Source organism: Parambassis ranga, chromosome 4 (assembly GCF_900634625.1).
Source record: "Parambassis ranga chromosome 4, fParRan2.1, whole genome shotgun sequence".
Taxonomy (NCBI): Eukaryota; Metazoa; Chordata; class Actinopteri; family Ambassidae; genus Parambassis; species Parambassis ranga.
The window spans coordinates 6,908,781-6,967,848 of NC_041025.1; the positions used below are offsets into that span (position 1 = coordinate 6,908,781).

Here is a 59,068-nt window from a genome sequence, read left to right on the forward strand (position 1 = left end):
GTCTGCTTTATATATATATATATATTATTGGAAATAATGTTGCAATGGCTAGTAGCCTGTAGGAGGATTCTTCTGTTTCTACATATGTGAGAGAATTAGGAAAGTGCTCACATTAGTTTGTTTAGTTTAATTATTAAAAAAAATCACTGTCAGGTTTTTAACCATTAAACTGGTTATAAAATGGTCTTAAATAAACAAGCCGTCTTGACCTTTGATGATGAAGCACATGAGGGGTTTCTTTGTAAGTGAAGACTTCCTGAAATGTGCGTAAAGTTTAGTCATGCAACAAGAATCCAGCCTGTGCTGCTTGTCCTGGTATCTGCTTAATTTCTTGGTCTGAGTAGTTCATGTGATGATGAACTCCTGAGGGGAACACACGTCAGCACAGGGATGTTTGCTAGGAAACTGGACCCCTGAGTCCACATAGTGAGATGAATGTTTTGTTACTGTAAGTGATGAAAATGTGCACAATATTTGGAGTCACTCTCAAATAATTCACAAATAGCCCTGAGTGTTTTCTGTAGTTTACCTCCTGATGGTAAAGGTCATGTTCACAGGATGACCGGGACAGAGTCTTGCAGTATCCAGTTGACTGTCTGGTCTTCACTCGCTTCAGCCCACAGCATTCATTACATTGTTGTGTTCTAGTCAACAACACACACACACACACACACACGACCTCTGTCAGCTCTCAGAGGAACCCATCTTCTCTTCACCATTAATAACAACAGGCACTTCTCTGAAACCAGAGAGTGACACATTTCTGTCTTTCCCACTCCCTCTCCCATCCCGTCTATTTTTCCTCTATACGCCCCGTTAGCTGTGCAAGAGGGCGACTGAGTTAAGTTTCAGTGTTGGGAAAATATGTTTGTGCCAGCTCTAATTTAAAACTAAGCAAGCCTAGAAGGTTTCAAAGAGACAGCAGCGAGGAAAGATTGTGTGAAAATGAGAGTGTAAACCTCACATAATGCAAAAAGACATATAGTGAGTAAAGCCAGAAAAACACAGAGGGGAGAACACGAACGTGGTTTTCCCAGGCTCTCCAGTCCCAGAAGAAATAATGTTCTGGTCTCCACCATACACACAGGCATGCACATACACACAAACAGGCACACAGAGATACAAAAGAAACTGACAAGTATTATAAATCTCTGCAGCACTAAAATATCACTTCATGTGTGTTATGTTCTGCAGAGGGCAGGAGAGCAAATGCCTCCTTATATGGAGCAGCAGGGTGGTGAAGTAGCACAGTCTTGTCACAGCGAAGAGGTTTGAGTGATTTTGACATCCTCATAGTGAAAGATAAGAAACCTCTGTGTGTGCTTTTGTGAGTGCACAATATCATCAGGAGCCATTAATCAACTCATCTAAACTGCAAGAATAAACTGATGCTGCACACATAAACTTATTTAGAACCTTTAGTGAAGCGGACTTGCACAACAGGCCTCGCACATTTCAGAGGAATGTGTTCTGACAGCCCCTCCTACTATAATAAGGCCATAAACAGAAGGATTAACCAGAGCCAATTAAGAGTCAGTTTCAGTCTCTGTCCGCACATTCTCCAGCTGCTCTGTGGCAACCCGCGATTCAGACAGGAAACACTTAGTGTACGAATGCTCGCAGCCAAGTGGTTTCATGTGTCAGTCATGGATGGGCACTCAAATGAGGAGTTTGTTTTAAAAACACTGTCTGGTCTGGTGTGTGTGAAAAAAAAACAACATGTTGAACACACCACATGCTCAGGACTGAGCTACATCACCCTGTTCTGTCACCTTAGGTTTGCCATGTTATGTGGACTGAGCGGGATGGAGACAATTACATTATATATTTTATGGCCCAATTGGACTTGACCATGTTTTAATAAAGTTTTGGCATTCTTGCACCAACAACATGTTTGTAAGGTTTTCCTCACAATAACACCACGGAACACACCTTTCATGTAGAGGGAGATTGACAGCTCTGGATACATGCAGAATTCAATTATAGAGTAATTATACAGAAAGGAAAGAAATTTGTATTTATATGGCACATTTTAAAACATAGATATGTTTTGACTATTGCATGAATGATAATAAATCATGCATAATGGTATGAAACAAAAAATCTGGTGGAAAACATGGCCTATTCGGACATATAAGCATTTGAATGTTATTAAAGCAGTGCTGTAGTAAAGGTCAAATAATAATAATAATAATAATAAATGACACATAAACTTGGACAATGGAAAACAGTTGCAGACAATTAAAACCTATCTCTGCATTATCTGAAAAAACAAACCACCAGTTGTACGCGGACAGGCACACACAGACACACTCATGCTATAATTCAAGCTTGTACATACACTCACTGTGACTGTGACAGTTTGTCTGGAGAGGCATTTTATTCAGACGGTCTGTTGCTATCTTGTTTTATGGCAGCTGTAAGAAAAAAACAGTGACTCTGAGATGTGTATAAATCACTCTGAGCCATGAGAATCAACAGGATTACTGCAGAGCACATTCGTATTTCACATCCCCAGGTCATGCTGTATAAAGGGTGCTTCTGTGAATGTTACATGTAAAAAAAAAATGAAACACATGCACTCTCTCCCTGGAACTCTTGTGAACCCCACCCCCCAAACCCCTTAAGTGAGAGCTTGAACTGGACACACAGTAAACCATTGGACAGTCCTTATCCTTCTTAGACTTTCTGACCTTAACCTTAAATATCGAACCTTTAAATATCAGTGAACCCAACAAACAAAAACAGCGGCACAAAGTGACAGACAGCAGATAATAGACAGAGTCCAGAAGCAAGAAGCCCAGACAGATCACTCTGGTCAGATAGCAGGACTGTCCTTTCTGTGCCCTCTGCAGCAGAAGCAGCTATAAACATCCTTTTTTATTTTTTACCTTTCATCCTCCGGCTTTCTGTGCTACCTGTTAACCTGTGACCTCCAACACATGATCTCCTGCATCCTGACCTCTTATCTAATCCACTATAAAGGTCATGATCAGTGTCCTGCTGTTTCTCATCCACTACTTTTGCTCTACTTTTGTTTCTTTCGTTTTTCCTTTCAAGTTGCTACAAATACGACTTTTTTGTGAGTCAGTCTGATTAAAAAAATAACAGTCCCCCATCGTGTGTCGACCCTCTTCCTAAACCATTACAGTCATTCAGGATTGCTGGGAAATGAGCAACACAACATAACAAAAAGGCAAAGGATTGCAGCAGATATGCTGCTTACGTTGGTAATCTCAACAGAGATTGAATCCAGATGTCAGAATGACGAGTGGGAGGCAGGAGGAGGAGGAGGAGTTAAAAGAGCAGCACTGAAGGTAGATGAAGGGTATATATCCCCTGAGCACTCCACTTGGAACAGAGTGAGGCAGAGAGCTCTGCCGCACCTCATAAATCTGCACATTTTCCAGCTTTTAATATTGTTGAAGTTACACAACTTTAGATCCTTTGAAGAGTTGTTGCTCCACCTCCCGACACTTTACCTCATGTTTCCCTTCAGTCTTTCCTTCCTTGCTTTTGTTTACACCATGCACTACATTTTTTCTTTATGCTTTGACTTTTTTTTCCATGCATTAGTCCAGGTAGAAAGGACAGCCAGGTTTTAAGGTCACTGATATCACATGTGTGACCTGTGTGGACTGGGATACCTTCACGTTAGAGGTTCAATCATTTGCTTTTCTACAGAACAAAAACAATTGGTGATGTCATTTTCCAGACAGCTGTATTAATACGTGAGGGAAGCATCAGATCATCATCATATCATGGAACAGTAGAGCAGTCTTACACAGAAGTGCGTTGACTGTTGGTAACAACAAAAAATGTCTGGAGGAAAAGTTTCAATATGCAATGTGCTTCCCTAAGATGATTTAATGACCACATAAAGAGCAACATCCCACAGGAAAATGATGAATCCCCTCTTTTTCAACTGAAAGCATGATGTAAGACATGTATTCACGTCCTATGTGTTTCTCAATGATTAGAAAATAGATGCTCAGTATGAAGATAAAACTGACAATTAAAAAAACGTATTACACAATGTTATTAGTAACACCTGTAACATTCATACAGTGATGAGTCAATGTGTCTGCTGTGACTATTGAAGCATCTCCAAGACCAACTCATTTATTTTTATCTGTAATCGACAACAGATGATGTGATGTTTATATGTTTTAAATTACAAAGGGATTTTGCTTCATGACACAAGACTCAAGTCTGCAATCCTTCATTTAGCAAGTATCAGGAGATCACCACAATGAGTTGTGTGTATTCAACTCAGGGCCAGTTTTGTTATTTATCTACTTTAAAAAGCTGTGTCTACAGAGAGTGGAAGATGTATCAGAGTTACATGTATCAAGCTTGTTGCCTGCCATAACAGAGTTATAAGCAGTTGCAGCCTGGTCCAAATAATTTATGCAAATATTCACATAGTGTCTGTCACTGTCAGTCATTTGTGTAGCTGTGGCAACAAGCTCCAACATCACACTTCACACAGGTTACTGTGCAACTTGGACAAAGACAAAATCAAGGAGATCCCTGTCAAATAACATGCATGTAACTTGCCTGGTTTGAGCACTGGGCGCTGCGTCTGTAGTGTGAAACACTGGTCAGATGCTGACAAAACAGATGATGGCAGTACCACGGCATCTCATTGTTTTCTTGAACTAAACCAGGAAGAGGAAGACGAAGAATCACAACAACCATGCTTTGCCAGCAGTTCATCTTCTGGATGGTATGTGACAAAATAACAAACCGCTGCGTGCAGAATGGCAAAACATGTACATCACTCTGACGGTTTTCTGTCACTAGCTAGGCATGGATGCAATAAGAGAGTGTAGACCAAAGCCATTTAACCTGTGAAGCTTTTATAATGGTGACCATGTCCTTGAATCATGACTTTTATTGCACAAAACCATGAATGTTTACCGGACCTACTATTGAAAGCAACACAACACACTTACAAACACACAGACAGACTGAAGAATGCATGAGACTGCAGCGTGCTGGTATTGCTGCTCACTTCCTGTTTGTGTCCCAAAAAAATAGTTTTGTCTTACCACTTGAATTAACAAGCCTCATTTTGTTTGCAGTAATTATCCATGTATGACTATTAGTTAATGTGACAACACACGTTATGTGTGAAAACACATTGCTCTGATTATATATCTTTATCCTTCCAACATGTCAGTCTGTCAGCAGTTTGGTCACCGGAGCGAAAGATATTCTTTCTATAGCTCTTTTAGGCAATGAAGACATCATTGACATTGTTTCTCAGAGAAGCCATAAAACATCAGTTGACAGTTATTGTTCAGGCTCTCAAAGGACACATTTTCTTGTTGTTCTGTGGGACTCAAAAAGAGAACAAACAACCATCTGTGTCAAGACACTTCACAGCTCAGGGCCACACCTCAGTGTTTCTGTGCCCAGATAAAGTCTGCAGGGAAAGTGATCTCTGCTTATTCTCTCAGTGTTTGAGTCACTCTGCTTTAGTGCGTGTAGCATCTGCTCACATTGAGGGGGGGGGGGGGTGAACATGCAGAGATTAAAGGTCTGTGGTTGAGTAGATTCCTGTAAGTTAAAGTAAGTAAGTTAGTGTGAGTTGTGCTTTGAATGCTTGTCAATGAATCAGATTGAAAACACACACACACACACATATGCAACAACAGTGTGAGAAGCATCTATCAACTCTTTATCTATCTTGCAGTGTTGCCATAGCATTATAGACACCTCAACAGTCCTGGGATTATTCATACTGACAGACAACTCAGGTGTTTGTGGACATACATAAAAGTTTAAGGAAACTGTGACTCAGCTAGTACTCACATGTGGGGAGAGTCATCATAGAAAGTTTCAGCAATCTCTGGAGAGAATGGAGAATGCCAGAATGGAGACAAATACACAAAGTTGTATGCATAGATACAGTGAAAGAGCTGTGGGAGCTTTTATTTTTGAAGCAGTCTCATGACCTGAACTTATGAAACCTCACAAAAGTCTGTGTTTCCCTCCATCGATCTTCATCCCCCACAGAGAAAGACATGCTGATACCAGAAGTGAATCATAAGCCTTATAATCAATAATCCCTGCTTTAATGTACACAGTTGAATTACAGCCTTCAACCTGAAAACACACATATTCCATCAAATTCCCATGAGTGAACATTGCAGCTTTATGAGTGCTTTATTTATGAGTGTGGATGGGCCAGATGTCTGGAGTAGGCATTCGGCTCATCGTCAACAAGAAAAGATGCATGGTCCCGGTGTGTCGACCCCTGAGTTGGCTCCCTGCAGGATGACACAACAGATACACAAAGATGCTGCACAGACACACACTCACATGGATGACCAGTAAATCAGGCAGCAGCCTCTGGACGGCAGCCAGAGGCCTGTGCTGAGTTCTGTATCCTAATACCCACCCTGTGGCTCTGCACTGCTGGAGCCCTTCTCTGCATGTTTTGTTTGTATGTGTGCATGTGGGCGCAATATGTGTTTGTGTCTTTAGCACAGTTGTTGCGTGAGCAGGTGAACCACGGGGGTTTAAGCCTTTTTGGCTGTGTGACAGAATTTCCTCTGGCAACCTTGAAGAAAAGGCAGAGGAAAAAGAGGCCTCCTCAGCCCTCGCTGCTCTAACCTCACCCTCTGCTCCCTTTCTTCTCGTTTCCAGCTTCTCTTCTATAAAGAAACCGGACAGGTGAAAGCTGATTCCTCCTAGAAACCCTTACTTTGGATTCACCTGTCTGACTGTATCAGTGTGTTAGTGTGTGCATATTAAGGTCAAGATGTGAGTGGGTTTTTTCCACTGCCTGGTAACGGGAGCCTTATTTTTTTGATACAATAATCTCTGTTTTAAAAAGAAAAGGGAAGCAATCATCAATAAAGTGTTTCTGCATCTGTAAAAATCACATCTTGTAAAAAGTTCAGAGCAACCAAATCCCTGTGCTCCTTTTCTGACCTGTCCATTCCTCCATATGGCCAGGAGGGGACTGGGAATGCCTTTTCCATACATGGAGTCACAAGAGGGGCACTAAAATTTGGAGATTTAGATTAGTGAGCAAAGCAAAAGCCCAAAGCACAAACTTGTGTTTGTACAGAAACTAAGGGATGAGGCTTTGAAAGGCAGGTTTCGGAGAATCTTTGGATGTGAGACAAACGTGGAGCGAGCGAGGCGGTGGACACAGAGGCCATTTATGTGAAGATGACATAATCACCTGTTGCCCCCACGAACAGCCAACATCTGCGAAATGTATTAACTTCTCCTTCCCTCTCCTCACGCTCCCCCCAGCTCTCTTCTGTGCACAGACACTATGTCACACAGGGATAATGCTGTAATGTGTGAACTGGCCAATTAGTTTTTATATTCATGAAGTAGTTAATAAGACAGAAAAACCTAAAGGCCTGTTTTGGTTTTATTTAAAGTTTGTTTTAAAGAGTCTGGAGGGATATAGTTGCATCTTGGTGTCTGCATATGTGCTGTTCTGTCATGAAACAGTGATGATGCTGTGCAAAGGTTTAATTCTAATTTGTGGAGATGTGAAAAATCTAAGAGGCAGAGACAAAAATGCACAAATATCATCTTTTGCAGCTAGTTATTAAGAAGAAGTGTGTGCACCACGAAGCCATGGCACAGAATGTTTGAGCACTCACATATACCCCACAGACAATAATAATAAACCACAAAATTGGACCACAAGAAGTAGGTTAATCCATTCTTCCTGCCTGTCACAATTAACACAGGATTGATGTCTACCTCCATTTTACGCTCACAGGATTGAGGTTTCATTCAAAGTGCCAAAATATCACCCCAGCTGAGACAAAGTGTTCTCACAGAGGATCATCATCATAAAAACATGGTATTAATCCTAGAGTAATCCCTGTGTTGCCTATTGAATATCACCCCACTGTGTCCTTGTTTTAATCACTGATACCCATATAATACTGTCGATTTCTGAAAAACTGGGTTAATACGTCCTCATATTCTCAAAGGCTGCTCCATTTTATGGATTGCTTGTTAAATTTCTTTCATTTCCTTTAGAGGCTCATTGCAGGATGTGCAGGAGGTAAAATAAGCTCACGTGTTGAAAATGTTTCATTCAGCTTTTAGAATGTGAGGCTCTTTCTCTTTCACTTTATTTCTTATGCACTAGTTTCCCTTTTCACCATGTGTATGTCCTGTGGGTGGGTCGTATTATGTCTACACACCTCATGTGTGCTAAAAACCTGCAAAACACTGACACAGTGTAAACATTGACTGCTGGGAGTCTCTGCTGCCATTTCCCTTAAGGAAGTGCAGAGCCTTGCCAGGACCCCTCTCCTCTGACCCTGCAGCTTGTGTGCTCCCTCTGGGGCTGGGCTCCCTCTCTGCTCCCTGGACCACGCTGCAGAGAAAAGGCCCTCAGAGCTCCGCGCTACATTTCGACTCTCCTGGAGGTGCCACCCTCACCGCAGCACAGCCCATCTCTCTCACACACACTCACTCAGAACCAAACCAGAGCCACCTACAGTAGCACTCTTGTTATGCCGTGATGCTTTTTATATCATGTGTGCCAGTGGGCCATTACGCTCGGAGCTCTCTGAGTACAACCACTTCATGGCAAGTAAAGAAGCCTGTTCATCAGCGCAGCTTTGTGCCCAGTTAAGTATAGGCTAAAATTGCTTTTTCACACTTACATATTTTGACTGCCTCACAAAGTATTGCCAGTGCTTTTGTGCATATTTAAACCAATATTAGTGTGACATCCCTGTCCGGTCATTGCATGGTAGGGTATACATGTGTTATCAATCTGCAAGGACCTCTTCTCAGAAAGGAACAGTTTTCCACAGTAATTATACTGGAATCTCTAACAAAGCCTAATAGAGCAGAACAAGTCAAACTTCCTGCAGACATATACCAGCTGTCTAATGAAGCCTTATTTTCCACATTCATATCAACATTTACTTTGATTAGCTGTTTAACACAAGTATGCTCATAAGGCACAGATTGTAAAGTAAGTACTCCAAAAATAACAGTAATATTTTGCCACATTTAGCTCCGAACAGCGTTAAAAAAACACAGTATCGTTCGAAAAAAGTGAAAAAAAATCAATGTCAAAACGTTACTTTTTGGAATGTGCTACTTTTCAATTGATGCCCCATATGCATCCTTATATTTGCATAGTTCATTTGATCATCAGTATGTGGTGAAAATTGTGTGTAAAAGTAAACTGTGGAAACTTAGCCTTGTTTTTAACAGGACCACGAGTTTATCCACAGAGGTTTTGAAAAAGCTTTTATAAGCTCTAGGGTGGAGGAATTTCTCAGCCCACATAGGAAGACGTAATCCATTTTAACTTGTGCAAAATGTCAACATGACAAACTTTGGTGTTGCAAGGTTTGGTTCACATGTTAACACTGACACAGGAAGTCAGAGCTTAAGTTTCAAACAAGGCTGAACATCAGGGTGAAGGCCACATGTAAAGCAAGGATGTTTGTATTGTTCAGTATGTGATGGTGATGGACGAACACCCAGGTCAGCGCCCTGAGAGAGAGAGAGAGAGGAACCGTACTATGTAATGTCTTGGCCTCCTTTTGACGGCCCCGTGCCAGCCCTGCTCTGCTCCACTGCTGCCAAACAAGACCACAACATGGGCCTCTCTGCCTCAGCAGCAGGCTCTCATACTATTACAGCCATGCATGGCTGACCCCAGGCATACCAGCTGTTCACAGGCCCCGTAAATCTCAGTTTGGTGCTGTTTTCTTTACAACTGACCTCAAACCAGCTGTACTGACACTGTCACTGAAGGATGGCACTGAGAGGAAACATGCATGCCACTTAATGATAACATCAGTCAAGTGATTGCCTTTAAGGATGTCTACCCTCACCCTCCTGTTGAACACTTCTTAAGTCCTTTTCCTAATGTCACGCCTTTATTAAACCTACACAAGATTGTCGGACATGTTGTGCATGAGAGTGTAACTTTTGTCAGGACGCTTTTCCAAAGTCAGTCTTCTCTCTCCTTGACTGAAAGATACTGTGGTTGAGAAAATGACACTTCTTGTTTAAGTCAGAATCACCAGCAGCATATTTCACTTTGCAAATCTGACCCACAATTCTTTGTAAAGCAGATTCTTGTGTTCTTCTAAGGTCTGTGACATATTAGATATGAAGATGTACACAGGGAGGTGTACAGGTCTGAATCATTGTGTCCAGATGACAGTCTGAGTCTCAGTCTGTAATATTAATGTAACTAAAGGGCGTTTGCCCTTTAATTAAAGAAAAAGAAAAAGAAAAAAGTGTTCATAATGAGCTTTTTATTTAAAAGCACATGTAATTGAGCTAAGTACATTTAGCAGAAAAACAGCATTACAACTATTTCTTTTGTACAAAAAACAAGACAATACAAAAATACTAATATTGAGATTTAATACAATTGTGTGTGTATTGTTTCAATGCATATTACAAACGTAACTATTACAATCTACAATAGTTTAGTTATCTAGATACAAAAATCTGTCAATTGATGCTTTTTAAGCAGCATTTTGTAAAGAACACAGGTCTGTAATCATAGTGGATATTTCTAAACATGTTAACAATATCTTAGAGTTAATTTTAGTGATATATACATTATTTATATATTTATAAAAAGTAAATGAAAACGGCTTTGAGAAATGATAGGACGGACTATACGATGAAAAAAAAAGATGTGCAACATGGCGGAGTGTGTTGTTGGAGGAAGATATCTGAGTAGGCTGTAAATAAAAAGGACTTCTGCATCTGGTACTGTATAACTATTAGTGATTATACAGGACAGGCTATAAACATACAAGGTTAAAGATGCTTCTAGGCAGAGAATCAAAATATTAGCTCCACAGTTTTTTATAACGTTTACCTGCTCTCCTGCTCTCTGACAAACAGTGGCCACACACACACACACACATACACACTTGGCACAGTTGGTGTGTTTTTCACACACACATAGTTCATCAAGAGGGGGGGTTTCTTTTCACAGGGCACAGCGCTCATATGCACACGAGCAATCACACTCACAACATGTACACAGGCAAACACGCAAGACTGTACATAAACACAGGCACGCACTGACAGACAAACATCCATTGCAATGAGTGATTGGGTGGGTGAGAGCCCCTCCCTGCCAGCAGAAAGAGCCCAAATCATCCCAAAATAATGTGCCAGCTAAGCTGTAAATCATCACCCTCTTTCCATGGTGACAGACCGCACTCCTTCCACCCACCTATCGCCTTCCTGACCCAACACCAGGAAGTGGCACGGCACAGCCATGCCTCTTATACAGGTGCTGGGAGGCTGTAAGGTCTGCTTCCCTCCTTCCACAGATTTCAACCCCCCTTCACTACATCTACTCTCAGAAAAAATGCAACATCCCGGGTTTGGGCCACTCTGAAAGTCCACTACAAAAAGCTTGATGTGCTGATCCGGAGACAGATTTTCAGTTTGGAGTTTTACTGTCTGAACACGCTAAAAGGACTGTCCTGATCCATACAGCTATGTGATGCTATGCTAATGTTACCCTGCCTGTGTGTGAAGCCTTGAAACTACCACACCAGGCTAAGTGTTTCTGTCTCATGATGTCAGCATGATCAAGCTTTTTTCCAGTCAGACATCTCAGGCAGCAAGTGGTGATAATGGACAATGAAGTTAAAACAGTGCTATAAGTTATACTTTTCTATCCTGTTAATATTTCTATGCTGCTAGATATTGCAGTAATATCCTTCCCTTAGTCAAGGAAGTTGTTGTTGTCCTACGGCATTCCAAGGCCACAGAGAGTTCAGAGAGGCAGCGTTGCTGTAAATCCCTCTCTCCCTAGGCAGGGTGTTTGTCTTTTTTATCTTATCTTTTCTTTATTTGTTTTTTTTCCCTTCATGAGATCCCACTTCCATCAAAGCTCCACACCCTTAGCTCTGCCTGTCAAGTTATCAATTTTGCCTTTTAGCTTCCAATTCTTTGCTGATTGTGCTCAAAAGGATGGGCTCATTTGTTAATTAGTAGTTAACGTAATAGTAAATAAAATTCTGGATTGTAAGAGTGGACTCTGCTGTGCAAATCTCAAATCTGACACCCTAGTCCACAAAGTGCCTCACTGGGCACTGCCAAAAAGGGAAGAGGACGCCATTTAAGAAGCAGCTACAGTCTCTTGTCGCTACATTCTACTGTCTGATGGGAGGTGAGAAGCACTGTGATTGGCTCCTCAGTCACAGGAAGGAGGTGTGGCCTCTCTCACACCATGTTGTGGTGGTTGTTCCTGTCGATGATGTCGGATGAAGGGAGCAGCTCCTTCTTGATTGGGGATGGTGGGGGCGTGGCTGGCTTGACCCTGGGCTTGAACAGGTCTGACACGTAGAACACCTGGTGGACATAGCAAAGAGGATGTAAATAAACAGGGAAGTAAACACACTGATTTCCCGTAAATAAAGATGGGTTCCAACTGCAACGACATGTGGAATCCAGACAATTCAGTTTACCTTAAAACGCATGAATTGTAATTTCCATACAGCATGATAACCCTATCTCATAATGAGTTGTCTGTGTAATTTCAGACGTGAATTATTATAAATGGTTGCTCAAGAAATAATACGACTCAGCTGGAACAAGCTATGATGGCAGGTCTAAACAAGACTAATGTGAGTACCTACCCACATGTCTGCAAGGGAGCTGTGAGCTGGCATGAAGTGAATATTATGTTACATCACAATGCTATGATGAGGAACTTCCTATCACTTAAGAACACTTGAGTAATCCGGCTGAAGGAAGTGATCTTAGTGTGGCTCATATCAAGATTTTGTGAGCTATTAAATTATGCTTAATGGTGAATTCTCCTTTTACATCAGCTTCAAAGACACAGTGTTGTTCTGCCCACTACACTCATGGTGAACAAAGGAAAAGAAAGCAGAAAGGTCCTTCTAACATCCTGGTGACATCATATATCAAACAGGAAAATGGACAGGAAGTGGGACCATGGAAACTACTGTCTGCTGTAAGAGTGGGCTGCTGTTCCCACTGCCGTGCCCCAACAGTGGCTTCTGCTGTGACTGTGAACTAACACACACAATCACAGGCACATACACACACATATATAATTGGCAGGCACAGATGCTTTTCCTTCCGTGCTGCCAGTCCAGGGCGAGCCGAGGGACTGTGCCAAGGAGGCGAGGGGGGAGAGGCTGCCATTCAAACACAAAACTAAAAAGAAGACCGACTGTGCAGCAGCTCCTCAGGGAAAACAATATGGATACTTCTCACACAGGAAAATACATGGTGCTCTCATAGGGGGAATATCCTGAAGGAAAAAATGAGTGGGCTGTTCACTGTTCATCTTTGTTTTCTGGGAAAAAAAATGGTCGACATGCAGTCATTGATCCATTTATATGACAGAGGGTCTCATTATGAGTGGTGGGCTCAACACACAGACATTCTCCTCTATTACAGTGTGACATTTACTGACCATAAAAACGACCTTTATGCTGACCTTTGACTGATGATGACACATAGATAGACACCTCCATAACACACAACTGCTTCTATGCTTTAAAAAGGGCTCTTTGTCTATACAACCATTAGTTGGTGTGGTGTGTGTTATATGGTATATTATATTGTGATGCCATTGGAGGAGAGGAGAAGGATATGAGGTCATATCTCTGAGAGTCACCTGAGCCGTCATGGGAAACATGGCACGCTCATTTCCTATCAGGATGCCTCGCATCCAATCACAGCCGGCCGCACTGCTGCGTCACCCAAACTCCAACCAATCACTCTTAAACTGCCATGGTGAAAGGCTTATCATGACCTCAACACTTCCCGTGAGAGATATACACAAACATACAAAGCCTCCAGGCCCATTGTGTTGAGTGATGCAAACTCAGCAGTTTGGTGCCCTAATACCTTTACATGGTAGAACTTTTAAAGGAATGGATAAGTGTGTGTCTTTGTGTGTGTGCTTTTAATTGCATGTGTTTAACCACCGATAAAATATCTATGTCTGACACATAAAGCTGAGTCACACAGGAAGTGATGCACCAACTAACTAAATGTCTAAAAACCACCACATTACTCAGAAGACGCACCTCAGTGGTCCTTCAGAGAATTCGTCTGAACGCACATAAAACCAACTCTAACTACATTTACAGTTGCCACAATACACCAGCATTTACTGCAAGGTGTGAGTGTATTTAGATGTATATATTTCTGATAACCAGTCTTATAATGTGCCACAATCCAGCCCCATTTAGTGCAGCTTGTTCACGTGCCTCGTCCTACTTTTAACGCCTGACCCTTCTCCTCCTCCACAAATGACAATGAGCTTGAAAAACATCTGAACACTGCCCCAGCTCTCTCGCTCTGACAGCTGCTTCCTGCTGGATTCAGTCCTCTTGACCTTTATTACAACCCATGTTGAAAAGTAGGTCACTGTGTCTGATAGGAAGTTCCAGGTACAACAGACGCACCACTTCCTGTTGTGGTTCTCCCATTTCAATGAAGGGTTTAACTTTTATCTACAAATAAAAACTTGTCCATCTGACTACATCATCATCAAAGCAATAATTTGCTTACAACAAAGACGACAGCAAAGGCACCGTATCACTGCATATGAATGTGTCTATACATGTTCGTATTGCTCATTTACCAGCACTCAGTTGGGGTGCAGTGCGATTAAAGCTGTAGCAGTGGAACAGCAGCGACAATAAAGTCATGGAACAAAACATTTGACTTACTTTATAATGAGTTATCTGGAAAGGAAGACACTGTTCCACAAGACTGTGTAACTCATCATAGGACAACTGCACACATGGGACTTAAGTGCAAATTTACTAATTCCTCTAATGCACTCTTTTGTTCTTCAAATCTGAGTGTTGTGTCTCAGTGTGTGTACTATCAACTTTTTCACGTAGTACGTACAAGTTCAAGCTACGTTAATGTTACCCAGGCAACCATCACAGTAGTGAGATTTACATGTCTATTCTCTTAACACTCAAAATGTGTTGAAAAACATGTATGTTCTGACACGTTTCCAAAGTGTGAACTCACACTTTTATCCTTCGGATTTAAATGAAAAATGACTGATACTAACTTTTAGAGTTCTTAAGATGTTCACACTTTGATTAAGTACCTTCTGCTGGCAATTGTGAGCCACACAGGCATTATGCGTCCTCGGTCCTGCCTCCACTCATCTCCTGTCAGGTCCTTTCTGCTCTGCTGCTCACTGAGAGGCCGCAGGAGCGAGCTAAAGTACTCACAGATGTGTGTTTCTACAGAGACTGGGCAAATCAGAAGGGGCGTCAAGGATTGTAAAACTAACCTCATTGCCTTGATCAGTAGGGGCTCGGCCATGTGTATATGCTATGTGTGGTGTGTATGCATGTGGATGTGCATAATGTGTCTCTCTGTGTATGTGTGGTGTATGTGTGCATTAAGCTGTCTCTCTGCATGCAGAGAGTTGTGGAATAGCTGAGTTGGATTAAACCCACGCTCATCCAGAGCCAAGACCTAGACAAGGCTCCTCTCTCCTGTCACTTCCCTCCCTGCACTCCTCCTGCCAGATCTGCCCATTCGGAGGTCAACCTCATACACAGGATATTTCTGAAAACATAATTTATCCACTTGTCAAAGCTGATGTCGTCCAGGAGGTACGCTCATTCAATGGAGCATTGATTTTGCCAGTGCGTTACAGTCTATTGTTACACATTGGTTTCTGCACACAAATCCCTCAATAATCCTGGAATTCAAGGACTCACAACGACGTGTGTGATTCTGTGTGTGCAATTCAGTGTGTGTGTGTGTGTGAAGGCATTTTAGCAGTGCCAAGGCCTGCCTAGGCGCCACTACTAAGAACCTATTTTTTTTTTTCACATTCATGATTTGGGTCGTGCAGAAAGGTAAGGCTTGTGTTCATGTGTATGTGTGTGTGTGTGCATGTGCCTTTCCATACTTTTGCCAGACGCAGGAGGGGGAGTTCAGCAGGGCCTGCTGTGCTGATAGAACCAGAGCCACCAAATAAAAAAATCCAGAATAATTAACGGTCTCATTCCTTTTTCAAAGGCTAATCCCCGCTCTTGCACTCTCTCCCTCTCTCTTTAGACCCCCCTCCTACTTTCTTCTCGACCCAAATTCAATTTTCCTTGGCTCCATCTAGCTTAGTGTAATGATGAGGGTTACAAAAATCATCTGGCAACTGCTGTGACGATATGTCACAAAAGTAGTGAGGAAGGTTGCAGTATATGGATTCACACCAATGGGCAGACACACTCTATGGTGCTCCAAGCAATGTGTTATTCATTAAAGGGAATCAGATTCTCCTCACTTCACTGCTTGCTCCATTTCTCCCTTTCACCAAAGCAAGAGGAGAAGAGGAGAATCTGATCCCCAGTGCTCTGTATCAGAAAAGCTTTAACTTGAAAATGGTCTGTTTCTAATTACACTGTATTTCTAATATTTTTTGTGGTTTGCATACATCTTGTGTGTACTTACTATGCAGTAGGCCACCAGGGCTCCCTGCACAAAGCCTGCAAGGACATCAGTCGGATGGTGCTTGTGGTCAGAGACGCGTGATAAGCCGGTATAGAAGGCCATCATCAACAGGGTGAACTGGAGCAAAGGGCGGAGGAGACGAGCGCCACGCCATGTAAACCGGGACTGGAGATAAAACTGAAAAGAAGAAGAGAAAAGGGGCATTTAATATGTATAATTATCATTAAATAGAGAGTGATGTGTCAGAGGTAATGACCAAATCATCACAAAAGTTATTTAATGTGCATTGACCTTTTAACCGTGCACCTGCAAGGTGTGTGTGTGTGTGTCTTATAACTGTCTGAGAGGTCTAGACTGAATCAAAATGGGCAGATTTGCCAGACCCACAGAGAAACACACACTCTCTTCCCCACTGGACTTCCTGACACCTGGACATGGCTGATTCATGGTTTAACATCCCAGCTGTAAAAACAGCACGGCTGCAATACACACTCGCACATATGTATACATTCCCTGCCATGCATGTTTCGATACTTTGTTGGGATGAACTCACTACCCTCTATTAGAGCAAAGAGGAGACAAAGCGGATGCAACCTCCACCCCCACCTCGCCCTCTCGCCTGCAGTCAGACACCATTTTTTGGGTCATGATAAACACTGAGAATAACCAAAACAGGAACAACTAAGTCCAAGGCCACTTTCAGTGGAGTCAAGTGCAAATACATGTTTTTTTTTTTCATCCACTTACACGCACTGTGGTGAGGTCAGCCTATGTTTCTCAGACATCCAGTATTTCTACACCATTTATTTCTCTAACTTCCTCCCTCTCACAGCCAAACTCAGGAGGCCTGGGAGGGCCGGTCCCTGCCAAGGTCTACATAGCCTCCATACTTGTGTCTTATAATCAGTCATGCTAACAATACCTACAGACAGCCACAGTGCCTCCCAGCAACCCCCATCCTTTACAAGCCCCTGTAGGTGTGGACATAAAGCTCCCTCACACATCCTCTACGACACTATCATTGTTCTTCTCCTTACGGAAGCAGAGGAAGCTATCCCTCCCATCCCTTCTGGTCCTGTTCTCCTCCTCCCTGGCAGGGATGTTTGGACTCCAGACTTCCGTTACAGTGGTTCTCAGGTAGTGGGCGAAGAATATTGATAAGTACTTTTGTCTGATATCCAGCGCCCATGAATGAATCCCTCGCACAACCTTTGATCCGTTTTAATAGAGGACAAAGGTGTGAAAGTGCCCTTAGTCAAAACAAAGGAATTAAAGTCAGCATGACCCTATCAAACTGGAAGGCACTGAGCAAACCCAAATAACTGAGTCCAAGCCTGGATTAGCAGACGCATGCATGCTCAGTCATAATAAGGAACTCAGAGGGTCAGTGACCGGCAAATCTTTCACAGTGCAACATTTCCTCCTTAAATCTGCTTTCTCCAAAGTCATCCTCCTAAAATGTTTGCTGAATAGTTAGATCTGAGGACAATGCAACAATAAAACACAACAAAAGGAGCCCCAACAAATTCCCACGACAGACGGAGACAAGAGCGACACAAAGTCTGGTGGTTTTAAAAGAATCCATCTCATTCCAAGAGATCGTCTCCCTCATGCTGACTCAAAGTCAGTGTTAAATGAAATAAAACACAAACACAACAAAGTGAGAAAGAATGAGAGTGAGGGCTTTTTTTTTAATGCCTGTTCCCTTCATTTCCCGTCTTTTCACACCATGCTGTGAGACAACAGCATAGCTGTGGTTCAAACAAAATATTGGTTTTTATTCAACCAACAACATGCTATGAGCCTCAGCAAGAATTCTGTAGGCACAAAAAACCCACAGAAAGAGCTTGAGCCATTATTCAGATGTCGTGTGCATTTCAGACAAAAAACAGCTCACCAAGACACCTGAACGCAGCACCAAAGTACTTTGGTGCTGTATCTCAAGTTGGCAGGAAATGAAGTGCTTTGCTATCACAGAGTGCCTATTAGCAGATGTCTGTGGGATTAAGGGGGGAGGACAAAGTGAAAGCCACACTGTGGAAATGACACTCATGCTGGAGAGCAAAAACACCAGCTGAGGTTGAGGCAAAATACCCAAGAAAACAAAGATCCATATTTGTGCTTGTGGAGAAGATTGTGGCTTTGGACAAAGCAAACTTCATGATGGAATCATATTTCCATCTGTCTGATTATGCAATTAATGTTGCTGAATAATTTTTAGAATTTATTGGATGTTATGTTTTGAACTATTTTACAGGGTATTTCTCTATGATCAAAGTTTAATAAAATATACTTTTCTGCCGGCAATTATGAGGACAAAGTCTAGCAATTAGATTGTGTCCTCATATTGATCAGATCAGAACATCTATGATTGTGGAGGTGGGGTGTTTATAAATATAAAGAGGATGATGACCAATTCACAGCTAGCACAAACACAGCAGCAATTTCCTTTTACTACCAGGAACTTCTCTACAGTAGGATTTGTTACAAGCTGGTTTTTGTATTCCAAAACACCAACTACGAACTGTTCCATCTCTCTTCCAGTCCCTCAGCTGCCCTCTCTTTATGTGTAGACCAGCCTCCGCTGGCTGCAATCCTGAGTTTGCTGCAGCTGGAACACTGGTCTCTGACTGGTGTGTCACTCTGTGGTCTGGATACAGCACATCTCCATTCCCATTCTGCCTTTTCCTCTGCTTTATATTCAGCTCTTTTCCTTGGTCTGACCAGAGTGCAGCTGTAGGTTCACTCAGAGGCTGGGAAATACCCACAGCAAGCCCTCACTGCATGGCAATACAACGGTACAAAACAACTTCAACTGTCAGTCCACTGTCAGAAGACCTCCTTGTAACCCAGCCTGCCAGACCCACAACACTGACGCTTTTTCTGCTGTGTCTTTTCTCTGTAGCATGTAAAGCGAGGCTGAAACTTGTGGTGTGTACACAGAGAAGGAGGGGAAGGACATGGCTGGGGAACTCTGAGCTGGCAATTGTCTCCGTGTGTGTAATTAGAAAGTCTGAAGCATGAAATGCCTCAGGGGTGTGAAGCCCTTCCAGACACCCACAACAGGTGGAGTGAGAGGGAGCGGTGGAGAGGAATGGGAGAGGACAGGAAGTGCACACTCAGCTGCCCTGAAGAAAACAGGTGGAGGCGGAGTGCATCCATCTGACTCTCCAAGGAGCAACAAGTATTAAATGGGGGAGGAGATGGAGGAGTGGGAGGCTGGGGGGATAAGAACATTGTTGTGTTTTTTTTTCTTTTAAGCAGTGAATCCTCTAATCAAATCCCAGCAATTTTCCAGAACTCCCTCCACACCCCGGTGTTTCTGTGACTATCAGCATGTGTGTGCCTGCATGAATCTGAGTGCATAAGAGAGTATGATAGTTACTTACTGCCAGGTACAGCATGGTAAACATTGAAAAAGAAGCATGTCCTGAGAAGAAGGATTTCCTGCAGAGAGAAAGATTATATTTGGTCATGTTTTCCCATTTAAATATCTCTTGAGTGTATCATTGTTTACACAGACCTGGCCTCCTGTACATCACTCTCAGCACCAGTGCAGGTGTAGTTGGTGATGTATCCCTGTGAGCAGTCGATTTTAGTGAAATCTGGTCTGCACACATCTAAGAAGTGAGGTCTCATGCGACCCACCGACACCTTAGCAATGTCTGTGAATGACTGGCTGACAGCACAGCCAAAGAGGAACACGCCAATCTGCAAATGACACACAGTGATGATTAGACATAACAGCAATGCAGAAAAGATAGCTGTGACTTCATGCTTATAGACTAAAGATATGTTTTAAAGCTAAAGATGATGTATCAGGACACATTGAAATCATTCCTTCCACTACACACTGGATGTAAGAGACAATAACATAACGCTCCGTAGTCTGGGGTGTTAACATGTACAACTTCTTCTGCTGGGCTGACCTGTCTGTAGAGAGATGCGACGTACGGATTCCCAACAAATGACTTCGTTCCCTCATGTAACTGATGAATCCTGAAGCATTCTCCAATCACAATCTAAAAGAAACACATTTGTTTAGATAAACAATTACACTTGTGAGACAAGACAGGTTAGTGATGCTGCTGTTTCTGACACTTTTGCATTAGGTTTAGATGCAAAGGAAAATCATGCAATACACAGCTGATTACTGAATGTATATCATGCTGACAATCTAATTCTAGGCTGAAGAGACAGGTGGAGTAGAGAAGACATGTAAAGGACAGACAGGTGAGACAGAATGAGTCACACACAAGCAAACATAGAGAATGAGCATGGCCTGCCCTTCCCTCAGGCAGTCTGATTATGGGGTGAGTCTGAGCCGAGGTGATGCTCTGCTCAATGATATGATGCAGCATTTTATGTGGAATATGAAGAGTGAACGAAAAGGGAGAAAAAGAAACCCTCATGAAAGAATGGATAGTAGTCAGACTTTGATGTAAGGAGGATTTATATCATCTGCTATACAGCTTAGTGGGCTCCAGTGGGCTATCCCTGAGTCCTGTGGTATTTTAACTAGGTGGTTTTAGGTAGCCCTGGGCCTCATGGAAAGACCTTATCCACACTGAGAAGGCTTATGCCAAGCTAGCCCATGAGGCACAGAGATGTCAATCAAATCTCCACCACCTGAAGCAGCAAAATGACGGACGTGCTGCTTCTTTTTCTTTCCTCGGTGCAAGGCCTCACTCTCCTGCCTAGTGCCTACTTTTACCTCTCCCAGCCTCTTAGGAAAATATTTACCTGCCCATCTCCACTAGGTGACATTGTGTGGATAGCACGCATGAATGTGTCCACAGCATCAGGTTTTCCCACACATCCTATATCCTCCTACTGTTTTTCTGTCTGTACTCCCTCTGTGTGTCTTGCTAATCTTGATAAACACACCTATTCTACATATTGGGTGGTCAGCAGGAAGGCTCAACAGACAGAACAAACAAACATGGTACTGTATTAGTGTGTTTGCATGAGCTATTGTCATGGAATTGTTCAGATCGGAGCTGGAGATTAGAACTATGGGAGCTTGATACAGACCTGAGAAGTTTATTTGGGTTTTTCGAAAATTGCATTAAGGACCCCCACCCCCATTTCTGCCTCCCTGTCTTGGTTTATTCCTACATGTCTGGCTGTTTTATTGCAGACAAGGAATCTCTGATCTGACCAGAGGGCTCATATGTAGCTGATGAGTTTATTTTTTATTATTGTTATGTATGCTTAAAAAAAAATTTTTCACTCTGACTCACAGTGGAAACACGGCCTGTCAGACATGGCTACTACTGGGGTTTCCCTAGCAGTGGAGATAAACAGGAGGTCTAGCTGGAAACCACCACCAGTGCATGTATGTGTCTCCATATATGTGTGTATGTCTACATGCCTGTGTGTGAGAGAGCGTGCACGCGTCAAAGGAATGGTGTCGGCATGGCATTAGACACCACTAATGGAACACAGCTGTGTCAGACACGGCAGCTTTGCCCACACGTGAACATGTGAGGGAACTAAATAATGCAAGCACAGTCTCCTGGTTCCAATAAGCATAAGAGCTGAGCTTGTACAGTGTGTGTGTGTGTGTGTGTGTCTGTGCCCAACAGGCAAGCTGATGGCAAGGGGACGGCAGTGGGGAGACGTCTGGGAGCTTATGAGGGGAGCTGCCACAGTGAGTCTGGGGGCTGTTAACATATTCCAGCCTGACCACGTGGCACTAATTGACATACAACCGTCACATGTCATTATAGCATGTTTCCACTAAGCCCTAGCCCACCTCTAATCTGCTGGCACAACGCTACAGCTCTTGCCCTTTTCTGGAGCACGGATCCAGTCATGAGAATGAAGACTTCAGTGGGCGGTGGGCCACCGCGGGCATGGGAGAGGGCACTGACACATTTACTCGAAGTAATGCGAGGGCCACAGAGGGCACGGGGTTGTGATAGAAGTGGAAGGCATGAGACTGAACTGGGAGGTTGTTAAAAAACTCTTTGGTCTTTGGCATGCATGTGTCAGCACACATACACACTAACAAACACTTCCTAATGTAGCTTGGGGGGCCTCGCACCACCACTGACTCACTTAGAAAAGTAATAAAAAACACAAGCCTTACAAATGGCTTGGATGACTCAAAAAGACTTTAGAAGGATAGAGTATGATGAAGAAAACACTGTAGAATGGAGGTGGGAGACAAGTAAAGGGTTTTTTTAAGATGAAATCAAACTTCTGACGAATGGTTTATGTTAAGTACTAAGCTATGAGTATCAAAGAGTTGGAGGTCAAGGAGCAAACAAAGGGAGGTGTGAGAGTCGACTTACAGAGAAGATGGCAATAAGAATGCCAACACCACAAAGCACGGCATCACTAATGGTGTCTCCCTCTTTTCGGGGGTAGCGGATGGACTCGTCCGAACAGTAAAACCCGCGCTGGTACGGCTTTATGGTGCTAGTCTCAATGATCAGGAAAGGCAGGCTAGCTACAAAAGACACAAAGAGAGAGGACAGAAAGAGGGAGAGAAGAAAGAAAGCATAAAAGCACCGGGTCAGTGACACAGACATAAACAGGAGAGAACAGGGGCAGCACAAGGAGCATGCTGGCACCAGGGGAACATGGGATATCAGAAGTGGGTGGGGCTTAAGGCTGTCATGTATGTTTGCAGCAAAGGAGTGACAGTTTTCCAAAATTAGATATGTCTATGACTCAAAATATAATCTGCTTTTCCAGACTTTAATAATGCAGATTTTATGCCGCTCCTTTACAGCTACTTCCATGAACCTCGAGCCCTCCCTGTTTCTGTCCTCAGTGTTTTCCCCGCAGCTGAGTGCTCTTTGTGTCGGGGGACTTACGGACACCGCGGGCAGTGTCAAGCCAACAGAAATGAGCACTGAGGAGCGAACGGTGCTGCTCTTGTAGGGGTAGTTCAGGCTGGAGTCGCTGCAGTAAAGACCCCTCTGGTATGGGCGAATAGAGGTACGATGCAGAACCAGGGTTGGCAGCATAGCTACACACACAACAAAATTGACGTATGAATTCCGCCCCTTTTCCACACACACACACAGCTCAGACAAACCTCTCTTCATCACGTGGCTAAATTGACTTACCTGTGAGCTGAAGAAAAAACATAGTTAAAACACAGGTTAACCTGCACAGGTGTGTGTGTGTGAGCTCATGTTCACATTAATCTGTTTACTCTCCAAAGCCTCTCCTGCCGTTCCAGTTGACACTGTGACACCATTGAGAACTGAGATTTATCTTTTAGCATCTCTTCCTTCTAACAGAGTAAACAGACCTGCTGCCAGGGGTCCATTAGGGAAGCCAAAAGACACCCTTCAGCAGGGTGACTGTGTCAATACATGGATAGTAGAGGAGTGCCATTTGAGCCAGTGTCCAGGACCAAGTGTATTTTCTTGCTTTCTTTTATCTCCTCTCTTTTGCTTTCTTTGCATTGAATATTTAACTTTTAAAAGTACAAAGACCCTTCCTAACAATAAGCAGAACTTCGCCACCAACACCAAATGTACAATGCTTAAAAGCTAAGCTATAATTTGCAGCTGGTCAAGTGAATCCACACACACTCATTTGGACACATGTGCACCCAAATTCTGTCAAGACAAGAGGAAAATAAATACATATCTCCAAATCAAAGCAATACAAAGAGAGGCGTGCAAACTCAGGCAGGGACTTTTTCCTTGAAGGATTTTAAAATGTGTGAATACCAAGAAAAACAAAAGTAAGCCCACCCAACTCTGGAACATTATTCGCATGAGAGCATGTTTGGCGTGTGTGCTCATACGACCATAGTTGCTCATAAATAGAGGGAGCTCAAGACACGAAGGCGTCCTGACGACCCACATGCAGACACATCAACATATACATTGAATGTCAGACTGCAAAGAAAGCATTCCCACTTGCGGCTCATGCGGTTAGCTCCCATCACAAGGGTTTTTTGACATTTGGATTAACGTATGAGATCTACTCATGAATGTTCCTAATAACGCCGCACAGAACCATGGCTGTCGTCTGCACCAGTGATGGGAGATGGAGATCATGTTACTGGTCTGTTCTGAAAAACATACCCCTCGCATGAACCTCAAAAGGCACTTTCTTACTCATGAATGTGAGACTGCGCCCAGCTGGAAGCAGAAGGTTGCCTCAGGTGTTTAACAAGATCAAGGAGCAGACACTAACAACAGGTCACAGCAAAATGGCTGCTCTTAGAAAACAATGTTCTGTATTTTGTCTTGTTGACCACATTTGTAAATGTTCTTGCCAGATGAAGTTCTTTGCTGATGAAGATCAAACTCCAGACCACAGAAAAAAGTGGCAAAAAGTTAAAAATGTAAGCCACATAAATTACAGAAAGATTAAAGCATGTTTGAATAGTTTTGATATTTCAGTGTAGACAAAAATGTCTCTCTCCCTTAGTGGTTAGCAGAGGGCAGCAGATGTGATGGTCACTGGTGCAGACACCTGCACAAACAGCGTGCAGCAGCAACCAGGGTTTAACAGACTGACGGTGGGCCCACACAAGACTGGGCAGTAATTTGGTGGTGTCTGAGAACCCTGTTGTCCACACAACAGGCAGGGTTAGCTGTGGGTGAACACAGAATTATGGGTGCATGGCAGGGCAGGGAGGTCCTGTGGATTCTTGTGCAGATATGGGTTTCTGTTCAAATCTGCCATACAAACTGAGAATGCAAAAACCGAGTTCTGCTGGGGAAACACTCAGCTGGGAAATAACTTGTTCAGTGCTTTATTCACATCAGACTCTCTTTGCCTCTATTTTCAATCCTTCCACTTTTGCCTACTTGTGGAGGGGGATTCATATGCTAATGAGGTGAAGTGAAAGAAGGTCATGGGCTTAACACATACACACACACCAGACAAAAACACACAAGCCAACCAATGCTTAGAAGCTAAACTGATCGGGGAACACCATGGGAAACTGGAGAGCCGACCAGCTGAATGATAAAGTAAAGCGAGATTGAGTGACTGAATATCTCGACAGCATCTATTGAAAATCTGTGAAAGCCTCTCTGTCTGCACGCTGCCTAGTCTTGAGATGCCAAGCTGTTTTGTGCTGCCTCCCACCTTCCATGCCATCTCCCTGAAAACAGCCTGGTATGTGGGCATTCTCCTCATACCACAGTCAGACCACGAAGTTCTCAGCACAAAATAAAACATACTGCGGAGTTAACCCGACTGCCATCTGAGCCTCATCTGCATACAGTGGTGTGAAGAAATATGGCCTCCTTTATGCCAAAAGAATAAAGAGCGAGTGACCTTCATGGATCCTGCTGACCCAGAGAGAGAAGAAGAGAGAGAGGCAGGGGGGGGGGCAGAGGAAGGAGACATAAAGACAGACAGAAGACACAGAGAAAGAAGTGGGCTGGCCTGTTGGCAAAGGCCTGTGGTGCGTCACTGAATTAAATAACAATTATTTTACAAGCTCTGGTGTGAGGTCAGTAACATTCAGTGATGCTTGACTGTCTCACTAAAGAACAGAAAGACACTTAACTGCATACAGTCATGTCTTGGAACTATATCTACAGTTATTTCAACCCATTTTCACCCTTTGTTGTTGTGTGTTGCCCTGCCAGAGGTTGTGTATCCTGTGCTTACAAAGGCAATGAGCCTTATGAGCTATCAAGCCACTGAACTGCTAACAGCAACAACAGGCGTCTGAAATTAATTAAAGCTGAAAAATCCCCTCAATGGAGACACGGAGTAAAAGAGGGGAAGTGCCCAGAAGTGTGGAGAGTAAAAGTAAAAAGCACACATCAAGAGTGGGTGGCTGGGAAAGAGTGGGAACAGTTCTATTTGTCTTATCAGATCCTGTCATGCATTTCTCTCTTTCAGTCATTGAGGAGAACCGCTGCAGACCACTAAAGACTACTTACCACAGGTCAGAGAGAGAGAGAGAGAGAGAGAGAGGCATATCTTGGGGTAGTTGAATCAGTGTTTATATGCAGAGGTCATGGAGGGGCCTTTGTGTGTGTGTATGCTGCACTTATTTTCCATTTGTAAATCTACTCACGTGCTTACACGTACACTGTGCTGCCTGCTAGAGATCACAGCGCAGAAATATGCCTGTGTGTTTATATGGTGGTGTGTGTGCATGTGTTTGTGAGTTGTAAGTTTATATAAACGTAGCTTGCTGTGTGTATGTGTGTGAGTTAGTGTGTGTGTGCATGTGTGTGTGTGTGAGTTAGTGTGTGTGCATGTGTGTGTGTGTAAGTTAGTGTGTGTGTGTGTGTGTGTGTGTGTGTGTGTGTGTGTGTGTGTGTGTGTGTGTGTGTGTGAGTGTGTGTGTGTGAGTTAGGTTGTGTGCCTGCATTTGTTTGTGTGAGGGAGATTATCCAGCCAGCGCCCGTTTGATTGGCTTTGGAGTTAAATTGGGTATAGCTAGTGAGCAGGTCGATTAGCAGGGTTAAAGCTTATTTTTACTTTTCCCACAAACACAAGGGAAACACAAGAGAAACTTTTCTTAAATCAATTTACAGCTTAGAATGTATGCTTTGCATTTTGATGTATTTAAACCATGTTCCTTGCACTACAATCCAATATTTCTTCGGCCCTGCAGAGTGAGGATCAGCAATCCTCTATTATTTTCTGTCATCCTAAGACGGACTGTACTTGCCAGATGAGGAAACAATAGCTATTCTTATGCCAGCTAAAGCTCTGCGTCACCTAAAAGGTTAATTCCCCTTGACATGGCACTAATTTCCCCGTAGAACAACACCTGTGTTTCTGCCGAGACTAGTGGCAGGCTTCCCGCTCTCATGACTCTCTCACTCTTCTGGGTCTCTATTGACATTTTAATGGGCTTTCATGGTTTTCAGGGGCAGAATTAGAATGATATCGTGATTATAGCGAGCGAGCCCGAGTGACAGCAGCGAGCGTGAGAGGTGAATGGGAGGCGGAGCAGGGCAGAGGAAAAGGTATTGTGGTGTACTCTAATGGAGGATTTCCTCCTCCTGTCTCTCAAACCCACCATGTGACCCTTCCTGAGAAGGAGCGGGGTAGAAGACAATTCAGAGGAAGGTTGGAGAGGGCGGAGGCTGAAAGTGGGGTTCAACTCTATAGACTGGCCAGTCAATCAATGATAATTTGTCCTCTCTTCCTCTCTGCTTTTTCTCACTAGTTTTTAAACAGATTGGGTGTCTGGTGCTGATGAAACAATATTCCTAAATATGTGACTATTTAAAAAATGCTTGGTATTTATCCTATAGAATTGGCGTTTTTTATGACCTACATAAGATGATCTGCGCCTGTGTCTGGTTCCATGTCTCTGGAAGAGTCTCCTGACATAATTCTATCATTTAGACATGTACACACACCCTGCAACATAAGCTGTAATTCTAAAGAACACTTCTAGTGGCCTACATAGCTAAAAAGAATGTAAAGGTAGAGTTGTGTTGTGGTTATATGATATGTGTGTGACAGAGAAAGAGAGTATTCTTGTTTAATTTATTCTCATCCAACTACTATACAAGTCACAGTGTAGTTGTAATCTGAAGGGGATGTATGTGTGATAAAGATTAGCTCTGTGGGCAAACAGTGAAAGTGTGCATGTATGCATTTGATAAGAATAAGGGATCAGAGAGAATGAGCGGCTCAGTGCCAGATCCACTTGCTGGTGGATATTGTTCTGCCTGAAGGTGCGGCAGGAGGCCGATCAGTAGCAACAGTATGTGGGTATATCATCATACGGGAATGTTTCTATGGAAATATTATACAAGTGATATATTTAAGTAATGATTTATGTGTATATATAACTTCTTCAACTGGTATGTAAACCTCATCCTCAGTCTTAATATAAAGTGTAACATTTCTAGAGGGCATACACACTTATTAGCATCTGTGCTGTGACCTCTGAGTTTTAAATATGGCCTGCTTTGCAGATGCCTTAGATGTTTTAAAATCTGTCACACATCCAGCAGCACACAGCAGTGCAAGCCCACACAATTAGCTTTATCTAAAGCCATAGACACGAGTGTGCGTGGCCTCCCAGACATTTGGGAATAGAGTGCATAGGTTAGCTGAGGTTCATGACAGACCCTGGAAGTAGCTACAGGGCCAAAGGTCAAAGGTGAAGGATGCGACATAGCTCCAGCATCATACTTTAACCTACACGACCACAGCACAAATGTCATTGTAACACCGCCTGTTATATCTGTGACAGCATGTCGCTGTGTGTGTGGCGATGTGGGTGTTTAAGTGGATTACTGTGGTTCCACTGGCAACTTCAGCAAAGCCTTGCTCAAACAATTTTAAGTTGTCGACCACAATGGGTTTTAAAAATGTTCTCACAGTCCAAATAAACAAACTCGGTTCCATAAAAACCACCCAGCGCTTTATCCATACACATAACCACTGTTTAGGAAACATACATTTACAAACACGTGTGTGAGCGTGTACACTGATACAGATGTTTGGCTGGAGACGTGAGTTCATTGTTTCTGCAGGCTGCTGATGTGTCTCACACATGTACAAAGCTGCAAATACACAGACACACACAGATACACAGGAGTGGCTGAGGTCAGCAGAGTGGTGTACAGAGTGAATCCCTGTCCTTTTTCCCCCCTCTGTATGAATGCTGCAGCGACCGGGGGGCCGCTGGCTGAAGCATGTGCTTACTCAGAGAGATTTTATTCACAGGAATAAATGCCTTTTACACACAGGCATCTGTTGGGACACTCTCTGAGGGTCTTTTACCAGCAGGCACCTGCATGGGCAGCCTCTCTGAATGTTTGTGCCGGCCCCATGTTGCTGTTAGACTGTGAGCACATTTGAAGAGATGCTAAAGTGTTTTGTGGGAAAATGAACCCTGGTCAACATTAGCAAGCTCAGGAGGCAAGAGGATAATCATAATGTGTTTTAGTTACAGCTCATCAAGACATTTCTAATGCTTGGTTGCACTGACAGTTGAAAGGGGGAGGACAAACACACAGCTGCTCTGCACTGAAGGGAAACTTGAGCAGTGCCCAGGGGCCAGATCAGGCTATTGGTCTGGTTGGCTGGATGGGCGTTTCTCTGCTATTGCCATAATGGCATTATTACCCCCTGGGACAAAAGCCCGGCTGTGGAGAAGAGGCCCGTGGACTCTTTGAAACCTGACACCTCTGTCTGGATAATGCTCTCCTAAACTTCACACACTACTTTCCTCCCACCTCCTTCCACTCATCACATATCATGCTCACCTCTGCAGAGAGTTCCCTTATGTGAAGATAATGGGTGTCAAATTGGCACTGCTATGTGAATATTCTGCTTAACATTTTCTAGTATTAGTTAGCCTCTTCAGTCAGGGCTCTTCTCTGTATGTAAACAGGATAAGGACTCAGTGGCTGCAGCTCAGATAAGGCCTGCGCCAATATGGATGCTGAGCTGATTACTACACAGCACTGAGCAGATAAGCACACCAGCCCACAATCCAGTCAACAATACAGCTAGAAGCAGCAACAGCCATAAACCACTGATAGATAATCAAGCGGCCTTGAGTACTCAGTGAGGAGGCCCTTACACTCTCTCATCCCTACCTCATTCACTTCTCCCCCTCCTTCTGTCTGCCACTAGCCTATTGGTCCTCGTTAACGAAACAAAGAGCTCAGAGATGCATCAAAAGGGGCATTGTTCTCTGTGAAACAGTGAAATCTCTCTGACCCCCAATGCCCCCCCTCCCAATCCCTGGATGCACACAGCATGTGCATGCACACAAATACAGAGGATTGCAGCGGGTAATGCAGTGAGAGAAAGTGACAGACAGAGGGGCCTGTGTAACAGCAGGGAGGAGGCCCAAGCAAGGACAGCGTGGTGTAACAGAGAGACGTAATGAGCTTCAGATCATCTGCGGCCTCTGCTCCCATTCACACTGTACGCCTTGTACCATCGTAAAGCTCTGTGTCCCACGCCAACTAGTAGAAATGCATGCCTAGAAAGACAGTGGTTTAAAGACAGTACACTTGTTGTGCAAGAGTTATTATTTTCATGGGTGTAATGGACAATCAGATGTTTAGGAATGAGTTCAGAGCCCACACACAGGATTCCAGAAAATATTCATTTACAAAACTCAAATACAAGTTTAAACACATGCAAAACTGCTAACAAAAGTTAATGGTAGAGTCCAGCCCAGTAATCCAAAATAATCTAAATGAGCAGTTTGAAAGTGTTTATATAAATAGGATGCAATCACAGAAGAAGGCGTGGACAGAGATGGGAAAACAGGCTTTACTACACCACTGTTGTCAAAGTGTGAACTACAAGCTGGTGTCTTTGTTTTATTGTGCAATTTAACTGTTTGCCAGGATGGAGACAGTGGAAAGAAAGGGTTAAAAAAAAGATGAATGTGTCTGGTTTATATTACCAGCATAAAGAGTTACAAGCACATCAGTCAACCTGATGCCTTCAGCTTGCCCACGGGAACCACATGGGACACACAAACACACACAAATCGAGCCACAGATGCCTCACACATGCTACCCACACACACATAAGGGTATACAGACTGTTTCACCCTTCAGGCCATACCGTCCATTTAATGACAGCTCTGGGCGCTCGCTTCTCCCTCATGAACCCCACGGGACACACACACATGCACACCCACACACCTCTAATCACAGCCCTTCATAAACATCAGCCCCGGGGGGTTGTCATTTAACTCCTTCACCAGCAGAAACCGGCCACATGCCACAATGACAGACTGAAAATGCTACATGTCGGGTGACAGTATTACTACGGCGTATAGGCCTATACAGCAATACAAAAATGCACCTATATATGGACACACATCCTTAGAGAGGTAGCATGGCTAGGACCACTGTTGTCATCTGCTGATCTTTATCTTATTGCATAATACTGCTCCTATGCCAGAGGACACTGGTCACCTTTTTAGGATCCCTAACCTCGCCTTATCCTGCAGCCAAAACATAAACCCATACAGCAGCCCAGGCCAGCCCCTACACACACAGATACAACATATGGTATAACACATGTGCTCAGAGCAGCTAATGTCATACACAGAGAACTGCAGGCAGAGAACTTGATTTTCTGTTTGACCTTTGACCTTACAACTAAACGGACTCAAGAGTATCCACAGTCCACATCCACAGTATGTGTACCTCTGCTTAGGCTGCAGAATATTTGCAGTTAGAATAAGGTCAGTAGTTTTGGATGGAAGCCTGTGTTTAAGTCTGTGAGTGAAGGCCTCCCACTTGCTGTTTGATTACAGTTTACAGTTTAGACACTTAGCATATTATTCTTATCTCTTTTCTAACAAGTAAATGGGCTGTATTTTAAATTATGATAGCTACATTTTGCTGAAATAAAATCTAAAATATGTATGAGGTCGAAACTAAAACCATTCTCATTTAAAGTCTTTACTTTCTTATGTTCCTTTGAGGATTGGCAATTGGCAATTAAGTAAAGGGAAGGCTGGCTCAAGTGGTGAGGGAGCAGGAATGGAAGGAGTGGGAGTGGGGGTGGAAATGGACGGTGAGGCAAAAAGAAATGGACAGGATTTCATTTCACAACCACACCTTCCTCCGACCGACACTACCTTTCCGTTTCCCACCCTTTCCTGAGCTCCTCTACACATACGCACACTCCATGCCCCCTGGTTCACTTACTCTCAGAACTGCACCAGATGTCCAATCAAGAGACCTCGGCCATGGCACCACAGTCAAATGAAGAATTTGAGAAATTCTGGAAAATATTTGTAGAGCGGCTCAGGATTGAAGTGGCTGAGGCCTGGAGAGGTAGAGGTTAAACCTCTCCAGCTTTAATGAGGGGCCGTGTGACTGACTGCTGTAATGCTATAGCAGCTAATGGGAAAGCAGGAGTTGGGTACAGACATCTAGGGTTAATTCTCCAGGGCCAGTTATGAAGCTGAGTCCCCGAGGCCAAAAGGTTACACTCCTCTCAATTGCTGTTAACAATCTTCCTGTGCATCACTTATGGAAAAATTACATCACTGAACACCTGACTGTATCACAGATCTACACAGACAGCATGAAATGTGATACGGAAAAGGCCCGCTGGTCTGCTTATTTAATGTTTTAAGACATTACACAATGTTTCTCATAAATAAAGCAATTGGTCACTATAGCAACTCCTGAACAAATCTTGTTGAGTCTGTAAGTGCACAAGACTCAGAGTCAATCCTGGACAATCCATGTTTACATTCTGCAAAAAAAAAAATCCTGCATCTAAACCTCTGAATGACTTGGCTAACCATGTCCGCACACAAGCAAACACACAATACATACTCTTTGCATTGTGTAAAACTTAATCAGGGTTTAGGTGAGGCTACTTTTAGAAATATGGCTTTCAGAGAGCTCAAGTGTTTTCACAATAAACATTTTTTTAAACTGGATGACAGAATACTGTTGGACAGCTTGTTGCCAAAGAGTGACGAGAGAATTTCTGCAGTCTGTGGTGAAGTTTGTGTATTTATAGTGAGCGTATAGTGTTTGTGTGTCTGCTCCTTATAGCGTTGCTAAATCAACACTGCTTCTCTTCTACGAGTGGAACCCGAGCCAAAGTGAAATCAGCAGATGATGCCTGTGTTCAGCTGCCAAAGATTGTGCGCTGGTCTCAGCAGTTGAGCGCCGGGGAAAGTGTGAGTATAAGTTGTTTCATCACCATTCTGATCCTGCTGTGTGTGTATTATTAGAATTGATTATCAGAAGCGTGTGATTATAGATGGCCTCAGATGTATTTTATGTAAAGAAACTCATTAGCTGTGCCTGCGGGTGTGACTGCTGGCCAGACTGACATATAGAAAGATGTCACTGCAGTGACAGTGTGTGTGTGTGTGTGTGTGTGTGTGTGTGTGGTACCAGCTGGCAGATAGGAGCAAATTAAGGTAACAAGATATTTATGCATTAACTAGCTGTAGTGTACACTACCTTCTTTTGATACACAACAAAGGCCATTCAGAATTAAGCATTCTTCTCTACACACACGCATTCCTCATTCAGGATTCCCTGATACCCCCCCTCCCTTTTCTCCTGCCCTCTACTCCCTCTCTCTTAACCCCCCACCCCATCGCTCCACTCTATACAAAAACCCATATGTAACCCCCCGCTACCAAATCACTAAAGTGGGCCAACCAATCATCACTGAGCAGCCAGATTGTGTTTAACATGACAAAGGAGAATCAGTGTGCCCATTTGTGGATGTGTGTTTACATGCATTGTGTTAGTGCGTATCTGTGTGTGTGTTAGTGCGTATCTGTGTGTTTGCGTGTCCACAACATGGAAATGAGGAGCCCACTGTACAGCTTTAACCAGTAAAGGGAAGTTTGGTTTCTGCAGGAAATTCACTCCACATGCACTCAAAGCTCATCTACATTTATAGGAACGCAGATGAAACAGCGTTCTCTGTCTGAGGTTCTTTAATAAGCCAGCTGGAAAATTTGGTGTCTGTCATCCAGATCTGATTCAACTCCACAGCTCTTATGAGAATGTGGCGTTAATCTGTGCCATTTGTAACATCCTGGGTAATAAAATCCTGCTCCCGTGCAGCAATGTTGCATATTGCCTTTATTAGTGCTTTTGATGCTTCGGTTTCTTCTGCTGGTGTGACTCCCACCTGCTCCTGTAAAGCACGGTCAGCCACGGGTCCTCACTTCTCAATCTCTTTCTCAGATTGGAGAGGCATTTCGCTGCTACAACACATGCTTAAGCAATTATTCCACGCATTCTCCTAGACTGAGAGGGAGAAAGAGGGCTAGAAAGAGAGAGAAAGTAATTTGGAGTGATCAGGGGCAGCTGGCCAGAGATTTGCAGGGGATCTCGGAGAGAATGTGTAGAAGTTAAGCACAGCTCCCCTGATCCTTTTGTGAAAAAAGAGAGAGCGAGAGAGAAAGGAGAGATGGGGGATTGAAAATAGAGAGAGAAGAAAGGGGGGCCACTGGAGCTTGAAGCTAAAAGGACCGGGCTACAGTGACAACAGCCAAAAACAAACCAGCTCTCAAAGCACCACACACACACATATATAGGGCACTGAATCTGGATGGGACACTCATGGAATAACAAGTTAGGGGTAACACACAAACAAGTCGCCTGTTGAACCAATTTAGAACAAAAATAGACCACAGCTGTAATCTATTCCATCACAGCAGATCAATACCCTAATTGCTCTTTGATTTTTATTTCAATCATCTGTCTGTGTGGATGGACAGCTCAACCAGTGAGTGGCACCTCTGGAGGTTTAGGGTCAGATGAACAAGGTCATCGGGGCAAAGGAGGGGAGTCGCTGACTATTTTTAAGGGCAGTAAAGGGGCAGGTTACAACACTTCAAAACATTTATGCCCCAGGCATGCTGGCAGGCTGCAGGAGCATCAACTGATAGGTCCCAGTGGCACTCTGTGTGGACTCTGCAATGATCAATATATTATGTGGTGACAACACATCTTATCATGCTGTCTGAGCTGAGAGAAACTCCACACCGGTCAGTAAAAGCAACAGACTGTCAATGCTCACAACTTTCAAACTATTTTTTACAGACGTGTGTTTTTATTGGGGAAAACTTTTCAACAGTGAGAGATGCTGTGTGGTGAATGTGTTGTTCGGCGCTTCCCCGGCATGGCTTGGTGTGTTGGAAGTGGATGATAACAGATGAAGTTGTCTTGTGGTCACAGATAACAGGCAATACTTTTTAAAAGGATAAGGCTTTTATTGCCGACCATTAAGCGCGGGCATTGTTTTATTTATCTACTGTTACAAGTGCTACAAGTGTAAATACTGTGAGCAAAGTGTCTGTCATTTAGATTTTTGCCATATGTATAAAAAAATTAGGTCAATACAAACTGTAAGAATAATGATTTAAACTTACCAAGTAGAAGACAGAAGATGTCGAGCACTATTAGCAGTTTCTTCTTGCTGTTGTCAACACCATTATTGTTATTTAACGTAGAGGTTCCTCCGTTCCTTGTCTCTTGTGCCATTGCTTTCTCATACATGTACTTTTGCATTTGAGAACTCTCCGTTTCAGTTGAAAATCCAGCACCGCGCGGCTTGGTGAAGAAATTCAAATGTCCTTAAAATAAATGTCATACAACTGAACAGGGAACAAATTTCCCAACTCGGAGTTTGCGCAGTGTTTCTGTTCTGCTGCTGTCGCGTTATTCACTTTTTTTTTTAAAAAGATATAAAAAATAGATGTGTCCTATATGGTGAACGGACCCGCGCCACGGACTCAAGAAAGTAAAGTTTGGCTGCGCTTGAAATGAATGGAAAGCCCGCTCCCCTTTATCGTCTTGGTTCAAAGACTGGGAGTGAGTGAGAATTGCGCTGCGCAGCGACAGCCGCTCTTGTTATATCAATCCTTCTCCTCCTCCTCCCCCTGCTCTCTTCAAGTTCCCCCAGCAGCTTCAAGGCTCGGCCCTCCTCTTCCCTCTGCTAGCGGTGGGTAATCACCTCCATCCCTGCATGGAAAACTTTCTCAGACTGGAAACCAGCGGGGGGATCTAGCAGGGAGCGCATGGTGACCAAATGGCGCCCCTGGCGGTTACGCAGAATACGGCAGGCGCACTATACAGTGATGTCAGGAGCGCTTTAGAGTGATGTTTCTTTGCCATGACATGATTAAAGAAATAATTCCTTATTTTGCAGTAAGGTCTGTATTAATGTGCTTTATAGCCTAAATTATTGTTGAAGTGTTCACGTAAAATAGTGTTTCAATATTTTAGATGTATTTGTTATCTGTAAGGTGTACACTTTCATATGTGTCATATACATATCGTTTTTTCAAACAAACGCATATATAAAGTTTGTTTTTGTGCATTCATATTTTTCTCTTGCTTCCATGTTTCAGCAGTATGTTTCCCATTTTGTGAGACGAGCAGGTCCAGCAGTCATTCTGGATGTTGTTGAATTAAAAGTACACTGCCATCTAGTGGTTCAATGCGGACATCTCACCTCAGTCTGTTTTTGCAACTCATTCTTTCCAACATTTTCCAAACTGCAGTTAATTGAAAATTAATGAAAACGAGCACAGGGATATTTAGACAATTTTAAAGGAACATTTCCATAAGTTTATGACTAACTAGAAAAGGGCATTTCCTGAAGAAAATACAAGTTTGATTGCTGCAGCTGAAGCATTGCTTTAAATGCTGATGTGAAAGATTTCTCTGAATTCCTGGAGAATCAGAGCAATTCAGAGCTTTGTATGCCTCTGTGTGTCAGCCTGTCACCATGGTAACAGCCATGTAACCTCAAAAACCACTCCAACTTTGAGAGCCTGGCGTGCGGAAACGATTCGGAATTAGAAAATTCTGAATACAAATTTGATAGAGCAGCATCTAATGAGCGTTTTAAGACTAAAATGGAGTCTGTAGCTTGACATTTGTAGGAGGAGATACATTTGGCAGATGATGCTGAAATTGCCTAATATTTGAAAAACTAGAATTTTTTGAAAAAGACTTGAAGTGGACCCGGAATGTCCTCTGTGAGATGAACATTTTGATAGTTGAATGGCTGAAATCGGTCAAGAAAGAGGGTGAAGAACAAGCTATATGGTCTATAGAGACATATACTGCAGGCTTTTCCACCACTGTGACTGCCTGGGATGTTATGCAAAAGCAAAACACTGAAAATCATTGACACCACATTGACATTCTGCCGCTGCTGCTCTCTGGACGGTCAAAATAAAAACATTGTGGGTCACATTTGTTTTATCCAACACTGAAGACAAAACTTCTAAAAGAAAAAACAAAAACTTGCAAAATATGTGATTTAGCCTACAATTCTATGAAGTGCGTGTTTTAATATTTTGTGTTATAATTGCATAATGGATTGTGTTTAGTAGTGACTTGAACTCTTTGCACACCAAACTGTGTAGAGCGTTAGACCGGTCGTTGGGGCAGGATTCTTTGGCCGGGTTGCAAAAGTCGACATAACACCTGGTCAGCTGGTCCGGATGGAGGGACACGCCTGGCATTCCACACATGCTGTGATTACAACAGATGCCATCTGCCTCTAGGATAAGAAAACAGTTTGGTTTGTTGTACAGTTTTTACTGTTACCGGACTTAACGAGTCCAAGTCGTCGGTGTTTCCTCGCAGTGAGTGAAGTGCCCCGCCCCTCCACCGTGCGCCCCGCAGGCAGGCAGCACACCCACCGCACCGAGCGAGCGAGCGAGCCCAGCCGTCGGTAACGGAGAAGATGGCAGAGCGGCAACAACAGAAACACGAAGGCAGGGTAAAGATCGGCCATTACATCCTCGGAGACACGCTCGGAGTGGGGACATTCGGGAAAGTGAAGAGTTAAGTCATGTTTCTGTGTCATGTCGAGCTGAATGTGTACGTTTGTGGCTGATAGTTAGAGGAGTTAATGTCAAGTATAGTCTCCGTGCCTCCCCTGAACGCGCTGTGCTGAAGTTGCCGGCGGTCAGTGAGCAGTTTGCGTAGCTGGATGGTGTCGCTGCGGCGGTAGACGGGATATGAAGCGTAGCTGAGTTTTGAGAATATGATCGGCCGCTTCAAAGTCAAATTCTTTCACCGAAGCCCCTCAGTGTAGCTGCTGTTATCAGCTATGGCAGGTGTAATCACCTGGAGGACAATAGAGATGCACGGCAGCATTCTTATCGTGTCGTGTAGCAGTGACTTAATGTGGCGGCTCGTTTCTTTGTCCCATCTTAACGGTAGAGGACGTCTGAGGCTGCAAAGCTGAGCGAAACCCGGCGTGTGAGCCAAATGTGCTTAAACTGACATGAATGTTTAGAAGCGGCGCTGCTAGTCCGATATGTTATCTTGTTGCTAGCCAGCGGTAGCTTCGTTGAGTGCCTTCTAAAACGCTTCACAGGCGCACAGCCTCACTAGAAAAGCATATCAGTGGATAATGTTTCAGTTTTCTTGGGTGGTTTTCGGGCTCTCAGCATGACCTTGTGAGCTTTAACTTCATGCTCCCCCCTCTTGTGTCTTGTGTGCGCAGTTTGAAGCTGTATCAGCTAACTCACCTGAAGCTACAACAAGAGGCTACATTACTAACCTTACAGGGGTAGTTTTTGTAGACTAATATGTTAACAATGTTCTTTTCTATTGCTGCTGCAATCTATGCTCCTCTAAAATTCATTTTTCATGTTTTCTGTGAGTCTTAATTTAAATGGCATTTTCATATTAATCGTGAAAATAAATGATTTAGCATCATGGTTGCTATTTCCTACAGTTGGTCATCATTTCTTAGTATTTTAAATGTGTTGGTAAGATGAGTGCTAAACGGGTCTATTCCGTTGTACTTATCTGTTTGTGTCATAGTACCAGTGGTTGTTGGAGCACTTCATCCTCCCTGTGTAATATCTGATTCTGTGGCTCAGTTGTGTGTGTGTAGGGTTTGGCAGCTAATAGCAGCATAGTTTCAGAGCCTCGGGCAGGTTTCAGAGTGTCAGGCGGACCAATAGGTCCAACACCACGCTTAAAGGTGTGGCTAGAAAAAATAACCACCACCGAAGTGCAAAAATGTCACATTTCAGTTACTGTTTTATGGAAGCTTATATGCACTGGGGTGAAAATGAGATGTTAAGCCTCCCATCTGTGCCTTTGTATAGGCTTTCTGTGTTTTCTAATCATCTGTGCTTTGTTGTTTTTTTAGTTGGAGAGCATCAGCTGACAGGTCATAAAGTGGCTGTAAAGATCCTGAATAGACAGAAGATCCGAAGCCTCGATGTTGTGGGAAAGATCAAACGAGAGATCCAGAATCTCAAGCTGTTCAGACACCCACACATCATCAAGCTGTAAGTGCAGAAAGACAGCACCGTCCTCTATCTGATTTAAGACTGTCAGTGTTGACAGGCTCCATGGAAAGATAACCAAGCTCTCTAATATTATTGGTTGTTGTGATGTGGGCCATTTTCCTATGAAGTGTTTTCTGTGTGTGCTGGCATGCTTTGCTTGTTTCTGTTTGTTTACTACAGCTGCGTTGTACTGAGCATGCCCACAAGGCTCCCAGGAGGTAGAACACACAAACATAGCAGCACACACACTTACACACGGGCTTGATCCGGGATAAAGAAATCTGTTCTAGTCAGTACAAATCTCCATTTAAGATGATAAAAGTTGCTGTACTTCCTGCATGACTAAACCCTTCCCTCATCCAGGTGTCTTCATGAGGTCTTTCACTGACCTTGTGTTCCTTCTGTCTCTTTCCTTCAATCTCCCTGGCCTCTTTTCTCCTTGTCAGTCCATATCTGCCTGTCTCTCTCAACAATCTGTGTGTTATTTTTAGGCTCGGGTAAGGGTTAGTCCACTGTCACACTCTAAGCAATTGCAGATATGTGAGCTCTCAGGTCATGAGCCAGAGTGCTGTCGAACACCATGACAGAGATATATACATTTATAAACACAGGAATAAAACACATAAGTTATAGGCACACACACCCACACATAGTATGCTTGCACTGCTACACACAGTAGGCACTGATTAATAACTAAGCACAGCAGACTGTGTAATAAATTGTCTGTGTTTGTAAAGTAGGCACAAACTGAATGATGAATTGTAGAATTTCTTACATTTTCAGGACTTTCTCTCATGGTTAGGATTCTTGAGAAATACTGTGTGTGTTCATGTTGACAGAAAAAGAAAAGAATGTGGAGTAAGTTTATTTGTCCCACGGTACCAACGGTATATTGCGCTACACTTGGCTCAACAGGAATGAAACAGACTGTGATGAAGTGCAGAATTTACCCCAAGCAACCATTCATGAGATTGGGCCTGTGATTTAATATGCCTGACCTTTATGATAGGAATGCCTGCTCGCAGCAGCCCTATATCACAGCCCGGTCTCGTCTTTGCTTCTGTGCACTAATGCTGCACATGTAATTATGTAAATAAACTGTTATTAGATATAATTTCAAAGTTAATTTGAATGGCAGGATGTGAAATAAATAATAAACACAAACTTTTGTGTTCCTGTTGTAGGTACCAGGTGATAAGTACACCTACAGATTTCTTCATGGTCATGGAGTATGTGTCAGGAGGTGAACTGTTTGACTACATCTGCAAAAATGGGCGGGTAAGGCATTTTATTGTAAATTAGTAGATTTGTGTCTTCAGCACTGAATCATCAGAAATGCTTTTTTAAACTCCAATGCCATGGGTAGTTTACTGAATAATGCTGGTACATTTACCCTTTGTGGTGACACCAGAGCTCAGCTTACTCCTGTCTGCACCTTATTTAAAGCTGCAGTCCAAAACATTTGTCTTGTGGTTTGTGAGGGTCAACACGTATGCAGAAGAACTTGCTGTTGATGTGTAACAGTAACACCACAAGCTGTGTATGACTATGGACAAAGTGTCTCTAACGTCACCCATAGGTAGGCTACAGAGGGCTGCAGTTTTTGACACTGTGCATGTGCTTCATGTCTCAGTCCCATAAGTAGCTGCTTTGGTAACACCAGGATTGTTTGTGACTTTCATAGGAATAGATGCTTTCAGCAGCAATAATCACAATGTACACAGCTGATTAGTGTAAAGGATCATTTAGTAGCTAAAGATTCAGCCAATCCTTCAGAACTTAGTGGAGCTCAAAACAGAGCTAAAATAGATTTAATATTGACATTTAGTGTGCAGAAACACAACTTTGAGTATTTAACATTGTCCATTTCTTATAAATTGTAAAAGGCAACAGTTTGCTATAACATTTGGATTTTTATGATAGTGTTACTTACTGTTTTTTGCATCCCAATGGGATAATAAACCAAGTACTGCAGCTTTAAATGTCAACATGGTACCATTTACAGTGTGCATATCTTACATAACACAGATATTTCATTTTCTTTTTAATGTCTATACATACATGCACAGTCCCATACATGCCATAGGCCAGTTTCTGCACCTGTCCCACAACATAAAATACCCACTCCAGCTCAAGGTCAATCATGTCTGTTCATATTGTGTGTTTCAGGTTGAGGACACAGAAGCTCGCCGCCTTTTCCAGCAGATTATCTCAGCTGTAGACTACTGTCACCGACACATGGTGGTTCACAGAGATCTCAAACCTGAGAATGTCCTGCTGGATGCCAGCAAAAATGCCAAGATTGCTGACTTTGGTAAGATCCTAACAGACCAGAGTCATAGCTAGAGATAAAGAAATAGAATAGAAGAATTGATTGTATATTCAATACACAAGAATGCAGGCAGTAAGATTTGTTCAGGAAGGATAAGAAAACAGACTGAGGTAATTTGGCAGAGAACTACAAGGTAGACAGTTTGATTAAAGCCAGGTGAAGAGGTGTTGTTGTTGTAAGTATAATTATTTACTTGTGGAAAGGTGTGATATCACCCTTGTGAATCATGAACTTTACAGTTAAATAAGCACTGAAGGCTTTCTCTTATCATTTTTGGCAATAATTGTTGCAGCTGAAGACAAAATGTCTGGTGCAATATGACCATGAGAAGGAGATTTTTTTTTGTTTTTTTCAAAAACACAAGGGCCCTTGTGCGCAACAGGGTTTGCAGGGTGGAGAAACATCCCTAAGCAACGGCCAGGTCTCCATATCAAGTCTGGCAGGAAGCCTTGAGGCCCGCTGTCATCTGATAGGGAGGGATTCGGGGGGTGTGGCAAGAGTGTACAGAAGGAGAAGTGTTTTGGCTGTGAACAGAAAAGACACTGGTGAGCAAAAGACACAGTGTTAAGAGAACACAAATGAAAGATAAAGCGAAGGTCAGCACATCACAGAGTGTCTGGTGTTTAGCGTTTGGCACAGGCTTTGGCAGGGAGAGAGAAACTCATCCAATTAGACAGGCTTTGTGTGTAGAGCTTTAGTGGGTACAGGAGGATAAAGATCTCAGCAGTGTCCACTGGGTATTAGTCTACCCTCCCTGCCAGGCTACGCTCAGTTTGTATCTGTATCAAAGGACCAACAGCAATAACATGATCACAGATGACTCCCTCTGAACTCTGTGTTAGTGTCAAGACTAAAGACAGAGTGATGGTAATGTGTACTTGCCCTCTGATTGGCCAACAGGATTGTCAAACATGATGTCAGATGGAGAATTCCTGCGGACAAGCTGTGGCTCACCCAACTATGCAGCACCAGAGGTCATCTCAGGACGGTGTGTATAAATGTGTAATGTATAATATATATACGTACGTATGTATGATACAATAAAAATATTTAGTTCACAATGGTGTTTCTTTGTACAATACGGCCACCATTGAATTAGTGTGGTAATTTTGTGGTGCACCCACAACTTTCTTTATTACCCTGTTATCTCTCTCTATGTTAGACTGTACGCAGGCCCAGAGGTGGACATCTGGAGCTGTGGCGTGATCCTGTACGCCCTGCTGTGCGGCACTCTGCCCTTTGATGATGAGCACGTTCCCACGCTGTTTAAGAAGATCAGAGGCGGTGTCTTCTACATCCCAGAGTACTTGACCCGCTCTGTGGCTTCACTGCTAATGCTCATGCTGCAGGTGGATCCTCTGAAGAGAGCCACCATCAAAGACATCAGGTACTGACCCCACTCTGCTCAGTCCTGTATCTACTGTGTTCATATCTTTTCTTTTCCTTAATCGACTAAGGATGTCATGATCCAATTAAGGATGAACAGTTCCACTTCAGGCATGAACTGAGTCACAATTAATTTATATGATAAAATCACAAATAAAATCACATTTTATCAGTCACAAAAGGCCACAAACGTGTGTATTAATTTACTTTTTATAAGATGCTTATTGCTATTTTTTTTTATTATATATCATGTTATCTTATTATTGACCAGTGACTTTGAACCAATTTTTGTTATACATATGTCTTTTTAACATTGCATTTTGATGTGGTATCAATTTATACAGTGTACCAAACAAAACTAGCTGCACTCCACGCTTGGGTGTTGATGCAGTCTTTGGGAATGGGTGTATTGATTTGCGTGTTTTCGGTTATAGGGAACATGAGTGGTTTAAGCAGGACCTACCAGGCTATCTGTTTCCAGAGGATCCCTCATATGATGCAACTGTCCTGGATGAAGAGGCTGTCAGAGAAGTGTGTGAGAAATTTGAGTGCACAGAGTCAGAAGTTGTGTCTAGCCTCTACAGTGGGGATCCACAGGTAAAGTTTCCCTTTGTTTGAGGAACAAATTAGGGTTTTCTCTATTTTTAATAATACCCTGTGTGTTCAAATTTTTGTACTTCCTTCTCCTGCAGAAAGACATGGACTGTATGATCAATTGAATGTTTGTAATGAAGTTCCATTTTATGGAAGGTCTGTTAACTTGGTGAACATCTCCTTGTTCTTGCTGTCTGTCCATGCAGGATCAGCTAGCGGTCGCCTATCACCTAATTATAGATAACCGGCGCATAATGACCCAGGCCAGTGAATTCTACCTGGCATCCAGTCCTCCACAGGGCTCCTTTATAGAGGAGGGCATGGTGCTGCCCCCTGGGGTCAAACCCCACCCAGAGAGGATGCCCCCACTCTTGGCCGACAGCCCCAAGTCTCGTTGTCCTCTTGATGCTCTCAACACCACCCGCCCAAAACCCCTGGCAGTAAAGAAAGCCAAGTGGCACCTGGGTATCAGAAGTCAGAGCAGACCCTATGATATCATGGCTGAGGTGTACAGAGCAATGAAACAACTCAACTTTGACTGGAAGGTAACAGGATATTTCTTACACAATTGAAGACTTTCTTTCTCAGATATTTCCTAAGTGGTGTTTAACATTTTACCACAATATTTAGCTTTAGAAAGTCAAATTTTATTTAATTAGTAAAGTAAATAGGTCAAATACAAATTGATTTAATCTGCACGTAAAAGTTAGGATTGGAGTAACGTTACTTGCAAGTAACATTATGCCTAAACACTTATGAAAGCATCATGGCAAAAGTATAAGCATAAGCATGACATACACGTTTTGTCAGGTATCAAGAAGTACAACGAGAGTCAAACAAAGCACAATAATACTGGCAGAGGTAAGAAGAGAGGAGGTTTAGGAGGTATTCAGTTCACCTGGAACTGGGAAATGAAAAAAGAACAACCCACTGCTCCGGGACAGCAAAGCCCTGACTTAAATCTGAATAAAATCTGTGGAGTGTTCTAAAGACAAGGGACCATGTCAGAATATCATCATATCTGAAGCTTGAGACATTAGGAGAGGGGCTTGTTTGTTTTTTGAGTACTTAAAAGTTTTGAGAAATAATGTAATGTTTCTGTGTACAAGGTAAAATAATGTAAACCTTCTAAATACAGACACGCACACACTTCATTAAGCCAGAGAAAAATCTAAGATGCTAGTATGTTTGGAAATGCTGTGTTAAGATTTTAAAAGTGTGTACAGCTACCAATCAGAGTATGTGTTGTTCTGTGTTGTAGGTGGTGAACCCATACCATCTGAGAGTACGGAGAAAGAACCCAGTGACGGGCAACTTGGTGAAAATGAGTCTGCAGTTGTACCAGGTGGACAACAGATCCTACCTTCTCGACTTCAAGAGCATTGATGGTTAGTTACACACAAAACACACCTAACAGTGTTACATAATTTATATATAGAACATCACTGTTAAAGAAATATTCCACATACAACTTTACTCTGAAGATAATAGAGAGCCCATCCAATGGCTCTGTAACTATGAAAAACAACCTCATGAACTATTCTAATGAATTCTGATCCTGCTACATATCTGCCCTCAGATGACATCATTGAGGCAGTGGGCTTTAAATCGGGTTCATCCACTCCTCAGAGGTCAGGTTCCACAGCTGGTCTCCACAGACCCAGACTGAGCATTGACTCGGCGAGCCCAGCGATTGATCTTCCCCAGCTCAGCTCCTCCCTCCCGGGATCCCTGTCTGGTAGCTCCCCTTTGCTTGCCCCACGTCAGGGATCACACACCATGGACTTCTTTGAAATGTGTGCCAGTCTGATCACCACGCTGGCACGCTGAGACCCATTGACCCCCAACCTTGCTGTAACCTGGATGTCATTGGGGTTTTTAAGCCAATTGCAAATTTGAGATGTAGGGAACTAAGCTGCTCTGAGTGACTTCCTCTTTCTGTCTCCTCTCCATCTGCTACAGTTAGACTGGGTAAGTGAAAATGTGAAAAGCAACACCTATGTGGGCATCATCTCAGAGAAAGGAGAGAGAAAGAGGGAAAAACTGGCAAATTCATCACTTTTTAGGAGTAAATAGGTCAAAGACTTGGTGTTTAATTATCAGGGCACAGCTTGTGAAAACTGATCCCAAAAGTGGAATCTGTGAACTAGTGCAGACCAACAAAGTTCACAGTTAGCAAAGGTCAAGTTCACAGTCACTCCTCCCACAAATACCTTCAATCTGTTACCAACTGCTGAAATGTCATCCCCCACCATGACTCTTAAAGGCGGGACATCCTGCTGAGTTACCCTAGACACTGATCCAAAGCTAGTTTTACATCTTGTAGATCAACTTGAAATTTGTGTCTGAGGGAGCATTACTACATGTAAAATTCTGTTTGAAGTTTTATATGGTATGGTTTGTAAAGAAGCTTTTGTTATCCATGTATTATATTTATATTACAGTCATGTTACGTAGATGACAAAGATATACCAAATATCAGACTTTATATGTCACAAAGATCATTATTTAGATATCAGATCCATATTTATTTTTGAAAACACTTAGCACTCTAGTTGTATTATTTATGCACTGCATCAACACAGAGTTTGAGCCTGATTTTAAATAGATTGTAGATGAGTAATGAACCTTGAGAGACAGCAGGATGATAGAAGGACAATGTTCTGTATGACAGTGTCAAATGCACACCATCTCACAGGGATTTGTACAATTACAGTACAGTGCGGCTGCTTTGTTGAAGAGCTAGTACATTACACACACACACACACAGAGAGATGGCACATTCACCACTTCATTCCCCCATGTGCATTTCTGTGTATAATTCTTACACAAACACTTGTTAGCTGTCACAAATATGCAACACACACAGACATGGGTCCCTAAAATTAAGCTCAACTTGTGAGTGCTGCTCTGCTGTCAGTCTCATATGCAGTAAGGTGAACAGACAGATGTCTTGAAATGCAACTCAATAATAGTGATTATAAAAAAAATCATAAAATGATTGGCATGATTTGTCAATTTTCAAATTTCTCTGGATCCCTCTGGTAGTTTTTCTAGGCATAGATGACAAGTAAACAATGATGGAGGAAATACATGTGAGAGTGTGTGTGTGTGTGTGTGTGTGTATCCTGTAAGAGAGTATAAGCCACAGAAATCCTTTTTCCAGTTGCCTTAAAGAATGTAACACAGTGAACCTGTGCATAAGTATATGCTAATGTGTTGTAAGGGAGTGTCACATGGTTGTCATGTTTCCTACTGACTGTACACCGCTTTGTTAGTGAGAGTGCTGTTGGAGTAGTGCTGTGTTTGGTTTAGGTGCTGCTGTCGGCTGCTGCCTGCACCACAGTCTGTGTGTTGGATACACATACTTTACCGTATTGATGAATGCCACGGTTTTAGTACTTTTGCATTATCCGATCGTACCATTGTGATGTTGTGTAGCACTGTTGTCAGTGTCACCTCCTGTTTGTTTTTTTTGTCTGAATGTAACAGAAAGCTGGTGCTGCTCATACGAAACTTCTTTTTTCTTATTTGAGTTTGTTCACTGAGTGCTACTGTTCAGTTAAGCACACAGGTCGGACGACAGGTGCCACATATTGAGAAAATAATGTCAATAAGTTACTTAAACATAAATACTGATGTGAATAGGTACAGTCAAATACATTAACGTACTCAATATATTTATAAATAATTCAGTAACTCGGGCTCATCATATAATGATGAAGAGGAAGCGATTGACAGCTTTGTTAATCATTTTTTGGTAATAAATATCAAATATTTTATCTACATAAAATTGTGGATCCATAATGTATATAGTCATGGCCACGCTAAAGTTTCAAAAACATCTGCCTGGATGTTTGACTGTTGAGCTGAGTGCTTAGTTGGATCTGTGATTGATGTCATTTGGACTGTTGCAGCAGTGGTTCTTAAGTGTTTTTGTTTCAAAGGGAGTCAATGATTTTTGCCTTATAAGAATTTAAATTGAAACCATAAAAGCCACATTCTTTGCTGAAACCCTTTATTATTACACATGTACTGTTTGTATGTCCTGTGTATGTCGTCTGTTGTCTCTGTTACAGCACACACTGCTGATTATTCTGTGGGGAAGAAATGGTGTTCCCTGCTGCCAGAAACATGCACCCGATCTAACGCTGCGTTCTTTGTCAACCTTCTATTACGGTGTCTTAAAGGACTAGCCCTGTGTCAGGATTATATCTGGCACGTTATGCATTCATTTCTGGTACTGCTGAGATGTACTCTCCTGCAGAAGTCATGGGTCAGATTTAAAAACTCCTCTGATAAAACCAGTATTACTGTCAGGTGTGGTACTCCACAGTTACATCTGTATGCAACTGCCAGTGGCATGTTAGTCATGTAAACTCTTATCTGTGTTTAGAGCTGGAACACATGCCAGAAGGCCTAATGAAATACACACTTTCTATGTTGTACCAAAGTGAGTATTTTCCACAGCAAGGCTGCACTCTGTTATACTGTAGTGGGGTTCTATTGATTCGTGTGACCTTAAATACCCCATTGTGTGTTGTGCGAGTGAGTGAATGTGTATGTTTCTGCTTGTGTGTTTGAGCTGCCTCGTCTGACGGGGGTTTGGATTTCTCTTGTTATGCACTGCATGATATTGCTGTTATGATTTGCACTTTAATGAGTATTTATTGATAAACAATAAAACATAAAACAGAAGTATGTGGTTTGGGGAATTGGGTGATTTCTCATACATCTCTGTCTCACACACACAAATTACAGATAACAGTGTAATTTAGACATGCACTCTTATACATAAAAAACATTTTACATGAACATGGCCGCAGGTGATTATCACACAACTTCCTCTTTATGTAATACTACTCATCAGTTTACGGGAAGGTACAGGCAAATGAAAGTGACACCAGCTCCATAAAAAGCAAAAATACAAACAATATGGATGATGTTCAATAACACACTCTATGTGTGCAGATACAAAGAATAACATTCACCTGGTATGCTGAAAAGAGCTCATTTAAATATTACAACTTAATTACTTCTGCAATCTACAAAGGACTGTAACAAAATAATGAGGATACACAGAATTAGTACAAACAGACATACATGTACAGATAAAAAAATAATATAAATGTTGACATGGAGCGGAGGACAGAGCAGGAAACTAATGAAACTAAATCACATTACTTCTGGGAAAAGTTTGATTATCACTGATGAATAAAATTAACTGTGTTCTGTCATTTTTTTAACCCTGAACTATGGACTACTACTTGATCCAGAGGAACAGGGGGGCACTAATGCGTGGATATGATGATAAGGATTAACCCTCTGATGTTCATTGCGTTTGTCCTCTGTATCTTTAGGATGGACTCACCTTGAGAAATACTGTGGTTTAATGTATTTTTGCATATGAAAATTTAGTCTATAAGCACCCAGAAAGTCCTCTCCTGGGTTCAGCAGTGCATCTCGACCCAAAGTCCAAAGTGAGTCAGACTGACCAGCCAGACTGTTGCTGAGATGGCTGCTGTAATCCATCATACTGATCCATAAATACATCCATAGATGCTGTCACAATGTTACATGATTAACAAGGGTCACAGTGTGAAGACAGATCCTGTACCGGCTGGGTGAATTCTGCTTGGCTGTCAAAAAATAAACATCATATTAGTGTGACATGTCGTGATGGAGAGTGCTGAGTCAGGGTAATTCTCCTCCTTACCTCGATTAGAGATGGTCACTCCACTGACATGTCAGCATACAGCTCAGGAGGAGGTAAGATGAGTGTGTCAGGGTGTTCAAAATCTATGTCCGCACACAAACTGTCCTCAGGCCTGTGAAGACAATAACTGATTATTCAGTGTTCGCTGTGGTCATGAATAGGACACAGCTGACTAAAGCACAGAGGGAATCACCAGCTCATTGTCCTACCACCTCACTTCCTGCTAAGACAGGAGTGGACACAAAAAATAAAACAATTACTCTTCTCATGATCAGCTACCCATTCCAGGCAGGAAGGAAGGACACGAGTCTGCCTACAGGTTAGACAACATATTTGGCATTTCTGTGTGTGTGCATATCTGCATGTTTTATTCTTTCTGTTTACTTACACATGAACCTCTTCCTCTCTGACCACCACAGGGCCTGCAAAGAAACCAGGAAATGTATTGATGTTTTAAACACACACACACCCACACACACACACACACACACACACTATCACTTACTTGTGTCTGGTTCAGTGCTGCTGTAGATGAAAAGAAGAAAGAAAACAAGAATTAAATCTCTGACTGAGTGGATGTGTGTGTGCAGCAGTGACATGTGGGGTGGGGGTGGGTGGGGCTTGGATCATGCGTACCTGGCTGCTGGCTCCACAGGTTTTGGTGAATAAAAAAATGTTGCCAACTTCTGGAGTGCTTCATGTCTTGCACTAATAGAACAAAAACCATTACTGTTTATCTGCGTTTATGTGTGTGTGTGTGTGTGTAATAATAAAGTGGGTAAATTTACTGGACTTGGGAGCCATCTGCACTGATGTCACTGTGGCTGTGCTGGTGGTTTATGCTTAGATCTTTGTTTCCTGTGAAGACACAGACAAATCAGCTAATGCACTAGTTTGTGCACAATGATTACACAAAGAAAAGCATTTCTCAGGTTAAGAAAAAAAACATCCAGAGTGGCTGAATGACAAGATTCTCTGCAACCCTGCGCCCTCCTGTGGTGAGTAAGTGCAAAGTCAAAAGGGTTCAGTGTCACCATGATGAAAAAAAATGACAGAGATGTTTGCATTAACACGTGTTTAGAATTGTGTAGTGTATGTCATCAGCAATCTATATATTTTGTTGATCTGTATCTGCTGCTGTAGTATCTTTGTTTACAGTATCTACAAGATACCATCATCAAGATAGGAGATGAGTATGACAGATACATGTGTTACACTCTGTGTGGTGTCAGCTAACCCTTCTATGAGATAACAGAACATCTTTAGTTTTACATGTGAAGCAGTTTAAATAGCTGAATATCTGCAGGGCTGTTGTTACTGAAGAAAAGTGTGTTGGGGTACAGCTGACAATGAGGGATCTTACCCATATCTGGCATGGAGAGTGTCCTGCTGTGACCCCTGCACAGACAAAACAAAATCAAGACGAAAACATCTTTCTGACTGATCAATAACTGCAGGTGTTGAACATTAGACTACATTTACTTACACTGGAGCCAGTGGATCTGCAACTTCAGAGGCAGGTGAGAGAGGCTCTTCTTCATCACCAGTCCACTCCTCACTGTCATCTGTGACTGAACACAACAACATTAAACTGCTAATGAATTAAAAAACTAAACAAAAAAACTAAAACACACACATTCAGGCAAGCATGATTATTAGGGCCCCAACTTGTCCCTTTTGGAGGTCTGAACATGCTCAAAGACTCACCAAACTTGGTATGCATATTTGCTCACCCAGAAAGTGTTGTAATTTGCTGACAAAATCTTACAGTATGGATGGGCATTCAAGTCTGAACAGATTAATATGCTAATATTATGATACAATCATAGCACCCCCTAGTACCGGTAGCTACATCAGCATGTGTGCTGATAACATTGTCCCCACCAAGTGCTGCTAAATATTTTTTGTTTTATATTTTTTATTTTGCGGCTGCTTTGCTGCCTGGGCGGATTGCTGTCATTAATGGGAAATTAATTTTCAAGTTAATTAAGACATTTTGCAAAAAAAAAACTTAAGACCATCTGTCTGCCAACTGAAGCTCAATAGAGGATAGGTGCAACAGGAAAACCACCTAAAGCATAGAAGTAAATAACAACAGAACAGCAGAGGATACGCCTCCTGGAGTGGCCCAATCAGAGTCCTGACTGATCTCAAACTGAGATGCTGCAGCATGACCTCAAGAGAGCGATTGACACCAGACATCCTGAGAAATTACTGAACTGAAAGTTTTGTAAAAAGGAATGGTCCAAAACTCCTCCAGACCGATCTGCAACTACTGGGAACTATCTGGGAACGGTTTGGTTGAGGTTATTGCTGGCAAAGGAGGATTATTAAATCCAAATGTTTACATACTTTTCTTGCTAATGTATACAGGAAAAAGTGTGTGTGAGTTTTGGAGTTTTTCTGAGTTGCTAAGATTTACCCACTTCCAAAAAAAAAAAAATATTAAAGTTGCAAGCAGTGTTGAGTGGGCCCTTGCAGTCATATCTGACGCCTTTTCTATTGTCTCATCTCTTCTCTACTTGTTACTGTCATGAGTTATGGTCTACAGAGCAGAGGAGTACACCAAAATGCACATATACAAAAGACAGGTCCTCCTTCCAGTAGGTGTAGTAAGTCTTACAGGGAGTCAGATCTCATTCCAGGGGGCCCACGCCCTCATGTGGTGACAGCGTTATATGAAAAGTTGCCCAGGGGCTGATGTCAAGACGAAGTGAGGCAAATTTTTTCATCCACATAGGATGATGTATGTGGGAGATACAGCCACAAATACATCACATTCAGGGATTCAAATTACCACTTGAGCGAAGAACAGGGAAAAATAAGAAGATTCAGAAGAATAATACATATAGAGCCTTCGCACCACAGTGATCGGGCCCTACTTATAAGCAACAACTTACAGCTTTCCGCTGACAGTGGATAGTGGTTTGAAGCCCTGAGGAAAAACATGAAACAATATTGAGTAAAAAAGTAATGTCGGCTCTTCTTTGTTTCATTTGCTACCTGCTGAGAACACATCGTACCTGCTGCCTGTGCTGGTGACGTCTGTTTCAGGGACATTGCTGCTGGTCTTGCGGACAGCTTTCTTTCCCAGCTCCAACATCTCCTTGATGTCCAGCTCCACGTGTTCCACTGCAACATACCCATCTACAACACACTGATGTGTCAACAAACTGACCAACATGTAGACAAGTGTAATGCTGTTTGCACCAAGCTTTTTTTTAACTCACAGTTGTTGCTACTGTCGCGGGCCAGCCACTTCCCTTTGGGGCAGTTGGTCGTTCGGATGATGCTGACGATGTCTCCAGTCTTGACAGGCAGATCGTTTTTACGTCCCTTCGTTGTTACTGTTACTTTTGCTTGGTACATGGCATCTTCCTGTCCTGTGATCTAATAAATACAGGGGATAGTTAAGAACACACATTCACATGTACACAAAATAAAAAAATCAATTAAATAAAAAGGTAAGATAATTAAAAATGAATTAAAAAGGCAACATAATTTACAAATTTATACATATATAAAGGTAAAACAAAAGTGAGCTAGAAAAAAAACAAAGTGTAATCCAGCAGTTTTTAAGTGTAAATAGGCTCGAGGTAAGAAAATTGGATGGATGGATGGATGGATGGATGGATGGATGGATGGATGGATGGATAATAACAAAAATGCCTTTGCTAAAAATGTGACCATGTGGAAGCACATCAACAACAGAGGTCTAAGGATGGAGCCTTGAGAAATACCACAAGAAAAAGGTCAACACAGGAAACAATAGCAAAGCTGTGATCCGGAGAATTCCTGCACAAAATCCCAATAAACAAAAGAGAGAGGGGGACCTTTTTCCTGAAGGAGTATGGGTAATATTTGAAGTAACAGCAAAACTGCAGTACCTCTACCACACAGGCTGGGGCTGTTTTGTTTTTTAAAGGAGGTAAAATCACACCAACCTAACTAGGTCTCAGTTTGACATAACACAGGCTTATCAACAGCTTATTGGATATTTAGCATGCCAACCATGCCTGTGTTGGGAAATAAAGATTAAATAAATCTGTCTGTTGCATCAAGACCACAGAAAACAAGCTTTGCATTGGTGAGATGAATACACTTTTTTCTGTGTCTGTAATCAACAGAAACAGAGACAGACCTAACAGGTGGCCCATGATGATGTCGTAACTGAGGACATACATCCTCCCATGTACAGTGCGTGATGAATATGACATTAAGCTCTTAATCCTGGGGAGCTTTAACTTAATGACATTATGTGCTGTGCAGTTCACCTTAAGAGCACTTAAAAGGCAATGAAGGCAGTGAGAGTGAAGCCGAGGCTGAAGCCAGGAAGCCAAAACAGTGACCGACAATGTTTACACAGATTCCTTCTGAGCACATGCTGCTCAGCACAACTCTTCCACTGGGGAGGAATGAATCCAGACAGGTTTGTATGCCATCACGTACACCCCACCCTCCCCCGCTCATTCCTTAACCTGACATACCTCACCTGCTCTGTCACAAAATAGCATCACTCACTTTGAATTTCTTCTTCAGCTCATTCTCCTTCTTCTCCCTCTCCTTCTGCTCTTTCTTTTCCCGCTCCTGTCTCTCCTTCAGCTCCTTCTTCTCCTTTTCCAGCCTCTGCTTCTCTTTCTTTTTCAGCTCCTTCTCATCCGGCCCCTCTGCAGCAGCTTTCTTGTCACTCCTGTGAAGGAAGAAGAGATGTTGTCCTGTTTGTAAGAGACTTCTCACAGTATTTTAAACCAGCAGAAGGACATTAGGAGGAAACAAAAGCACACCAAACTCATCAGTGACATTTTGGGGGGGTTAAGTGACATTAGGAAAAAGTGGGTCAAAAATAAGCCCATACCTGCCGAACCTGCCTGTCCTGCTTTTCTCTTGATTCTGTAAATACCAGCAGATAGAGATAAGGTTTATTCATCTTACACAGAAAGTATTACTATCTCCAACAGATAAGTAATGTTTGTCAAGGTAGAAAAAGAGGTTTTTGTTTTCAAGTTTCCACAAAGCTGCTTACTGTTTCTGGTGTGGTCTCAGCATACGGATCTGTGGCAAGGACACAAAACAGTTACGCATAAAAGATCTTCAAACACATGTTGGTGTATGTGAGATAGAATACAGTTTTATCTAAAGATATTTGCCTGGGATGTTTAGACTGAATTACATACCACTCAATACAGTATGCTGATATTTCTCTTACTGTATGTACTAATGGCAGCACTGTGGTGCAAGTGTCAAATGTTTGGATTTCCACAGGTCAGAATTGTTGTAAGATCTTGTTGTAAGAACTCAGCTCTTACTCTTTGGCGGTCCTTTGCGTTTCTTGCCACCGTCAGCCTTTCCTTTCTTTTTGCCGGCAGACATGTTGACGTCCTCGTACACGTCTTCTGTGCTTTCATAGATGCTGTTGACACGTTCTTTACGAGACCTGTTCAAAATGACAAGTTGCATAAACAGAAGTTGAAACAGCATCTCAACAACATGAACTGAAGTGTTTTAAAGTAAAAGGCTGGAAGTAGGTGTTACTCTTTCACTGGTGTTGAGTCCTGAGAAGTAGAGAGGGAAGATTCTGGTAGTGGATTATCCTGGTATTCATCTCCTATTGTTGGCTCAGTGTGGACCTCCGCTTCTGGAGTGGTTATCCCGTTACTGTAAACCTCTGGCAGGGTCTGCCCGTCTGTCACATCTGGACCTGTGTGCTCCTCGTTCCCCCAGTCTGACGCTGTCAGATCTGGAGAGTGAGCCTCTGAAGTCACATCGTCAAACTCTGGGACATCTGTGGTGTCAGTCTCTGAAAACTCAGGAGGAGCTGGAATCTCTGCAGAATAAAAGAAAAACAGTAACAGGTGATGTTAGATAATTCACTCAAATTAACTGTGAGTGCAACAGTGGTGGCCACACCATTATTTTCCACAGGAGGAGGAGGCGGAGGGATGAACTCGCTCAGGTCGACATAGGGAGGTCTGTCAGGCTTCTCTGGAACAGGACCCAGAGACTCCATGTCTGCAAGGACCTTCCTGGGTGGAGGAGGGGGAACTACCAGCAGCTCTGGGATGGCATCATGCCCCTCCTCAGTAATACCTTCCAATACTGGAGAGGCTTCACCTGCACAGAATGACATCACATACTGTATTTCAACACCACATCACATTAAACCTGAACAGCCATTCACATTAAGGAGAAAAAAGAGAGAGGTAACAATGTCACCTTCATCTTAGGTGGAAACACCTGAGGGAAGTTTTACAACACAGAACAGGAGAGACTGCAGGTGATTTGTGAGGAAAGCAAACCAGTCAAACACACTGTGGAGGTTGTTGTGATATAACTAAGCAAAGCAGACATAATGTAATTGAAAGTGAACAGCAGTCCTTACTGCAGCAGGCCTTCCATGTTCCTGTGTAACTTCACTTAATTTTAATACAAATTACATATATGTGTATATTGGTTTGTATTGTGCAACAGCAAAACACGTGTTCCATCTAATGTGTTACTAAAGACTTCATGAAACAGTGAGAGTCTGATATAAGCAACACAGCTGCTCATTCTGAGACATTAAAGTGTTTGTCACTGCAGATCTGTCATAGCTGACATACCTCTACTCTGTGCCCTGCCTGCAGCTTAGTTGTTTCTGGCACTAAAGAAAAATGTCAGGACTGTTCTCAGTATGTGTGTGTGTGTCCTCAAAGTAGCTCCTTCAAACTAACGAGATGCAACTCAGGTGTAACGTACATAAGAGGCTTTCATTACAGCTGAAATCAACAAATGTTCTGTGTTACGTACCTGATGTCCTGATGATGCGATAAGTTCTTCTGTCCTTCATGTTAAGAACAGGTAAAGGAACAAGAGGCGGACAGCAGAGGAGAAACGATCTGTCGTGATTACACTTACGGTGCTTGATGCCGTTAACTTGTGCTGGTTTCAGTGGGAGGGCGTTTCCTGCTCGATCTTCATAATCAATGGGCGGAAGTTCTGGAAGAGCACGGGTGGGGCTTGGAGGTGGTGGGAGTTCCTCAGGTGGAGGGGTGATGGAGTAGGTTCGGGTGGGGTTTGACAAAGGGCTGAGAGCAGACAGAGCATCACATGTTAGTGTTCAGTGTCGTCTTATAGCTGAACAGTAGAGACAGCATGTGTGTTGTGTACCTGTTACTCTTCCTGCGAGCCTTCTCCAGAGCACTTAAAATCCTCTGGTCAGCTGGGGTGGTTCTCTTTCCAGCACTCATGTCCTCCGCCCTCTCCAAGGCTGAGAGTGCTGAGATTGGACGCTCCACTTTGGGAGAAGGTGGAGAAGTTGCAGGGTCAGTAGCAGGAGGTGTCTCCACCGCAGCTATATTTACAGCCTCAATGTCAGACTCAGCTGCCACCTCGGGCTCAGGAGGGCACAGTGGAGGGGTTGGAGCAGGGCTGGGTGGACTGGGAAGATTTTCATTTTGGCTGGCTGGTCTGGAAACAGGCAAGATAGGATCGTCTATCTGAACAGGGGGTTCACTCTCAGGGGCTGGGAATTCAAGTGCAGGGATGTCAGGACTAATGGGAGGAGGAGGGGAGAAATCAGGAGATTCAGAGACAGTAGATGGTGGGGGGATTTCCACTGCAACAATGGGCTCAGGTAGGGTGGGGTTGTCTGGTAAAAGGGCCTTTGGTGCTGAGATTTCAGGTTCTGGTGGTGCACTGACAGAGTCAGATGGCAATGGGACGAGTGGAACCGGTCCAGGCAGATCTGAACTTGTGGTGTCCAGGATTGGCTCAGCCGGGACTTCCATTGATTCTCTTTTTGCAGACTTTTTGAAACCAAGAATACCCTTCTTCTTTGTTGTGGCTTTAGGAGGAGGCGTGGCTGGGACCAGCTCTGTTGTACTCTCCTTCTGGGTTGAAGAGGGGAGCAGTGGCTTCTTGTCCTTACCGTTCACCTTCTTCTGCTTCTGCTCTGATGAATCTTCATCAAGCTTCTCCTTGCTTCCTTTTGTTGCCTTGTCTTTGCTTCCTTTCAGCTTCCCCTCACTCTTGTCTTTACTCTTAGAGTTACTCTGAATGAGAGGCTTTTTGCTCTCCTTCTTCTCATCCTTGAAGACGACTCTTGGGGCAACAGCTGTCTTTCCTTCCAAAGTCTGGTTAATGGAGGTGAGCAGGGAGGGGCGGGCTCCTGCAGGGAGGTAATGAGTGGGACTCTGGGGTGGAGGGACAACCTTTGGTTTCTCTGGGAGAGCAGGTTTTATCTTTGGTTGCTTCAGGAGGAGTTCTTCATCCTGGAACTTGGCCCTAAGGGTCTTAAAGTCAATTGTCTCCTCCTAATAAAAGTATGGCACAGTGCAATAACCTCAGTTACAGTGCTAGTGTCAGGCAAATTGACTAATCATCACTTAACATGCTTATGATTATGATGACAGAAACTGTGTCATAAAGAGGGCGTGGTCTTCTCCCACGTTTAAGGCAAGTTTAGGGAGATACAGTAAGAGAAACTGTCATTACTAAAGTCTGACTGATGCACTTTTCATATCAGTTGGTCTCACTGAACAGAGAGCGCACTGATTTACGCAGTGATCAGCCTAATTACACAGAAATTCAACACTTAACTCGGTTTCAGTATAAACTGATATTTTAAATTTGTCATAAGACACCACACAAAAGTTACCGCTGGCATAAAAAAGATCGGAACATACCTGATCCATCCCGTGTTTTAATATCCACACAAACGACAAAAAACTCGTTACTCGAGTGAGTTACTTCTCCTCTTCAGCCTCTCATTCTGCATCCAGGTAAAAAACAAACATCATAAATAATAAAATGTCCCTTTTACTCGATCTGTTTCGACTGATCCTTTGACCGAGAGAAGCGTGCGTCTCACGCGCAAGCAGACGGTTTCTGTGGAGGAATGGGGCTGAGAAGGAACACTCGCTCTCATCCTTTAAAAAAACAGTCCGGCTTGTCAGACGAGTCCTGTTGAAGATTTAACTTGCAACAGAGCTCTTGGATTTTTTTCTTTTCCTGTCTTTCAGGAATGTCACCCGGCTGGCACTGCGTGTACGCGCAAAAAGTGAGTCACTGTCATGAAACCAAGAAGCTGCTGCAATTGTTTTCCTTAAAACGTTAATTTTACACTTCAAGTGTTTCTCCATAGCATCTCTGAAGCCTCTGAATGGCAGAGCAGTTGTTGTTTTGAGAAGATGTTATCGTGGTAATGTATAGGTAATTGCAGCCTTAACTGAATCTTGAAGGTAAACACAGAGGAAAAGGAAACAGAAGAAGTCTGTCAACATTCCAGGTTTGTTACACAGAATACAGACGTATTTAAAGAGGCATTTATAATATGACACAAATATATCACAAGCTGCAGGCAAGGCCTTTATTAGAAAGTTTTGACCTATAGCCTGTGAGATTGTACTAAGCTGAGGCTGGACTAACAGCTGTTTGACTTGGAGAGCAGATCAAGATGCCTCACACACACACACACACACACACACACACACACACACACACACAGGTGGCTGCTTTCAATCACACACAGAGTGACAGCTGACTGATACACTGCATGTGAGATGACTGCAGCTGTTTACTGAAATTGAACAAACTTCTGATAACAGGATGAGTTCACCCAGTGTTACCTTGTCTGTTATTGTAAGCATCAATTTGAATTTCCTGGCACTGCCACTGAGCTGAATGTCATTTGTGGTGCTCAACTTTTTTTAAGATAAGATAAATTTAAAGAACGGTCTTTGTCTTTTCAGTTTTTCCCTGTACAATGTGCAGCTTATCCTGGACAATTCACAGATGTCACTGCTGACAGAAAAAAAAAACAGTCCCAAAGAAAACTGCTGACAGTGAAGTTTGTGGATTATGCAGTAACTGGGACTTTGTA

General features: G+C 42.9%; 3 protein-coding genes across 6 annotated transcripts; 1 reads left to right on the forward strand and 2 right to left on the reverse strand.

Annotated features, from left to right (window-relative positions):
- Positions 1-10,932: 10,932 nt before the first annotated feature.
- plpp3 (phospholipid phosphatase 3) lies at positions 10,933-35,893 on the reverse strand. 2 transcript variants are annotated; one of them, XM_028403527.1, is made up of 7 exons: positions 35,285-35,889; positions 22,767-22,924; positions 20,397-20,489; positions 19,991-20,178; positions 19,857-19,914; positions 16,468-16,644; positions 10,933-12,351 (listed from the first exon to the last, which is right to left on the reverse strand). In XM_028403527.1, exons 1-7 carry the CDS (start codon positions 35,421-35,423, stop codon positions 12,223-12,225), a joined length of 942 nt encoding a protein of 313 aa, XP_028259328.1. In that variant the 5' UTR covers positions 35,424-35,889; the 3' UTR covers positions 10,933-12,222. The 2 variants fall into 2 exon arrangements, with proteins under 2 accessions (XP_028259328.1, XP_028259329.1); XM_028403528.1 differs by lacking the exon at positions 22,767-22,924 and adding an exon at positions 23,295-23,449 and having other exon boundaries at positions 12,213-12,351; positions 35,285-35,893.
- On the forward strand, positions 34,777-48,191 carry prkaa2 (protein kinase, AMP-activated, alpha 2 catalytic subunit). Of its 2 annotated transcripts, none has more exons than XM_028403526.1 (10): positions 34,777-34,900; positions 39,040-39,181; positions 40,366-40,459; positions 41,351-41,495; positions 42,414-42,501; positions 42,676-42,900; positions 43,334-43,496; positions 43,700-44,038; positions 44,755-44,881; positions 45,073-48,191. In XM_028403526.1, exons 3-10 carry the CDS (start codon positions 40,400-40,402, stop codon positions 45,321-45,323), a joined length of 1,398 nt encoding a protein of 465 aa, XP_028259327.1. In that variant the 5' UTR covers positions 34,777-34,900; positions 39,040-39,181; positions 40,366-40,399; the 3' UTR covers positions 45,324-48,191. The 2 variants fall into 2 exon arrangements, with proteins under 2 accessions (XP_028259327.1, XP_028259326.1); XM_028403525.1 differs by lacking the exon at positions 34,777-34,900 and adding an exon at positions 37,344-37,714.
- LOC114434352 (proteoglycan 4) lies at positions 48,130-58,103 on the reverse strand. 2 transcript variants are annotated; one of them, XM_028403524.1, is made up of 20 exons: positions 57,873-58,103; positions 56,356-57,500; positions 56,104-56,273; positions 55,117-55,320; positions 54,742-55,033; positions 54,516-54,643; positions 54,233-54,261; positions 54,065-54,099; positions 53,731-53,899; positions 52,440-52,599; positions 52,233-52,356; positions 52,110-52,144; positions 50,696-50,780; positions 50,573-50,607; positions 49,998-50,067; positions 49,846-49,917; positions 49,715-49,731; positions 49,598-49,631; positions 49,210-49,321; positions 48,130-49,132 (listed from the first exon to the last, which is right to left on the reverse strand). In XM_028403524.1, exons 1-19 carry the CDS (start codon positions 57,879-57,881, stop codon positions 49,225-49,227), a joined length of 2,910 nt encoding a protein of 969 aa, XP_028259325.1. In that variant the 5' UTR covers positions 57,882-58,103; the 3' UTR covers positions 48,130-49,132; positions 49,210-49,224. The 2 variants fall into 2 exon arrangements, with proteins under 2 accessions (XP_028259325.1, XP_028259324.1); XM_028403523.1 differs by having other exon boundaries at positions 49,715-49,734.
- Positions 58,104-59,068: the final 965 nt, after the last annotated feature.

Bases quoted from the DNA above. Each gene is read 5' to 3' on its own strand.
- plpp3 (XM_028403527.1), bottom strand. From the start codon at position 35,423: ATGCAAAAGTACATGTATGAGAAAGCAATGGCACAAGAGACAAGGAAC. The intron at 20,490-22,766 runs GTAAGTCGACTC...TGTTTCTTTTAG, and splicing joins TTCTTATTGCCATCTTCTCT to ATTGTGATTGGAGAATGCTT. The intron at 12,352-16,467 runs GTAAGTACACAC...TATGTCCACCAG, and splicing joins CCCTGGTGGCCTACTGCATA to GTGTTCTACGTGTCAGACCT.
- prkaa2 (XM_028403525.1), top strand. From the start codon at position 37,615: ATGGCAGAGCGGCAACAACAGAAACACGAAGGCAGGGTAAAGATCGGC. The intron at 41,496-42,413 runs GTAAGATCCTAA...ATTGGCCAACAG, and splicing joins TGCCAAGATTGCTGACTTTG to GATTGTCAAACATGATGTCA. The intron at 44,039-44,754 runs GTAACAGGATAT...TCTGTGTTGTAG, and splicing joins AACTCAACTTTGACTGGAAG to GTGGTGAACCCATACCATCT.
- LOC114434352 (XM_028403523.1), bottom strand. The intron at 50,608-50,695 runs GTAAGTAAATGT...TTGTCTGTGCAG, and splicing joins GCAGATCCACTGGCTCCAGT to GGGTCACAGCAGGACACTCT. The intron at 49,918-49,997 runs GTAAATTTACCC...TTGTTCTATTAG, and splicing joins GCAGATGGCTCCCAAGTCCA to TGCAAGACATGAAGCACTCC.